The 60,948-nt window shown below is 50.2% G+C and overlaps 2 protein-coding genes across 2 annotated transcripts; one reads left to right on the forward strand and one right to left on the reverse strand.

The window, feature by feature from the left end:
- Nucleotides 1-10,007: 10,007 nt before the first annotated feature.
- CEBPB (CCAAT enhancer binding protein beta) lies at nucleotides 10,008-12,109 on the reverse strand. Its single transcript, XM_081034361.1, has one exon. It carries the CDS (start codon nucleotides 11,653-11,655, stop codon nucleotides 10,606-10,608), a length of 1,050 nt encoding a protein of 349 aa, XP_080890487.1. The 5' UTR covers nucleotides 11,656-12,109; the 3' UTR covers nucleotides 10,008-10,605.
- Nucleotides 12,110-36,191: 24,082 nt separating this feature from the next.
- Nucleotides 36,192-60,335, forward strand: PEDS1 (plasmanylethanolamine desaturase 1). The gene is made up of 6 exons (XM_081034362.1): nucleotides 36,192-37,083; nucleotides 43,663-43,782; nucleotides 53,371-53,462; nucleotides 54,685-54,829; nucleotides 56,193-56,405; nucleotides 58,440-60,335. The coding sequence occupies exons 1-6, from the start codon at nucleotides 36,960-36,962 to the stop codon at nucleotides 58,559-58,561; spliced, it is 816 nt and encodes a 271-aa protein (XP_080890488.1). The 5' UTR covers nucleotides 36,192-36,959; the 3' UTR covers nucleotides 58,562-60,335.
- The last annotated feature ends 613 nt before the right edge of the window (nucleotides 60,336-60,948 follow it).

Below are 60,948 nucleotides of genomic sequence, written 5' to 3' on the forward strand. Positions count from 1 at the left end.
GGCCCAAAGTAGGGTGAAGAGGGCATCCAATTGGGGAAGGAGGGAGCAGGGGTATGCAGAGACTGGACCCTGGTGATGTCGAGGGGACTGGTCAGATAAGTATGTTAAGAATAACAGGAGCCGATTTTCTCACTGTCAGAAAATATAGAAAGTGATATAACTAGAATATCTCCAAATATAGAAAAAGCCATAATTAGAACAAACTCTATAGTGCTGGACTGGAAATGGAGGAACCAGTGTAAAGTCATAGTTTTCAGACAGATAGATGGATGGATGGATGGATGGATGGATGGATGGATGGATGGATGGATGGATGGGTGGGTGGGTGGGTGGGTGGGTGGGTGGGTGGATAGATGGATGGATGGATGGATGGATGGATGGATAGATAGATAGATAGATAGATAGATGATAGATTAGATAGATAGATAGATGATAGATAGATAGATAGATAGATGATAGATAGATAGATAGATGATAGATTAGATTGATAGATAGATAAAGATAGATGATTGACAGATACATAGATAGTAGATAGATGATAGTCATTCAATACAGAAATAATGCCGATATAAATGCGTATCGATGTATCTATGTACACACATATAGTTCTTAGCTCTTAGCTCGACCCAGCAGCAATGAGCACACTTTGTGCTGAGACCTTGGTTTCTAACCACCATTCTCCACTAAAAGGGGTCAGCGCTCCTTAGAGAAATGGCTGATTCCAGGGCTGCAGCAGGGAAAGCACTAGATGTGCCTGACGTACCTCATGCCAGAATGATGGTGACAGTTCATGGAATGATGGTGACATATCAAAAGTGCACAGAAGCCAGCTAGAAGGGGCTCCCAGTGGCCATATATGGGAAAATTTGAACATACAAATAATTAATAATAATAATAATGTACTAAAACCTATTGAATAAAATTTAAAAATCCATGAGTCTATACTGATAAAAATAAATGAACACTTGAAAGTTTGATGAGGCACAGGATATGTATACAGTTTCAAAGTACCTCCCCTCAAATACTTATCATTACAAAGGGGGAAAAGGTAACTGTCAGATGTAAAGCCTGGCAGATAGCTCTTCAATCAAGGGATCAAAGTAACACCATAATTCTCATCACAAGGAAAAAGATTGTAACTATGTGAGGTCAGGGATGTTGACTAAACCTATTGCAGTGATCATTTAATGGCATATGCTCGTATACATATATCAAATCATTATGTTGTTCAACTTATATGACGTTACATGTCAATTATATCTCAGTAAACCCAGGAGGAAAAATGAACTTCATCCACAGTGAGACAAAGAGAAGAACACAGCATCACTTCTGTGATTTACCTTCCAATGATGAACAACCTGAATCTAACCACGAGAAAACAACAGACAAACCCAAAATGAGGGACAGGTGACAAAACAGCTGGCCTGTCGTCCTCAAATGTCAAGGTCATGACCATCAAGGAGAGACTAAGGAGCTGTTCTAGGTTACAGGGGAGTAAAGAGACGTGGCAACTACATGTAACATGTGATTCTGAACTGGATCCTCTTACTGGACATTATTAGGACAACTGTGAAACTCGAATGGGTCTGAGTAGATGGTAGTAATGTACCGTGTGAATTTGACGGTTATATTATGGTTACATAGAAAATGTCCTTGTTTGGAGGAACTATACATCAAAGTATTAGAGGGTGATAAAGCAACAGGTCAGCAATTTATTCTCCAGTCAGGGGAAAAAACCAACATATTCTCTGTACTGTTTCTGGAACTCTTCTACAAATTTGAAATCTACTTCAAAATAAAAAGTGCTACAGTCGGAATGTTTGTATTGACCGAAATCCATGTATTGAAATAACCCAAGGTGATGGTATTTGGAGGTGGGGCCTTTGGGAGGTGATTAGGTCGTGAGGGTGGACTCTCATGAATGGCATTAGTGCCCTTGTAAGAAGAGACCCCAGAGAGCTCCCCCGCCCCTTCTGACATATGAGGACACAGGGTCTACCAATCAGGAAGCAGGTCCTCACAAGACACCAAATCTGCCGGCAAGTTGATTTGAGCTTCTCAGAATCCAGAAGGATGAGAGAGAAATTTCTGTTTATATAAGCCACCCAGCCTATGGTACTCTGGTAGAGCAGACCAAACTGACTAAGACAGAGAGTTCTTTTAAAACAGAAAAAAAAGTAAGAAATAGAATAAGATCTAGGGTTGGATACCATGAACGGGAATTAAAACATACTCATAGCGTTTCCTATGAGTCAGCAAAGGCGCTCCTGGGTATATGCCCAACTGAAATATGCACATATGTTCACCAAAAGACATATATTCTAGAATGTTCATCACAGCCCAATTCTAAAGAGTTAAAGACTGGAAACAACTGAAATGTCCCTTAGCAATAAAGGGGGGAAATACATGGTGTATATCCAAGCAATGGAAATCTATTCAGGAACAAAAAGGAACAAACCCTGATATGTACACTCAACAAATTGGATGAATGTTACAGTTACAATGTTGAATAAAAGAAGTCAGACACAAAAGATTGTGTATTGTGTGATTCCTTTTAGATAAAGCGCAGAAATGATACAATTAATGTTTGCTGTTAGAAATCAGGATAATGATGAACTTTGGGGTGGGGGTGTCTAGAAGGGGCATGAGGGGCTCCTGAGGTGCTGGGACGGTCTGTTTCTTGATCTGGATGCTGGCTACACACATGGGTCCCGCAGGGAAAATTCTCTGAGCTGTGCCCCTGGGTTGTGTGCACTTTCCTGCGTGTGTATATTTCACTAAGAAAAAAGGACATAAAGTAAGGCGCTGATGAACATATAAGGACAGATATCAACCACATTGGAGTGGCGGGGTGAGAACTAGGTGGGATGGATGTGGGGAGCCAGCTGAAGGGGGGAAACAGAACAAAAGGCAATTGCATCCTAAGAATTGGGGAGCAGGATTCGCTACACGCTCTGTACCTGAGTTTCAAGACCACAGGAATGAAAGGATCCCCATTATCCATCCGCATGTCCCCACCAACACCCACGAGAGTCAGCGAGGCAACCTGGACGGCCAGCTCCATTTGGCCGGAGAGGACAGAGGCCTGGCTCACGTCTGGCCGCCCAGGAAGCTGACCGTGCCCCAGTTCTCTCTCCTCTACAGCCTCTCCTCTACAGCCACCCACCCGTTTCTCTGAGGAGCCTTCCTCCTCCCTAGCCACCTCCGTCCCCTCCAGGGCTCCAGGGCTGGAGCCTGTGATGCAGGGATCTGGTGACAGCTATAAAAATAAAAGCACGCCTGCCCAGCTCCCTGGCTTCCAGACTCACCTCACAGAGATCCCAGCTGGGCTGGCCCCAGGCTGCCTGGCAAAAGGCTCAGTGGAGCAGGTGGTGGTGGTGGCAGCATGGGGCAGAGGGGTTATTTGGGGTGGTGGGGTATCTGGTCCCAGCGCAACTGCCATAATGCTCTGTGAGCTGCAGCAGGGACTGACCCTCTCTGTCTCCAAACTGAGGGCCTCCTTGGTGCCTCACATATGGAGGGTGGGGAGCCGGGTTTGAGCTCCCTGGAGTTAGCCAAAGACAGTCTATCCACTGCAAGGCCTGACTCACGCCTGCCCTGATGCACACTGAGATTTCGGAGTGTCAGGGGAGATATCTGAGGACAGGCAGAACATTTTCATGGCAGAATGTCTTCATGCATCACTTCTGCAATTAAAATGAATTAAAAGAAATCCTTCCACCACATCTGATGCAAATTATTCTTCCTAAGCGAAGAGCAAGCCCTTCGTTCTGCATTTATGTGCAATAGTGTCAGTAGAACATTCTCCGACAAAGAAGCACTGGGGCACCACTAAGAAATGCAGGTCACAAAACGGCTCATACAGGTTGATTCCGTTTTGGCAAATGTATCAGAAATAGATTCAGCTGCCAGTAACACGAAGATAAAATGACAGAGACCTCAATGAGCAGAGATTTATTTTTCTATCATGTAAACAAGTCCAGAGCAAGCCAGGCAAGGACCTGTGTGGACCGGTGTGGCTCCACCACCACCAAGAATCCAAGAACCTTTTATCTTCTGGTTTCACCACCCTCACCATGTGGCTTCCATGCTTCAATGTTTGCCTCATGGTTCAAGATGGTCCCTGAAGCTCCAGCCATCACATCCGAGTTCCAGGCAGGAAGTAGAAAAAAGTAATGGGGGTGGGGGGAAGGGTTGCAGAGGAGGGAGGCAAAAGGGAATGTCTCTCATAACTGAGTCAGCCCCATTTAAAAAGCTTTCCTGGAAACCTCACCTACAACTTCTATTTATATCTCATTCGTCATCCCTAGCTGCAAGAGAAGCTGGGAGATGTATCCTAACTAGGGTACTTGCCCCAATAATAGAGGGGCTTTCATTGCTAAGGAAGAAGAAGGTAGGTGTAAATACCAAATAGACAACATTCGCTATAATGAAGAAAAACCACACATGGAATGAAAATTCTGGAAGGCAGTCTAACAGCTGCCACCTACAGAGCACTCTCTCTACAATCACCCTGTGTGCATTCACCTGTCAAATCTTTACAAAACTCTGTGAGGAATTTTATTCTCTTCTTGTTACAGATGGGGAAACTGAGGCACAGCGAGATGCAGTCGCTTGTCCCAAATCACAGCCAGGAAATGGTGGCTTCAGAACTAGAATGCAGGCAGCCAAATTCTACCATCTGGGCTCCTGACCCACCCAAATGGTAACAATGTTATCCATGATGATGGCGATGACTAAGGCTGTGTGCTGGCCCTGCTCTAAACACGTTACACGGATCAACTCATTTCTTCTTCACAGCAACCTTATGAGGCAGGTACTATTATTCCATTTTATAAATGACGAACTGAGGCACAGAGAGGTGAAGTGCCTTGCCAAAGGCCACACAGCAAGTGTTAACAGGGTTTATTTCTGGGTAGTGGAATTGTGGGTGCTTTTGCTGTCATCCTTTGATTGATACTCTGCATTCTCCAACCCTCCCACCATAATCATGCATTACTTGGGAAAGCAAATAAAAAGAAAACAGCCTTCTACCTGCCCCCTAACTCCCGACCATTCCCCCACCCCCAGAGGCCTCAGGGAAGCCTGGCCCTGCCTCCCACTCCAGCCTCGCCTCTCCCCCTCCTCGGCGCCCTCTCCCCTGCAGTGGAGGCTTCCCAAAGAACTCTCCCTCTCTTGGCTCCCAGCCTTTGCTCCTCTGGTACCCGCCTCCTGCCATGCCCTTCCCCTCATTCCTGCCTGTGAACAGCTCCCCGTGGCTCCAGGCCCTGGGTCAGAGGCTCCTCACCCACAAGGGCCTCCTGGGCCCAGGCAGCGGACCTCCCTGCGCCCTTCACCCACTGCACTTTGCCTCCTCCAGAGGCCAAGCGGCCTGTTTTGTCCCATCAACAAACTTGTCAAGGGCTTTCCAGACGCCAGGCCTTGGCAGGGACACCTAGTCATTCATCCTCAAAGACTCACCCTGGCCTCCACTGCTCCCGCATGAAGGACACGACACTGCCACCCCTCTGTCCTCCTCTCCCCTTTCTACCCCGGGCTGCCTGTACTCTATCCACACTGGCCCTGCGCTCTTTCCCTAACATGCTGAGCTCTGTCCTGTCTCAGGGCCTTTGCACCTGCTGCTCCTGCTGCTTGAAATGCTCTCTCAGTACCTTTCCCAGTCACCCTCTACAACTTCCCCCAAGGCCTTTGTTGCCACCTGAAATTAGCTTGCTCATTTACTAATTGTTTGTTGTCATCTTTCCACCGGAGTGTCAGCTCCAGGGGCACAGGGACTGTCTCCCTTGATCCTGGCTGAGTATGTGAATGGAACCTGGCTGCTCTTTGTTCACAGGTTAGAAAGCCCAGGCCCAGATTGGCCAAGCATCTTGCCCGAGGTCAACCAGCAAGGAAGGAACAAAGCTTGGAGCTCCCCACTCCATATTACCCCTCAAAGGGTATTCAAATTGTGGTTTGCCCACCTGGTTCCCCACAGGGCAGTGACTGGCAGACTGGAAAGTGGCTCAGCCTGAGGCTCAAATGGACCTCGATTGGAATTCCACCTTTTCTGCTTTGTGGGCAAGAGACATCCCTTCTCAAAGCCTCAGGTCCCCGCTCTTTGAAGGGGGTCTCCTACTTCTCGGCCTCGGAGGACACCCAGGAGGGGCTCAAACTGCACAGGCTGGAGCCCCAGAAGCCCCCCAACTCCTCAGCTCACCCTGGCCTCCCTCACTCCCCTGCACATGGCCACAGCTAATGCGAGGCTGAAAACCCCCAGCGAGGGGCAGCCAGCCAGCTGGGGCAGCTGGGACTCCACCACCAGTCATCCAGGAGGTCAGCCAGGGCAAGACAGGACTAAAGTGGGAGGGCAGAAAAACCGAGCAAACGAGAGGACTCGGGGCTCGGGGGGAGGCAGGAGGCAAGGTGTCTTGGGTTCAAGGCCTCTTTGAATTCATGCCTAAATTCAAATGTTACCTCAGTCGCTCACCAGCTGCTGGTCCAGTGACTTGGCCTCTCTGTGCCTCAGCTTCCCACCCAGGGGAGGGGAATGATAAACAACCCCCACGTCACGAGGTTATTGTGAGGCTAATGCACAGAAAGTACGCACAAGGCCACTGAGGAGTGAGCGCTCCATAAAGCAAGCTCGGGCCCCCACACCTCACCTCACTCAGGCATCTGCTCGAACGCCCAGCTCTTAGGAGAGGCCTTCCTGGACCTCCCCTCCCCTCCCTGCCCCCCTTTCCTTCCTTCACAGCCCTTGCCCCCCCCCCACCTGCCATTATCTTGTTCCAGTTACTGGATACTGTCTGTCTCTCCCTATAAGTTGTCACCTCCACGTGGGTCACCACATGTCCCCAGCACCCAGCGTAGGTCCTGTACACAGCAGGTGCTAAATAAACGCTTGTTGAATACATTTTAAAAGGACCTGGACAAATAAGTGTCTCAGAGATGAGGACAAAACAGTCCCCAGGAGGTCTGGACAGGACTTCAGGGGAGGAGGATACATTCTTTAAGTGTTTACATGGAGTCAAAACTCCATCTGAAGTCCCCCTTCCCTTTCCTACTTCCGCCATTCTTAGCTGTACGACTGTGGACAGGTTACTTCCCCCTCTGAGCCTGTTCGCTTCGCAGGAAAATGCCAATAACAAAGCCGAGGCCTCCAAGAGGCCGATGAGCTGATTAAACTGGCCAGCATGCCCTGAGCACAGGGCTCGGCACCCAGCAGTATCTCCTGAACTTTCCTTTCTGACACGCACTTTCTCCTTGGTAAGATCAGCAGGCCATGGGATATTACATAAGATTATGAGGTATGAATGTGTTTTGTCAACTCTCCTGTCCTGCACAAACACTAGTTGGGATTCCCACTGGCCTCAGTGGTCAACCCCACTTCAGTGGGTCTGTGGTTGACATGAGAAGCCCTCTCAGGCAAATGGAAGGATGCAGCCAATCCCTCCACACCGAAGCCGTGGAGTGGTGCTTTGCGCACTGCACACACTGAACTCGTATCCGCTATTGTTCCTGTTCCTCCAGGCACGTCCCTGGCCTCCTGGGCTCCCCGAGCGCTTCACCCCATCCTACTCTCATTTCCCAGCCTTTGAATGGACTGGTCCCGTCACCCTGCAAGGCTTAAGCCCTCCTAGCTTAGTGATCCATGGGGTGGGTGTCCCCCAATCTAAGGCATTTCCCCACATCCTTTGGGCACAGCTGTCCACAATGTTCCCGTCACAAGCCACCCAGGCCATCAGAGCCTTCAACCTGTTAAGTATGTTTCCCAGCACTCTTCAGGGGCAGTCAGAGGGACTCAGGTTCAAATCCCTTTTCTGTTGATTCCAAACTATGAGACCATGTGCAGGTCACTTAGCTATGATGTTTGAGGTACCTGAACTTGGAGCCGGACAGGCTCAGGATTTGAGGCAGGGGCTGAGATTACAAGCCAGGCTCTCCGCCCCAAGCTTTCCCGAGACCTGGAATCTTACAACCGGCTCCACCCGTTCTACCTTGAGTACTAACCCTACTTCTGTGGGCCTCAGTTTACTCTTATAAAATGGATATAATACAATCCATGGAGGGCTTATGTAGATGAAAAGCAGGACATGTGTGTAAGGAGCTGTGCTCCATGCTGGTTGAGAGAGCTCTCAGCAAAGGGCAGCTGGACGTCACTGTTTGGCCAGGCTGCTCCTCCCTCACATCCTTTGTATCCTCTGAAAAATGGGTGAGCAGCAACCACCAGCCAACTCTCGGTGACAAAGGGAAGAGCAGGGATTGGAGAGATTCATTCCTCAATTGTGACCCTCCCCACCCCAAAGACTGAGCTACCTCCTTCCCCAGGTCCATACCCGCAGCCTTGGCCATTCAGCAGGTAAATCCTAGAGGCAGTTGAGCAGAAGTGTTGTCGCTGGTACTCAACTGATTGGAGGCTCCTGGGTCCCAGGCGGTCACCCGGCCGCCCAGAGCAGAAAGGAGACGTGTACAGGGCCACCCGGGAGGCCCAGAGCCAGAGGGAGGTTCTCTCTGCCCAGCGCTCCGCACAGCCCTCGTGCCACCACAGGAGATGTCAGCATTAGGGACATGGATTTGCCTTGATCCGCAGCTCCACCATGGTGGGGGCTGAGTGTCTCTGTCCCCCACACCCCAGGCTCCCACAGTGAAAGTACAACCAGGCTCCCAAAGGGAAAGGAAGGGAAAAAGCATTTCCCACTCTCAAACCACAAGATCAACAGCTGCTCCCAAGATCCCAGGCTGCCCCAAGGCCCTTGGCAAACTAATCGATGAGGCCCCCCACTCTTAGGGCAAGGGGACCCCAAACCAGTTTCTTGTCCATGGGGATCTGACAGCCAAAAAACTGCTGTAAAAACAGGCCTTCCAATAGTACCCACCTCTCCAAAGGTGGTTGTGACGTTGAAATGAGATGGGGCAGGTCCAGGGTTTACCGGCCGCCTGGCCCCTGGCAAGCACTCGACAGACTCTTACTGCACTACAGACTGGGGTGCCAAATGCCAGGAGCCTCCCAGCGAAAAATAACAAGAGCAAAGGCTTATATAACACCTCCTGCGTGCCAGGCACCGCGGGACACTGTGCGTGTATCCACTAACCCCTCTGTCTACATCCTCAACTCTCAGGAATGCCGTCCAGGGCTGGAATGGGGGTGTGGGTGCAAGGCGGAGGGGCGGGAGGTTAGGGGGCAGGGACGCAGAAGCCTTGCCAGGGGCCAGTTCTGTCCAAGGGAATCAGGAACCAGGGGCCCCAAGTTCAAACCTAGGTTCAGCCACCTTGAACAAGCAGATAAGGCTGGGCCTCCGTGTCCACATCTGGGCAAAGAGGGCAAGTGGTAAATCTATGGCCAGGAAAGGGAGTGGAAGTGCAAGAACACTTCCCCCCTCCTCCCTCCATCTGGAGGCTTCTCCCCTCCTGCCAGCCGGCCAGAGACACCCAAACAGGCCAGTGATACACAAACACAAGCTCGCCCACACACCCAGGCTCCTCTCTTAAAATATATATACACACAAAATATTTTTTAAACAGCCCACCCCACCACTACACTTACCAAAAGAATCTGCCCCAACTTAGGCTCAGCGGGACCAAAACCTGTACTCACTTCTCCAGTAGTCACAGGCCCTAAATACTGTGCAGGGGTCACAGACCTCCAGGCCCCTCCAAACCCAAGCCTGCCACTCAAGATCTGCCAGAGGCCCTGGGCCCCCTCCCCAAGCGGGGTTCCCAGTCACTCCTCCCCAGCACCCAGGGACCCTGAGTCACCCTGAAAGCCTGACCCAGCACTTTTCTGCCCCTCCCCCCATGGCTCATATCCCCTTCTCCAAGCACAGGCCCTGGGGGGAGTGTAGCAGAAGAGGAGGAAAAACAGCTGCAACACCCCCTCCCAACCACCAAAAAAGCCAAAAATATTAGCAGCCCCCCCACGCACAACAAACCCCCACACCAGAAAAGCAAAAATAAAATCATAGAAATCCAAAATAAAGAAAAAAATCAAAAGCCAACTACTGCCCCCAAAAGGCTTTTTAACCATTCTCAAAAAAAAAAAAAAAAAAGTTTATTAAAAGTGTTCTTAATGCTGGAAACGGAAAAGATTCCCAAATATACAGACGCGTCTTTTCTCATAGAAATAGATTATTTTTTATAATACAAAAAAAAGACCAAAAACAACAACATCAACAGCCACAAGCCGGGAGAAACATCTTTAAGCTATTACTCAGGGCACGGCTGACAGTTACACGTGGGTTGCGTCAGTCCCGTGTACACACGCGTTCAGCCATGTTGAAGCCGATTGCATCAACTTCGAAACCGGCCCGCCCGCCGGCGCCTGGAGAAGGGGCAGCGGGAGAGCCAGAGTTTATCATTCATCTGTACACAGACATTTCTTCTTTAAATACCACGGGCGGGCGCCCCATCCGCTTGTGCTGTTGATGTGGACAAAAATATAGATATATATATAATAAAATATTAAAATTACCGCCGAGCTCCCCGCGCTGCCAAGCGCCCCAGTGCCAAAGTTCTGCCGGCGCCACCGGGGGCGGGGGCGGGAGCGCGGGCGCTTCCCGGAGTCTCGCGGCCGCGGCGCGCCCGGCAGCGCGGAGGCCGGCCGGCAGGGGGACGCGCGCGGGGGTCGCGCTAGCAGTGGCCGGAGGAGGCGAGCAAGGGCTCCGGCAGCTGCTTGAACAAGTTCCGCAGGGTGCTGAGCTCGCGCGACAGCTGCTCCACCTTCTTCTGGAGCCGCTCGTTCTCAGCCGTGAGCTCCAGGACCTTGTGCTGCGTCTCCAGGTTGCGCATCTTGGCCTTGTCGCGGCTCTTGCGCACGGCGATGTTGTTGCGCTCCCGCCGGATCTTGTACTCGTCGCTGTGCTTGTCCACGGTCTTCTTGGCCTTGCTCTTGACCTGTGAGGGCGCCGGCACCGCCCCCCCGTAACAGGCGGCCGGGGGCGCCTTGGCGTCGGCGGGGCTCGGCGTGCCGGGCGGGCTGGACGACGAGGACGTGGACAGGCTCCCGCTGCTGCCGCTCGGCACCGCCTGGTAGCCGAGGTAGGCGCGCAGCGCGTACGGGAAGCCGGCCGCCATGCCTGCGCCGCCGCCGCCGCCGCCGCCCGGCGCTCCAGCCTCCTCCTTCCGCTTGCAGTCCGCGGGCTCGAAGCCCGGCTCCGCCTTGAGCTCGGAGGGCTGCGGTGGCGGCGGCGGAGGCGGCGGGTGCAGGGGCGCAAAGCAAGCCGGGTGCAGCGCACCCTTGGCGGCCCCCAGGCGGCTCAGGCTCACGTAGCTGTACTCTCCCGCCTTCTTGCAGTTCTTGCCCCCGTAGTCGTCGGAGAAGAGGTCGGAAAGGAAGTCGTGGTGCTGCCCGGAGGAGGCGGGCGCGGAGGCGGGCGCGGGCGGAGCCGCCTCGAAGGTGTCCGTGGCCGTGGCCGGCGCCGGGGCCTGCGGCGCGCCCAGCGGCTCCAGGTACGGGCTGAAGTCGATGGCGCGCTCGTGGTCGCCGATGCTACCCAGCTCGCCGGCGGGGGGGCGCGGCCCAGGTCTGGCCGCGGGGGGCGCCGCGGGGGCCGCCTTGCCGCCGTACGCAGCAGCCAAGCAGTCCGCCTCGTAGTAGAAGTTGGCCACTTCCATGGATTTAAAGGCAGGCGGCGGCGGCAGGGGGAGACATGCTGGGTCCCAGGCCACCAGGCGTTGCATGAACGCGGGTGCCCAGGGAGGGGGCTCGGCGCTGCCCGCTCCGGCCGGCCCGCAGGTGGCGCGGCCTCCTGGCTGCGAACTGTCGCCGCTGTGTCGCTGCTGCTGCTGCTGTTGCTGTTGCTGCTGCTGCTTCTGTTGCTGCTGGTGGTGCTGGGGTGGCCGCTACTAGTGCGGGGGCTGGAGGTTGGACCCTCGGGTGGGTCCCCTTCCTGGTCCCGTGCGCGGCTCTGACTCGCTAAAGTTTCTCCTGAGCCCGGTTATTTATAAGGCGGCCCATGGCAACGGCTGCGTCACGGCCTGGCGGCCTCCCCGGCCCCTCCCGCCGCCGCCGGGACACGGCCACACCGGGGCCGCCTGAGACCCCCGGGAGGTCGGCAGTCTAACAGGAGACCAGGGGCGCGCCCTCGGGGGTCCTGGGGCTCGGGGGGGTGCAGCTTCACGCCCCCTGCCCACTCCCACCAGACGGCCCCGGGATTGGGAGCGAGAAGGGGAGGTGCGACCCCGCCCCCAGACCGCCCCCTCTGGGCTGTAGGCTGTACTGAAAGGGGGGGTGGAAGCCCGGACGGGGCAACACGATCGCCTTCCCCCACCAGAAACACGGCGGCGGCCCGCCCCCTGCTGGAGGAGGCGGTGGCTTCAGGATCCGCGGCTTCCAGCCCCGACGCCCCAAAGGCAGGGTGCTCCCCAGGCGGGATCCTGGAGACCTCAAGCCCCAGCTCTGGTTTCTGGGGAGGTAATCCATCTCCCGGATGTGGCCCCGCCCCTAAACTTGCCCCTATCCCTCGCTCTTAGGACATTACGCGCCTGTGGCGACTCTTCTCTTAATGCCACTTTCAGTAGGAGGACTTTGGAGGGGGGACGGGCAGGTCAGGGGCGCCCTGCACTGGAGCCTCTGCCTGGGTTGGCCGCGCCCCCCAGCCCCACCCATCGCACCTGCCCGCCCCCTTAGACCACACCTGGGTCTTCTCCAGCCCCACCCCACCCTGACCTGGGCTGTCAGGAGGGTGGAAGGGGCAGGGTGCTCGGCTCTGCCACGCTGTGTAACTTGGGCGAGTTACTTCACTTCCCTGAGTTCCATGAAGGTATCCTTACTGTTCCTTTTAGTTGTATTACTGTCTCCACCACAGACAACCAAACATAAGTCTTAGTTTTAAGTCCACTCTGGGAGGCACATCAGAAAGAAGGACCTCCCCCAGAGGGCACAAAGAGGACCAGAGGGGGCCTGGCATACCTAAGGCCACATGGCTTCATGTCCCCCATTAGTCTCAAAAACAAACCCCTTCTCAGCTCCCTAAGACCTATCTGCCAACTCAAGGCCACAAAACCTGTTTCTGAGGCTGGGAGATGGGGGGAGGGGGTCAAACCAGGCCCCACTGGGGGCCGTGCGGGAGAGAGAAGGGACTTCCTCCATTTTTACCAAGTCCCCATTGTGCACTGTGGGTGAACCTGGACCCGGGGTTCACTTTTCCATCCTGCCAGAAGGAGGCTTTTGCTGCCCCTGGTTCAAAGCTGGGCAAATGGGCCATGTCCCATCCTGGATTTGAACATACACCTGAGGCCCTCCCTGATGAGCAGCCCCTTGCCCTCTCCGGCCCCATTCCTAGGCCATTTGGGCAGCTCCTTGGGCCTACCCCTCTGTCACTCAGGCCCAGGCAGGAGCTCCCAGCTTGTGTGGGGCTGACCCCCGGCCCACTGACCCCAGCCCTGGCAAGCAAGCAGGCATTGCTCAACCTTCAACGTTATCTGCTGAGCTGGGGTGACCTCTGCCCTGGAGAGCTGGAGAAATGACATCTCCGAGAGCGCCCTTGAGGGGTGGGGGGCAGGGCGGGGCAGGATGAAACGCTGGCCCGGCCTCTTAGCTTTCCAGGCCTTCCCAGCACCAGGGAGGGATCCGAGGCCCCAGGGCCCGCCAGCCAGGCCTTCCGAGATGTAAAGTGGGACACTCAGGTCTGAGCTTGAGGCCCACCACCTCCGAGATGCCCTCCTGCTCCACTTGCTAGTGAACTTCCTTCCTGGCCCTTATCTCCAGCTACCATTATCCTAGTTGTCTGCCCCCACCCCAGACTGACTGCACGTGAAGACTGTCCCTTCAGTACTAGAGCTCCTGGGCTGGGCATGCCCAAAATTTACCGGGGAATGAGTGCACTTGCTGTTCCCTCGGGACCAAGAAGACTGTCCCACCAGCTCTGCCCAAGGCTCAGCCCAAAGGTTAGCACCTCGAAGGAGCCCTTCCTGACCCCCCCCATCAAATGCCCCAGGCCCTTAGTTGCTCCTTTCACACCCCTGCTTTATTCCCTTGACTGTTCTCATTACTATCAAAATCATTCCAACCACTCATCTTGCTTTCTCTCCCTGCTGCCTCCTGCCCATGTCAGCTCCACCAGGGCAGGGATTTTTGTTTTGTCCACTGTTGTTCCCCATTGCCCAAAACAGTGCCTGGCACACAGAAGGCACTCAACAGATGCGGGAGGCTGAGAAGATGAGGTCCTCCAGTAGCTGGGCTGTGTGACCTCAGGCAGGATGGCTCCCGTCTCTGAGCCTCAGAAGCTGCCTTCCAAACTGGAGAAGCAGTGAGACTTGGGGGCGTCTGAAGCTAATTGGAGGATTTGTTGTGTGTCCTCAAGCCACTCTTCTACCTTCTCTGAACCGCATTTTAAGCTCTTTGTATGTTTTAACTCATTTAATCCTGATTATTTAGAGGAATCAGGTCCTGTAATTAATATCCACTTTACAAATGAGGAAACTGAGGCCCAGCAGAGCTAAGTGTGCCTGCTCCAGTTCACATTAAAGGGGTGGGAAGGATTAAAGTCTCTCCAGCCTGATCTTCCCCTTTGGGTTTGTAATAAGTCATAACAAGTCTGACGATGTGAACCCCATTTTCTGAATGGAAAAACTGAGGTCCAGAGAAGAGTGGCCCGGGATCACACAGTGAGTCAAAAAGGAACCCAGACCGCGGGGACTGGCCCTGAAGGATGAGACTCAGTCCCATCAGGTCTTGCCCTTCTGGCCTCTGGAATGGAAGTGTGCCCACCAAATACTGAGCCTTTTGCTTTCCTCCCTTCCCTGCCCAAGATTCCCCCTTCTGGCCTGAAAGTAAAATCAGTGGCAGTTCCCACCTCGGTGCCACCCTAGGTGTCCTGCAGGGAGGCTGCGTGCCTGCTCGGGTGACGGTGACGTCAGCCCTTGTTTTCACAAGGCTGTTGCTCAACAGGCTCAGCCTGCTGCCTTACCACGAACGCTCAGCCTTTCCCGAGAAGGGGGCTGATGGGAGCTGAACCTCTATGGCCCAGAGGGCCGGAGCACACCCAGTGGCCCTGCAGGCAGCGAGAGCCCAGAAACCGTGATTCACCTGACACCACCCACAGCGATCACTCCCAGCTACGTCCTGCGTAGGTGTTTGTAGGAAGCTGGGCTGCGCAGGGTCTCAAACCGGCCACCAGCAGCCAAATCCAACCCACAGACGTGTGCAGTTTAACCCCATGGTGTTTTCTTTGTTTTGTTGTTGTTGTTCTCAATGAATTTATTGCCAACATTTTAAAATTGGGAGACTTCACATCAAAATTCAAATTTCCAACTTCTCTTTTACACCGAAAGCCCGGGGCTGAGCTCACCCACATGGCTAGGAGCGGTGGGCAGGAATCAGGTGGGGGCCATAGAGGGAACAGGCACTGTCCTCCCCAGATACACGCCCTCCTCTGCCCGCAGACTGCTTTCAGAATCCCTTCCAGTCTGCAGCTTTTCCTTGGCCCCATTTTTTGGAGGAGGAAACTGAGGCAACTTGCCCAAAGGAAGCCCCATTGTTGCTGCTTTGATGAGAGTGATCAAGGTGTTTGAGAGGGGCTTAGAGATCACCCAGTGTGTAAAAAAGAAGGCAGAAAAGGGACCCATCAGAGACGGTCCGTGGAGGTTGTCTCTAGTGGATTTGGAGCAGTGGCATTGCAGCAAGGATCGGACTTTTGTTCTTGCTGCCTGTACCCTGGCTGCAACACTCTGGGGTCCCCTTTACACCTCGGTCCCTGATCTAGAAAATGGGGGGTGATGTCCCCACTCTCTTGGGTGTTCTGGGCCTGCTGTTCCACGCTGGTCCCAGCAGCACATGGGAGTGCATCAGACCGCTTAGCCTCACAAAGGCAGGTCACAAAAACCTCACAAAGGAGGCAGGTGGGAAACGCCCAGAGATGGTTAAGATGTCCCCCAAGATAACAGTGAACTGGTAAAAGAGCCAGACTTAGAGACACACACCCTGACCCCAATGTCTGAGATTTTCCCCACCATGCCTCCTCTGCCTAATGGGGCTGAGATTAGATGCCTAAGGGCTGCCAGGCCCAATGTCCTGGGATCTGGAATTTGGGCGTCCTGGGAGACGCTCAGGGCTGCCTGCAAAACTTGCCTGGGCTTATGCTGCCACCATGTGGCAGGCTCTACGAAGGGAGGGATTTAAATAATCCTTGGCAATGGGCCCTTGCTTTGGGATACACAGGTCAGTACTCTGGATATGACAGCTTCTCACATGACACGAGCAGACCGTTGAAAGAAATAAAAACTGTCCAACAAACAGACAGAAGGTGCTCACTTGTACTTAGTCATTCAGCAAATATTTTTTGGCACCTACTGTGGCTCATGCCCTAGAGACACTCCTGACAGAAACGATTCCTGTTCTCGTGGAGTTGACATTCCCCTTGGGGAAGACAAACAATAAACAAGATAAAGAAAAAAGTATACATTGTGTTACTTTCTGGTAAGCACCATGGAGAAAAATACAGCAGAGGAGGGGGATGGGAATGCGAGGGAGGGGGGAGTATTTTAACTTAAAATTAGAGTGGTCAGAGGAGGATTCCTTGAGGTGATATTTGAGGAAAAATATGAATGCGGTGAGAAAGCGGGCCATAAAGGTAGCTGTGGGGAGAGTTGCCAGGCAGGGGAACAGCAAGTGCAAAGGCCCTGAGGTAGAAACCTGCCTGGCCCATGCAGTTGCTGTGGGTAGAGTACAGGGAGAGTAGCAGGAAATGATCTCATAGAAATTGTGGGGACCGTATCACTCAGGGCTTTGTGGGTGATATGGTCTGTAAAAACTTTGGCTCTTACTCTGGGTTAGCAGGAGTCACTGAGAATTCTGAGCAAAGGAAGGACAGAATCTGACGTAGGTTTGAACAGAATCCCTCTGGCTGCATGTAGGGGGGCAGGCTGTACTGGAGGTAAGGTCAGAAGGAGGGAGCCCAGTGAGGAGGTAATGGGTCATGCAGGCAGGCAATGGTGGATGGACTCTGTCAGGATGGTGGCCATGGCGGGTGGGGGGGGGGGTATGGTCGAAATCTGGATCTATTTTGAAAGTAGAACCTTTAGAATTTGCTGATAGATCCAATTGTAGAACCACCACACAATGGACCATTCCATAGCCACTTAAAGGGACAAGGGATATCAAAAGCACTGGCAACCAAAAGGAAAAAGTAGATAAACTGGACATCAAAATTAAAAACTTCTGTGTAGCAAAGGACAAAATCAACAGAGTGGAAAGGCAGTGTGGGATGGGAGAAAATATTTGCAAATCATGTATCTGATGAGAGGTTACTATCCAGATATGTAAAGAACTCTAGGCCGTCCCGGAGGCTCAGGCGGTTAGAGCTCCATGCTCCTAACTCCGAAGGCTGCCGGTTCGATTCTCACATGAGCCAGTGGGCTCTCAGCCACAAGGTTGCCGGTAATCCCGCAAGGGATGGTGGGCTCTGCCCCCTGCAACTAAGATTGAAGACGGCACCTTGAGCTGAGCTGCCTCCCGGATGGCTCAGTTGGTTGGAGCATGGGCTCTCAACCACAAGGTTGCCGGTTCGACTCCCGCAAGGGATGGTGGGCTGCGCCCCCTGCAACTAGCAACGGCAACTCGACCTGGAGCTGAGCTGCACCCTCCACAACTAAGACTGAAAGGACAACAACTTGAAGCTGAATGGCACCCTCCACAACTAAGATTGAAAGGACAACAACTTGACTTGGAAAAAAGTCCTGGAAGTACACACTGTTCCTCAATAAAGTCCTGTTCCCTTTCCCCAATAAAATCTTTAAAAAAAAAAAAAAGAACTCTACAACCTGACAATAGAAAACCCAATTACACATGGGCAAAGGATGGAAAATGAACATTTCTCCAAAGAAGATGTATGGATGGCCAATAAACACATGAAAAGATGCTCTACTTCACTAATCACTAAGGAAATGCACATCAAAACCACAATCAGAGACCACCTCACACCCACTAGGTTGGATACTATCAAGAAAACCGGAAAATAAGTGGAGAAATTGCTATGGAAAAATTGGAAGTGTTGTGCACCCTTGGTGGGAATGTAAAATGGTACAGCTACTGTGGGAAACAGTAGGGCTGCTCCTCAAAAAAATGAAAAATCCAGCAATTCCACTTCTAAGTATATACACAAAAGAATTGAAAGCAGGATCTTGACCAGATATTTGTACATCAGTGTTCATTCATAGCAGCATTATTCACAATAACCAAAAGGCAGATGCAAGCAAGTGTCCATCAATGTACAAGTGGGTAAGCAACATGGGGTCTAGACATACGATGGAATATAACTCAGTCTTTAAAAAGGACATTCTGATACGTGCTACGATATGGGTAAACCTTGAAGTCATTATGTTGAGTGAAAGAAGCCAGTCACAAAAGGGCAAATACTGTACGATTCCACTTACATGAAGTGCAAACTCACAGAGACAGAAAGTAGCAAGGTGGATGTGAGGGGCTGGGGGAAGGGAGGCATGGGAAGTTAGTGTTTAATGGGGACAGAGTTTCAGTTTGGGAAGACGAAAACATCCTAGAGTGAATATTGGAGATGGTTGCACAACAATGTGAATGTACATAATGCCACTGAACTGTCCACTTAAAATTGTGAATTTTACCACAATTTTTTTAAAAAGTCAAGGTAGATAGATCTTCATATGCCAACATGGAAAGATGCCTCGTGGCACTGGGACATGAAAGAAGGCATGGCAGAGCAGCGTCCCGGTATTGTGTATCTTGAAAACCTTCACCATTAGCTAAAAGGTTTTTTAATGTGAGGAACACCCAGTGTTGAAAGTGTGGGAAAACTTTTAGTGGTTATGCAAAGTGGTACGACCTCCAGTTTTAAGTACTTCGGCCATAGCTAGCAAAACGGAAACTATCATTGGGCCCAGCAATGCTGCGTATTTACACTACAAAGACACACCTCCAGAAAGACCGATGGACATTTGTAATGGCAGAAACATGTGAGATCACATCAGTGGCTACCGTTACCAGGAGATATGATGCCGCTTCTAAAAAGACGGAGGTAACTGCCGGAGAGGATTCAGACCAGCAGTGTCCCATACAACTTTCTGGGAGGCTGGAAATATGCTATAGCTGTGCTGCCATGTGGGAGCCATCAGCCACATGTGGCCACGGAGTACGCAAGATGTGGCCAGTGTGACTGAGGAACTGAACTTTTTATTTTGTTTGATTTTAATTACATTTAAATCACAATTAAATGTGGCTACCTACTACTGTATTGAACAGCACACATCTAGAACCATCTCCAAGATCTAGTGTTAAATGAAAAAAAAGCCAAGTGCAGGCCAGGAGATGTGGTGTGCAAACCCCCACATAAATGAGGGGAATTCGGGAGTTTATCATATGTTTGGTGGAGGAGGTAGTCTCTCGCTGGAAGGGTCGTAAGAAACTGGCAACAGTGGCAGGCTAGGGCCTGGGCTTTGCTGAATATTGTTGTGTAATAACATACCCCAAAACTTAGGGGCTTAACAAAACCACCATCCTGTGGGTCAGGAATGTGGATAGGGCACAAGGGGACAGTTGTCTCTGCTCCAGTACTGGCTGCTGGCTGGAACGCCCAGGTGACTTTTTCATTCCCATGTGTGGCCCCTTCGTGAGGATGGCCCCAGCTTAGTTCTCAGCTCCTCGGTTCTCCATTAGAGTATGTCCCTCCCCACATGGCCTCTCCAAGTGGCCTCTGCACAGGTAACCTCTTCACGTGGTAGCTTCATGTGGCTTTATACATGGCCCCTGCATGTGGTCCAAGCTGCCACGCCATGTGGTCTTTCCACGTGGTCTCCCCAGCACAGAAGCCATACTTCTTACATAGCGGCTGGCCTCCCCAAGAGCGTGGAAGTGAAAGCTGCTAGGCCTGCTTTAGGGCTTTCGCCCCAAACTGGCACCCCAGCATGTCTGTCACAGTCTATTGTTGAGCCCAGATGCAAGAGCAGGGCACTGCACGAGGCATGCGCACCAAGTGGCTGGTTCACTGGAAGCCCCTAAAGTAATTCTACCCTAGGATGGGGAGTGGAGGCCTCAGGGGGGAGGTGGAAGGAAGACCTACATCCTTTTCTAACTTTGAAACAGTCCCCATGGACAGAGATTACCCTATTTGTCTGAGTTTAGAAAGCCATACGAGTCCATTGCATAGTCCTACCCCCACACCTTTGCTCATGCCGTTCCCTCTGCCTCTAACACGCGTGACCAGGTGGCAGTGGAGCCCAGCCTCCTGCTACCTGAGAGGTCAGAAACCGCAGGGCAGGAGGCTCCAAGCCCAGCTTTCAAGAGAAATTTTCCAGCCTCATTGTCCACTCCTCTCCTCAACTTTGAAATTTGCTTCCTCCTCCGGCAAATTGACTTTAATTATAGGCGTGCCAACCACTGAGAGATGCAACAATCTAGGTGACTCTCCAAAATCTTGTACTAAATGAAAGAATACCTGCTACAGGATTCCATTTATATGAAGCTCTAGAATAAGCAAAATTAATCTATGATGGAAAATACCAGAACGGTGATTGCCTCAATCTGAGGGATGAGCAGGATTGACGGGGCAGGGGTACAAGGGTACCTTTTGGGGTGGTGGTAAATGTTCAGTATTACTTTCCTAGGGCTGCAATACCAAAGTACTACAAACTAGGCAGCTTAAAACAACATCCACTTATTCCCTCACAGTTCTGGATGCCAGGAGTCTGAAATCAGGGCCGTGCTCCCTCTGAAGACTCGGGGAGGGTCCTTCCTTGCCTCTTCCAGCGACTGGTGGCTTCCAGCAGTCCTGGCTGTTCCTTGGTCCATCATTCCAATCTCTGCCTCTGTCTTTGCATGGCCCTCTTCCCCCTCTGTGTGTCTTCTCTTTTCTCTTATAAAGACACCACTCCTTGGATTTAGGGCCCACCTCATGCAGTATAATTTTATCTTAATCAGTTACATCTGCAAAGACCCTATTTCCAAAGAAGGTCACATCCACAAGTAACAAGGGTTAGGACTTGAATATATCTTTTTGAGGGACATGATTCAAAGCACTTCATGTTCTGTATCTTGGAAAGAGGTGGGATGACACAGGTAGATGCACTTGTCAAAAATAATCTAAATTACACCTAAGGTGTGCATTTCACTGAATGTAATACGCACCGCTAGCTTATGATATGCATGCTGAAGAGGTTAGGGGCGCGGTGGACTGGTGTCTGCAGCTCACTCTGCACTTAGTTGCCGGGTCTCTTTGGTCTCCTTTAATTGGCAACAGTTCTTCAGTCTTCCTTGCTCATTCATAACCTTACCATTTTTTAAAAGTTCAGGCCAGTTACTCTGTAGAATGTCCCACCCATGGGTCTGTCCGAAGTTTCCTCATGTTTGCGCTCAGGCTCTGCCCCTTTGTCAGGTATGACCCGAGTGATGTTGAGTCCTCGCTGCTTCCCCTCAGAAGGCACCTGACAGCTGTTTGTCCTGTTAACTGGTGATGCTAATATTGATCAGGTGGTCAAGGTGACATCTGCCAGGTTTCACCGCTGTCAAGTTACTGTTTTTCTCTGGGTAATGAGTAAGTACCTTGTGAAAAGATATTTTTAAACTATTGAAATATCCTGTTCTTCCTCTAACTTTCACCCACTGATTTTACCATCCATTTATATGTTTGCCTCAATCAATCAATCTATTGCTATGTAATAAATGACCCCAAACCTTAGCAGCTTAAAATAATAATCATTGTCTCCCTGTTTTTGCAGGTCAGGAATTCAAGAGTGCTTTAGCTGGAAGGTTCTGGCTTTGAGTCTCGCAGAAATTGCAGTGAAGGTGTCAGCGGGGGCTCCTGTCATCTGAAAGCTCCGCTGGGGCTGAAGCATCACTATCCAGTAGAAATACAATGTGAGCCATAAATGGGAACCACGTGTATAATTTTAAATTTTCTGGTAGCCCCAGTTTGAAAAGTAGAAAAAAAAATACAGGTGAAATTCATTTTAGTATTATATTTTATTTAACCCAATATATCTAAAATCTCATTTCAACATGTTCTCAATATTAACCAAAAAGTGCTAACGAGATATTTGACATCTTTTTTTCATGCTGTCTTTGAAATGGAGTGTATATTTAACACAGCATATTCTAATTGGGACCAGCCATATTGCAAGTGCCTAACATTATGTGGCTAGTGGCTATTGTATTGGGTAGCTCAGTGCTCAACATGTGGGTCTCTTCTTAGGGCTTCTTGAGTGTCCTCATGACACGGAAGCTGTCTTCCCCCGAAAGAGGGATCAGAGAGAGCAAGAAGGAAGCACATGCCTTTTATGACCCAGTTTTTCTACACAGCCTTACTTCTGCCACATTCTGCTCATTAGAATGGAATCACTAAGTTAGGCGCCCACTCAAAAGGAAGTGAATTTGGTTTCACCTCTTGAAGAGAAGGCCGTCAAAGAATTTGTGGACATATCTTAAAATCACCACACTCCCTGTCGTGCAGGGTCTCCTGCAGGGTCTCTGGTCCTGCTCCCCACATGAGAATGCAGGACATGGTGAGGCCAAAAAGGAACACCCACGGAGCCATAGGAAGGGGAGTCATATCACTATAGTCTCGCTGGCGGCTGGGTTGGAGACACAGGAAGCAGGAGCCACACTATCCGCAACCCGCCATCCACTTGTCTCTGCCAAACAATCTTACTTGCTAGCAATCTGCTTCTCTGCAATCTGCAATCCACACTCCGCCGCTTGCTAGCTCAACCACCATCTTCTTGCTAGCCCCCATTTTCTGCTAGCGTAGCCACGGCAGTTATATTAGTGGCCAATGGCTCACTGGTTACAGCTGACGGCCAACTAGCCACAGCTGATGGCCATGCAATCACAGCTGATGGCCATGCAATCACAGTTGATGGCCACTTACTACCTGAGCCAGCAACTTTCCATATGAGGCTGAGAGCCTGGGAATTGTACTCCTGGCTCTGTCCCCACACCCCATATATCTGTTTATTCATATATATCACTATGGACCTATGGATTTTTTTTTTCCATGGGTTCTAAATCCATCACGACCATTATTTATTTTGATGCTAAAATTGACCCAGATTGGCCAGTGTTAGCTCTTTTCTGAGGGCTTCTGTGGCCTTACACCATGTCCCCAGTATTCTGTGAGCATTTCCTTATTTTCTGGCACAAGATGTTCCAGGCTCAATTTCTACTTTTCTTACCCCTGCCCTGGTTCATTTTAGTGAAGAATGGAGATTTTGAAACCAAAATCTGGGTGCTGTTCAACTTTTTAATTTTTACCAATCTCCTGGGTGTAAAGTGATATCTCCTGGTTGTTTACGTTTGCATTTCCCATTACTAATGAGTTTGAGCCTTCTTCACCAGCTTGTGGTTTTCCTCTTCTGTAAATCGCTCTCCACCTCCGTTGCCCTTTTTCCATTGGGGCTGCTGTCTTTTCTGTTGTTTATTTGCAAGTTTCTTGTATATTCTAAGCACTGAGATCTTAGACACTGCAGTGTCTTCAGATTCTGACATCTAGGTTTATTAACTTTGTCCATGATATCCTTTGGCTGGAATCCTTCATTTTGATGTAATCAAAATAAATTTAGAAAACACAAATTTTTAATAAATTTTTGCCTTTCATACCTTAGTGCTTTTGTATTATGGTAAAACATAAATGACATGAAATTTACCATTGAACCATTTTAAAGGTACAATTCACTGGCATTGAATATATTCACAGTGCTGTGCAAGCCACCATCATCCATTTCCAAAACTTTTTCATCTTCCCGAACAGGTAACTCTGTACCCTTTAAACAATAACCCCTGCTCTCTTCCCATCCCCAGACCCTGGAAACCTTTAATCTACTCTCTGTACGAATTTGACTACTCTAGATACCTCATATAAATGAATTATACACTATTTGTATTTCTGTGACCGACTTATGTCACCTCACGCAGCATAATGTTTTCAGGGTCCATCCATGTTGTAGCATATGTCAGAATTTCATTCCTTTTTTAAAAAATTTTTATTAGGGAATATTGGGGAACAGTGTGTTTCTCCAGGGCCCATCAGCTCCAAGTCATTGTCCTTCAATCTACTTGTGGAGGGCATGGCTCAGCTCCAAGTCCGGTCGCCGTTTTCAGTCTTTAGTTGCAGGGGGCACAGCCCACCATCCCATGCGGGAATTGAACCAGCAACCTTGTTGTTGAGAGCTCGCGCTCTAACCAACGGAGCCATCTGGCCACCCCAGAATTTCATTCCTTTTTATGGCTGAATAGTATTCCACTGTGTGTATATAACTTCTACTAGTTTTATAAGTTTGCACTTCATGTTAAGTCTTAATCCATCTAGAGTCCACCTTTGTTTGCAGTGTGAAGTAAAGACCCAGTTTGATTTGGGCCAGGTTCCCAACACCACCTTCTGAACAATCTCTCCTTTCCCAGGTGGGCTGTGGGGAAGCCTTTGTGTATTTAGTTCTCTTACCCGCATGGGCTGCTCCGACACCACTGCTCTGCCTCACTAGTCTGTTTCTCCTTGCGCTGGCACCCCACTGCTTTTATTATAATGGTGTATGCCTTTTAACTACTGATAGGGGAAGTCTCCTCTTCCCTATTCTTTTTTAAGGTGGTGGCTAGGTTCTTTCCCTGCCACATCTCATCAAATCCTCAGAATGGCACTGTATCAATAGGTATGATCCTTATCCCCACATGATAGGTAAGGAAACTGAGGCCTCAGAGGGGAAGTAACTTGATGAAGTTTACAGAGCTGACAAGTGGCAGAGAGAGAACAAAATGAGGACTGTCTGGCTCTAGGGCCACCTCTTGCTCCCCAGCACCCAGCTGCCTCTCCCCACTTGCAGGCTGCTAGGTTTTTATGTATAAGAAGGGGGAAGGGGCTGGAGAGGCCGGCGGGTCTGGCCACTTGCCAGTTTGCTCTCATATCCTTTACTCATATCAATTACCATTTAACCAGGAAACCACTGAGCATTTAAACAGAGAGACTTTCCAACAGGGAAGTGGTTGCAGAGGTGATGGAGGCACCCAGAAGCCAAGCAAGAGACTGCAAAGCAGCTCAGAGATGTGCAGCAACGGAAAATAATTGCCATCTCTAAGCTGGAGGGACCGAGGGAAGAGGTGAGGTGACAGCAGCGGGGGGCCTGTGGTCACTCAACAAAGATAGAAGCACAGCGGACTATCTCACGGGAGCTGGATCCATGGAGGAGACTCAGTCACTGATGGAGACGCAGCACAAGGTGTAAAGAGAGGGAGAAATACTCTGGCTTCTCGCCTGCTGGCCTCCAGTCTCCCACTAGGACCTCCCATTGGCCACTGGGAAGTCAGCTGACCTGAAGCCTGGGAAATGCAGCTTGCAGAGGTCAGCCCCTCTATAACTCAAAGCAGAACAGGGGAAGGGCAGGAAATTGACGTGAGGGCAAAGAGGACCAGTCCCTGCCCGATAGGCCCTTCCTGGTCCCAGTTCCCACCAGGTAGACCCCACTAGGATTCCAGCCCTGGCTTCTAGGATCTCTTCATACAACAGCCTCCTTCTGTCCCTTTAGCCTTCAGCTGTAGCTCATCCTGAGGTGCCTCATCTTGCCCTTTGGCCTCTCAGCTCTTCCATCATTTGTGCACACAATTCCCTGTATTCCATTCCTTCTGTTTGAAATTCCTAACGTGGTCTCCGTTCTCCCGACTCGTTCCTAGCTGACATACCAGCCACCCCATAATTTACAGAATGGCCACAGTGAAGTTCTGGAATGACTGAGTTATGAACCAGAGAGGAGAGCAGAGATTAAGTGATCTGGGTCCCCCAAGGCAGGGCCAATCCCGAGGTACCACGTGGGCCACACCGAGTCACCTTGGTCATCTCAAAACTGACGCGGAGTCGGCAGAGATGCCTGGGATTCACGAGCCGGGCCCCAGCCTCAGCTGAGAGGCTCCGTGTGACTCTGGGCCCAGGAACCAGGCTCTACAGAGGGCCTCCTATGTGCTTGTCTATATTCCCTCATCAGCCTGTATTAGTTTGCTCGGACCGTCGTAACAAAGCACCGCAGACTGGGTGGCTTAAACAACAGAAATTTGTTTTCTCACAGATCTAGAGGCTGGAAGTCTGAGATCAGTGTGTCCATAGGGCTGATTTCCTCTGAGGCCTCCCTCCTTGGTTTGCAGATGGGTGTCTTCTCTCTGTGTCTTCACATGGTTGTCCCTCTGGGTGTGTCTGTGTCCTAATCTCCTCATCTTCTAAGGACACCGGTCATGTGAGTTTAGGGTTTACTCTAATGACCTCGTTCTAACTTAACCACCTCTGTAACGATCCTGTCTCCAAATACATTCACATTCTGAGACACTGGGGGTCAGGACTGCAATATGTGAATTGTGGGGGGAACATAGTCAGCCCACAACATCCCCCACTCTCACAAGGCGAGCATTCTCACCCTGTTTTCCAAATGAGGAAATGGAGGCCCAGACAGTCCTTTGCCCAAGACCTCCCAGAGCTGGGTCTACTCAGGTCCAGCAGCTGCTTCTCCACCCACCAGGCTGCAAGGAATCTTCTCTTGCACTCCGTGACTGCATCAGACCCTGGGAAGGGAAATAGGGTCCCATCACTCCTTTACTTCCTTTCCTTGTGTGATAAGGCTGATCCATCATTCATTGTGCATTTACTATGAGCCAGATTCTTCTGCTAGCATTTTATGTGCACGCTATATACACAAGAAACAGCTCCTTCAGGCCTCTGCTCCAGCCTCCTAGAGGTGCCTTCGGCAAGCACCAATTTATCACAGCGCCTCCGCACGCACAGATCCAGCTCCTGCTTTATTTTCCTTTCCACTGCCATCAATATCTGAAATTATCCTACATGCATTTTTACTTCTTGATTGTCTTCACCCCCTACACTGGAAGCTCCATGAGGGCAGCACCCGGGTCCTGACATATCCTTAGTGCCTAGATGAGATTCCCAATCAATCAGCAGCTTCATAGGTGCTCCATGTTGGTTCAACAAATAATCAAATGAGTGAATTCTCTCATGGAATCCTCTCCAGACAACTATGAATTGCACCCCAGGATTCTCATTTTATAGAAGAAGAAACAGAGGCTCAGAGGGTGTCCCAAGTTCACCCAGCTAGGAAGTAGTGAAGCAGGAATTCAAACCCAGGTCATTGCTCTCAGCCTCCACACCCAGGCCAGCCTCCTTGCCTTAACCTTCCTTCCAAATCTCTCCCTGCTCTGTGACTTCCCAAACTATCCTCCCAGCTGCCCGGAATCTCTCTCGGCCTGGAAATTCCCAATGCCTCGGGGCTGGGCTGCAGTATCATTTTGTGCCGGCAGGTGGCACCAGAGAATTCCTCGTGGCCACAGTCAGCAGTGTAGCGCTCCGGAGCATGAATGTTCCATAGTTTATTTAATCACTTTTAAGGATATTTCCAGGTGTTTGCTCCGCAAACCAAGTTATATCCTTGCACCTGTGTTCATAGACTATGAGGTGATAATTTCTCTGGGAATGGATTCCTAGAACTGGAATTGCAAAGGACAATGAACACCTTCAAACTGCATAAATTCCATGAACTTGCTAAGCTTGGTTTACAACCGAGGAGTGCTGGGACCAGAGAGAGCAGGTGGGTTATCCAGGGAAATACAGCAAGACAGCAGAAGCACCAGGTTTGGAACTGCTGGCTCCTCTGGCCATGAAGTTTTCCACTGCACTTGGACTATGCTTCCAATCCAGGCTCGAGTTTCATCTTTGTGCGTTTTTATATGTCTGGGGGTCTAGCTCTGACTGTGCCCTTTGTCATTCAATCATCCATTCATTCATTTAATAAATGCATTGGTGGGATACATGTTCAATGATGTAAGACTGGCTCAAATAACAAGTATCTTCAAGACAAGAAAATGATTAATGTTCCTCTCTCCCGTCCATCTGAATGAAAGCAGTCTGGGTTTGGATGGTGGCCTGAGGTGTCAGGGACCCAGACTCTTTCTGTCTTCCAACGCTTCCATCTTCAACCAGCAGTCTCCATCGCATGTTCCAAAGTGGCTGCGCTAGCACTGCCGTCCTATCTACAGTCTTGCCAGGGGGAAGTAGAGAAGAGAAAATAGAATTCAACGTCTTTAAGGGCACACGCCAGAATCTTTTGTGCCACTTCCGCTCTCATTCTGTTGGCTGGAATCAGTTTTATGTCCCATACTGCTGCAAGGGAGGCTGGGTACATAGCTAACATGATTTCTGCTAAAACTCAGGGTTCTAGTACCAATTAATATATTGTCCATTCTCTGCCACACATACAATTTCTGAGCGCAGACCACGTGTGGAAGAAGGTGCAGCAGACTGGAAATAGCGTCTGCTTGGAATTTGACCCATCTTAGGTTTGAATTCTGCCTTTCCCAGCTATGTATCATGACTTCTGTGAGCCTGGGTTTCCTCATTTATAAAATGCAAACAAGAAAGTAAGTGTGCTCCTCCATGTGGAAGTTGTGAGTTACAATGTAGACTTAGCAGTGAGCCTACTGTCCAGCTGGCACGAAAGAAATGGAAGCTGCTTTTAAAATGAGCCAGACCCTGAGCCAGAGGTGACTCAGCAGAGGCCCTGCCCTGGATTCCAGTGGGGAGACATTCCTGGGCAGCCTCCTGTTGATAAAAGGCCGGAGACGTGTCAGCACATAACCCCAATGCGTCAATTACACATGAGTCAGAAGCAGTTATGACCGTAAGTCGCAGCTCGGCCCAAGATAACTGGCACCCTTCCAATCTCACCTTTCCAGCCCCATTTTACAGAGAAGCACCGGAGCCTGGGGAAGAGCAGTGGGCACAGTGTGACAACATTGTTTTATTTTATCCGTCTCCTCCTAATGGGGCATGTGGGTGGTTCCAGTTTGGAGTGATCAGAAACAAACTTGGCTGGACCACCCTATTCCTCTAGGAGTGGGGTTTTCCAGGGTAGCTAAGGGGAAATGGCATTGCTGGGGTGAGTTCTGGGTCCACAGGGTGCTCCAGTTGCAACAGAGGGAGGGGTGTCTCCCACTTCACTTATAAATCAGAGTTTCTCAACCTCAGCACTCTTGACATTTGGGGCTGCAGAATTCCCCATTGGGGGGGCTGTCCTGTGCATAGTGGGATGTTTAGCAGCATTCCTAGCCTCTACCCGCAAGATGCCAGCAGCATATCACCACCCCTAGTGTGGCAACCATAAATGTCCCCAGACATTGCCAAATGCCCCCTGGGACCAAAATCATCTCCAGCTGAGAACCACTGCTGTAGATGTACAGAGCCTGTCAGTAGGATTTCTAAGCCCAGATTCTTTCAGGCAGATTTGTGGATATTATTGATTTTCTTCTCTCTAGGCAGGTACATGTTTTCTCTTTGGAAGCTGTACAATGACCTTGGTAGTAACTAGTGTAAGAGTAAGGATTTCAGGTCATTATTGGGACAATTAGTGGGCTTTTTAAATGGACAATTGAAAACCCACAGCTAATATACTCAATGGCGAAAAGCATTCCGCTTAAGATCAGGAACAAGACAAGGTTGCCCACTTTTACCACTTTTATTCAACACGGTACTGGAAGTTCTAGTCACAGCAATCAGACTAGAAAAAAGAAATAAAAGGCATCCAAATTGGAAAGGAAGAAGTAAAATTGTCATTATTTGCAGATGACATTATACTATATAGAGAGAACGCCAAAGACTCCACCAAAAAACTATTAAAACTGATAAATGAATTTAGCGAAGTAGCAGGATACAAAATTAATATTTAGAAATCAGTTGCATTTTTATACACTAATAATGAACTATCAGAAAGAGAAATTAAGAAAACAATCCCATTTGCAATTGCATCAAAAAAATAAATAAAATACTTAGGTATAAATTTAACCAAGGAAGTAAAAGACCTGTAGTCAGAAAATTATAAGACATTGAAGAGAGAAATTAAAGGAGATACATAGAAACATATAACATGCTCATGGTTAGGAAGAATGAATATAGTTAAAATGTCCATACTACCCAAAGCAATATATAGATTCAATGCAATCCCTATCAAAATGGCATTTTTCACAGAACAAGAACAAATAATCCTAAAATTTATATGGAACTATAAAAGATGCCAAATAGCCACGGCAATCCTGGGAAATAAGAACAAAGTTGGAGGTATCATGCTATCTGATATTAAATTATACTAAAAGTCCATAGTAATCAAAACAGCATGGTACTGGCATAAAAACAGACACATAGAACAATGGAACAGAATAGAGAGCCCAGAAATAAATCCATGCCTATATGGCCATTTAATCTATGAAAAGGAAGCAAGAATTTACATTGGCGGTAAAGACAGTCTATTTAATAAATGGTGCTGGGAAAACTGGACAGATACAAGCAAAGAAAATGAAACTGGACCACCTTCTTACACCATATACAAGAATAAACTCAAAATGGATAAAGACTTAAATGTAAGACCCAAAACCATAAAACTCCTGAAAGAAAATACAGGAAGTAAGCTCTTAAACGTTACCCTTAGTAATATTTTTACTGATACATCTCCAGGCAAGGGAAACAAAAGAAAAAATAAACAAATGGGACTACTAAAGTTTATGAAACTAAAGTGTTTTCACAGCAAAGGAAACCATCAACAAAACCAAAACAACATCCTACTGAATGGGAGAAGATATTTGCCAATGATACATCTGATAAGGGGTTAATATCCAAAATTTATTTTTTAAAAAATTCCTACAGCTCAACACTAAAAAAAGAAACAATCCAACTTAAAAATAGGCAGAGGATATGAATAGACATTTCTCCAAAGTAGACATACCGATGGCCAATAGACATGAAAAGATGCTCAGTCACTAAGCATCAGAGAAATGCAAATCAAAACCACAAGGAGATACCACGTCACTCCTGTCAGAATGGCCGTCTTCAGTAAATCAACAAACAACAAGTGTCGAGGATGTGGAGAAAAGGGAACCCTCGTGCACTATCGGTGGGATTGCAGATTGGTGCAGCCACTATGGAAGAGTATGGAGTTTCCTCAAAAAATTAAAAATAGAACTACCTTATGATACAGCAATTCCACTCCTAGGTATTTATCTGAAGAAATCCAAAACACTAATTTGAAAAAATATATGCACCCCTATGTTTACTGCAGCACTATTCATTATAGCCAAGATATGGAAACAACAGAAATGTCCATCAATAGACAATTGAATAAAGAAATTGTGGTACATTTATACCATGGAGTATTACTCTGCCACAAAAAAAATGAAATCTTACCATTTGCAACATGGATGGACCTAAAGGATATTATACTAAGTGAAATAAGTCAGACTGAGAAAGACAAATACCATATGACCTCTCTGATATGTGGAATCTAAAGAACAGAATAAATGAATAAACAAAACAGAAATAGACTCATAGATACAGAGAAAAAAATTGATAGTTGCTAGATGGGAAGAGAGTTGAGGGATGGGACAGAAGGTGAAGGGATCAGAAAGTACAAACTGGTAGTCACAAAATAGTCACGGGGATGTGAAAAACAGTATAGGGAATATAATAAAAAATGTTGTAAAGATTATGTAGGGTGTCAGATGGGTACTGGGCTTATGGGGGAATTACTTCATAGATTACATATATGCCTAACCACTGAATGAATGAACCAACGAATGAATGAATGAATAAAATGAATAGATATTATATTATAACATTGTATCAATGTTACATTTCCTGAACTCTACAGTAGTCATGTAAGAGAATGTTGTTAGGAAGTGCGCACTGAAGTATTTAGGGGTAAAAGGATATCATGTCTCTAACTGACTCTTAAATGGTTCAGAAAAATTATACACACAAAGAGAAAAGAATGACAAATCAAGTGTAGCAAAATGCTGACAACTAGGGGATCTAAGTGAAGAAGATATTGAAGTTTATGGTATTATTCTTACAACTTTTCTGCCCATCATCGCCCTTGAACTTTGCCCCCATCTTAGGCATTTGATTCTGCCTCTTCCTTCCTTTCTGGCTTTGCCCCATCTTGGCAACCAAAATCATATGTCATTCTCTAGGCCAGAAAAACAACTTGATGCCCACTCAACATTACTCAGAACGTCCAACATGCATTTCACACATAATATGCTGAAAACAGAACACATTCGTCCTCCCCAAACCTGCTCCCACCTTGTTCTTCCCCAGCTCCGTCAATAGCACCTCCACCCTTCCAGTAGCTCAGGCCAGAAATCTGGAAGTCATCCTCAACCTCTCTTCCCCTCACCCCTACGTCCCATCAACCAGAAAATCCTGGCCACTCCATCTTCAAAACACATCCAGAATCGACTACTTCTCCCACCTCCACGGTCACCCTGGGCTGACCCTCCATTTCCTCTTACCTGGACTACTGCCGTCATCTCCTCCCTGGTCTCCTGCCTCCTTCAGTCCCTGAATCCATTCCCCACAAGCAGCCAGGGGGATCCTATTAAAATGGAAAGTCAAGGTCACTGTACAATTCTTTATCAGAACTGCCCAATAGAACTTTCTCAAGGTACAAATGTTCTCTCTCTGCACTGTCCAACTCATTATCCACCAGGCACAAGTGACTAGTAAGCACTTGAAATGTGAACAGTATAACTGAAGGACTGAAGTTTTCATCTTACTTTCTTTAGTAGCCACACTCTAAGGGCAAGGCTGTGGGAAACAAGCACTCTTGAACACAGCTGGTAGGAGTATAAATTAGTGTACGATTCCAATCACAATATCTATTTACCTACTAATAGGTTTGTCTATATCTACCAAAAGGACAAAGGCATTTAACATAACATCTGTCACAGCAACCCCACTCAAGAGTGTGTCCTATTGATCTACCTTTACATGCAGAATGACATTATGTAAAAGGTTTATAACATCACAAAATAGGAAACAACCCAAGTGTCTGTCCATCAATAGGCAAGTAGTTAAATGAATTACCATGGTCCAGCCACACTGTAGACTACGATAAAGTTATAAAAAAGAACGAGGACATAGGACACCTAAAGCACAAACCAAGAAAAAATAGATAAATTGGACTTCATCAAAAGTAAAAACATTTTCGGGGCAGCCAGATGGCTCAGTTGGTTAGAGCATGAGCTCTCAACAACAAGGTTGCCGGCTCAATTCCTGCATGGGACGGTGGGCTGCGCCCCCTGCAACTAAGAATTGAAAAAGGCGGCTGGACTTTGGGCTGCACTGCGCTCTCCACAACTAGATTGAAGGACAACGACTTGGAGCTGATGGGCCCTGGAGAAACACTGTTGCCAATATTCCCCAATAAAATTTTTTTTAAAGTAAAAACATTTTTTTGTATCAAAAGACACTACTAGAAAGTGAAAAGAAAAAAAAAGAAAGTGAAAAGACAACCAACAGAATGAGAAAAGATATTTGCAAATTATATATCCGATAAGGGTCTAGTGTCCAGCATATATAAAAAGAACTCTTACAATCCAACAACAAAGACAAATAACCCAATTTTTTTTTTTTTTTAAAGATTTTATTGGGGAAGGGGAACAGGACTTTATTGGGGAACAGTGTGCACTTCCAGGCCTTTTTTCCAAGTCAAGTTGTTGTCCTTTCAGTCTTAGTTGTGGAGGGCGCAACTCAGCTGCAGGTCCAGTTGCCGTTGCTAGTTGCAAGGGGCTCAGCCCATCATCCCTTGTGGGAGTCGAACCGGCAACCCTGTGGTTGAGCCATTCGGGAGCTCAGTGGCAGCTCAGCTCAAGGTGCCGTGTTCCATCCTAGTTGCAGGGGGTGGAGCCCACCATCCCTTGCGGGAGTCGAGGAGCCGAACCAACAACCTTGTGGTTGAGAGCCCAGGTTGAGAGCCCACTGGCCCATGTGGGAATCGAACCGGCAGCCTTCGGAGTTAGGAGCACGGAGCTCCAACCACCTGAGCCACCTGGCCGTCCCCAATAACCCAATTTTTAAATGGGCAAAGGATTTGAATAATTTCTCCAAAAATATGTACAAATGGCCAATTAGCACCTGAAAAGACACTCAACATCATTAGTCATCAGGGAAAATGTAAATTAAAACCACAATGGGATATCAGTTCACATTCAGTAGGATGGTGTAACCAAAAACATGGAAAATAACAAATGTTGGTGAGGATGCAGAGCAATTGAAACCCTCATACATTGCTGGTGGGGGTGTAAAATGGTGCAGCTGCCATGGAAAACAGTTTGGAATCCTCAAAAAAATTAAACATAGTTACCATTTGACCCAGCAATTCCACTCCTAGGGTATATACCCAAGAGAAATGAAGACACATGTCCATGCAAAAACTGGTACATGACTGTTCATAGCAGCAGTGTTTATAACATCCAGAAAGTGGAAACAACTCAAATGTCCATCAACTGCATGTATAAACAGAATGTGATCAATCCAAACAATGTTATTCAGCCATAGAAAGAAATGAAGGGCCAGACCGGTGGCTCAGGCCATTGGAGCTCCGTGCTCCTAACTCTGAAGTCTGCTGGTTCAATTCCCACATGGGCCAGTAGGCTCTCAACCACAAGGTTGCAGGTTCAACTCCTCGAGTCCCGCAAGGGATGGTGGGCTCCGCCCCCTGCAACTAGCAAGGGCAACTGGACCTGGAGCTGAGCTGCGCCCTCCACAACTAAGGCTGAAAGGCAACAACTTGACTTGGAACAAGTCCTGGAAGTACACACTGTTCCCCAATAAAGTCCTGTTTCCCTTCCCCAATAAAATCTTAAAAAAAAAAAAAAAGAGCTAAGCCTCCATATACTCTGTGACAAAGTAACCTCACTGCATATGCAACTTTTTAAATAAAAAAAAGAAAGAAATGAAGTACTACAACATGGATGAACCTTGAAAACATTGTATCAAGTGAAAGAAGCCAGACAAAAACTGATTCCATTATATGAAGTAATATATATAATTTTGATTTTCAAAGCATGTGAATGTCCTCCATATTAAAAATAAATTGTTTTTTCAAATATAAAGTAGGTCATGTAATTCCTCTATTCAAAACCCTAGAGGAAAGAAACCTCCCAGCTCATTTTAAATAAAAATCAAAGACTCTCTAATCCCTTTCAAGGCCCTGCCCAGTGGGCTCCCTTTCTGACCTCACTTTCTCCCACCTCCCCCTCTCTGACCTAATTCCTGTCTCCCTGGCCTTCTTGCTGTTTCTGAACATGGCAAGCACGTTCCTGCCTCGGGACCTTTGTCCTTGCTGTTCCCTTAGCTTGGAACAATATGTTACCAGATATTTGCACAGCTGGCTCCCTCACCCCCTTTAGGTCTTGGCTCCAATGTCACCTTCTTGAACAGGCCTTCCCCAACCCCCGACGCCACCTCCCAGTAGACTCTGTCATGTCCCCTGCTATTTCCCTAAAGCACTGCCTGAGCCAGGTTGGTGCTTAATAACCATGTGCTGAGTAAACGAATGAATGATCTCAGGCACTGTTTGTATGTCACTATTGTGCTGGCCACTAGGGGGTCTCCAGACACCAGCCACCAGCGGTAACCAGCCATCCCAGGCTGCCTGGAGGTCTGGGACACCCAGAGCTTTGGAGGGGGTTTCCCTGAAATATGAGAACCCCCCCCCACCAAAGCAAGTGGCCTTAATTAAGCTCCTGGGTTGAAAATCCAAACGTGTAAATTAATCAATGACGCAAGTCCAGCCAGCTTCTCCAGAATTCAGCAGGACTTGGGCTACAACCTGTCCCTGCCATCAAAGCGCTTGTCTTTCCTGGGAGCAGGGGAAGAAGGAAGCAGGGAAGGAGCCTGGGCTGGGCTGGGGACAGTGGCCGCCTGTAGCAGGAACATTCGGGAAACAGACCAGAGATGACGGGATGACAAGCCGCTGAGGAGTTCAGGGCTTCAACTTTCAGATAACCAGGGTAGGATGTTGCCTCTGAAAGACACCTAGAGGGGATCGTAGCGCCCGTCCCCGCTCCCTTCAGGGACCCCTCTTGGGTCCTTCCGTGGCCTCTAGGGCGGCTCCCCTTGGGTGACACTGTATGGCATTTGTGTGAGTGATTATTGTATACTTTGTAGCCAGCTAGACCAGGGTAAAACCCTGCGCGTCCTTTACCTGCGGGGGTAAGGAAAAGCCTGTAACGGAGCTTACTTTCCTCAACAAGCACTAACTCAGGAAACAAGCGTCTACTGTGAACAAAGCAAGTCTGGGCCTCGGGAGCTGGTGTTCTGGTGGGGGAGACGCCGACTGCAAGTTCATCGCCCGTGACGGGCACCGCGAACACAAAACAGGGTGACGTCACAGTGACTGGGGGCGGGGCAACTCTGCGCGGGGTGCTCAGGGGGGACCTCTGAGGAGACATCATGGGTTATTAAGAGTGAAGGAAATGCCGCCTCTAGGTCCTGGCCCGGCGCCTCACACGTGAAGTGCTCACCGAATCTTACAATGTGACTCTGAGTCATTCTCATCAGTTTACCGTCCGCTCCTGCAGGAGAACAGGAGCCCAGTGCTTCTCCGCCCCGGGCGCACCGCACGAGCTGGCACACAGCAGGTCTACGCGCGGTCCTCAGGACCTGGGCACCAGGGAGGGGTGTAAACCGGCCCCAAGTGGGGGGCCCTGTTCGCAGCGTCCACGGGACGCTGGCTCCCTGGCCCGCGCTCGGCGTCCTCACTCGCGTTCCGTGCGTGCTAAAGAAATGCCCACGTCTGGGTCCAGCGGCGCAGGACCTCGCCCAAGGCACGGGACAGTAAACCGAGCCTGAGGTGGGAGGCGACACGGGCCGCGTTTCCGCGAGGCGGGAGCCGGGGCCCAGGCCAGAGGCGGAGCCGGACCGGCAGGAACGCACCGCCGCCCTTCGCTTCCGCGCCCAGCTGCGCCCAGCTGCGACCCTGCCCCTGGGGCTCCGCGGTTGGCTGCGGCTCGGCGACCGCTGATTGGTCTGGAGGCCAGGCGCGGGTCCTGATTGGTTGTGACGCGCGCCCGGGCGAGGCCCCCGCCGGCGCCGCCACCGCCCCCGGCACTGGGCAGTCATTGGGCGGCGTGATCTCGCCGCGGTTCCGCGGCCCTGCCGCTGCAGCCGCCGCTGCTAGCAGAGTGCACCGGGAGGGCCGGGCGAGTGGCCATGGCGGGCCCCGAGGACGGGCCGGGCCAGCAGCCGGAGCTCGATGAAGACGAAGCAGCGTATTGCCGGCGCTGGGGCGCGCAGCACGCCGGGGCCCGTGAGCTGGCCGCGCTCTACTCGCCAGGTAGGACCTCTGGGCCCCCCCTCACCCCCCCAGGGCCTGCAGTCACCAGCCCGGGCTGCGGACAGCGACCCCGGCGTCCCCTGATCAGAACCCCAGCCTCAGGCCCCGAAGCAGAACTCCAGCCTCGGCTTTTGCTTGCAAATAGTGGCCCCAAGTGTGGGGACCCCATCCCAGCGCCACTTCCAAGCCCAAGCCAGAACCCCAGCCTCGAGGCTTTCTGGATGCAAAGACAGTCCCATCAAGGCACTGTAACATCAGCTCCTGGAGCTACAGACAGAGCTCCCATCACATCCCCAAATCTGGATCCTAGCCCCGGCGCACCCGCAGCTGCAAAGAGCGTCCCTGGACATAGGGACCCCCACCCCGGTACAAGCTGAAGCAGCTCTTCAGCTACATGCACTGCCCCGGCCACCTAAAACTCACACCCCATCCCAGGTTCCCCAGATCCGGAATTCACACCCTAGGGCCCCATCTACGCCCGAGCCACGGCAGTGAGATGGAAACAATGACCTCACCCCCCAAATCTGGGCACCTCAGCCCACCCTCCTCCACTCTGGAACCCCAACTTAGGAGACCCCAACTACACCCTTCCCCCAGAGCCCCATCCTACTTTTAGTTTCAGTGGCTTCCGACCACCATCTCCTTCCTCCCTTCCTTCACAGCCCCCACCCACCCACCCAGTAAGGAGAGTCAGCCCTTCGGGGGTGAGCGTCAGGTATTCCGAAATTCCAGATGGTGAGAGCATTGCAAATCCTCTAGTTTAAGCTTCTCCCATACAGAAGCCCCAACTCCATCTCTTGCCCCTCCCCCATGTACATATATTAACCCCCTCCATTGGGCTCCGGCGTGGAGCTCCCATAGTCCCCAGACCAGACCACAATTTAGAAACCCTTGCCCTCAGGCCCCTAGCTTCTTCCCACTGTGCCTATCATTTATGCACCATCAAGCACCAGCCTCCACCCCCTTCTCTAACTTACTGGTGAGCTGCAGGAATCTCATTGCCTAGCTCCAAGAAGGCCAGTGTCCCTGGTGATTAAGGAAGTGCCTTTGAGAACTCCAGAGTCAGGTGACTGTGAGCTGCCAGAGAGCAGTCTGCTGGACATGGCCATCACACCGAGCTTTGTTTGTCAAACATTCTGACATCTTTCCGTTTACCAGGGGGCAACCGCCATGCATGCCCTAGCCTGGGGAGGGCATGGAATGTGTCCACTACCACCTTTGACTTCCAGCCCTGACCCACCTGGGTTTGCATACCAGTTCTGCCATAACTGGCTACAAGACCCTGGGCCGTTTGCTTTCTCATTGAGTCCTGGGTCACCAGAGACCTTTCTGGACTTGCAATTCCATGCTCTGGGTGTGATTTTTTTTTCCTGACCTGGCTTGGGCACCTGGCTCATGCTGTCATGGTTTCTTCAACCTTTTCCCAAAACACTCAGCCTGTAGTCTAACTCCTGCACTTCCAAGGGCAGGCTGGGTTTGGCACCCTGACTCTGCTACCTAGTTGTGTGACCTGGGCCAAGCCACTTTCCCTCTCTTAAGTCTCAGTTTCCTCAACCTCTGAATGGGTACAAGGTAAAGTTTATTTATTCCTCACTGTCCTTAGGAAGAGGAAATGAAATCATCCACTTTGGAAGGCACAAGGCCTGGCATACAATTGGCGCTCCCTATTGTTAACCCAATAGTATGACCTTTCCTGTGAGTCTTGGAGTAAGCTGCCTCACTTCTCTGGTCCTCAGACTCACCACCTGGGAATCGAGGGTAGGAATTCAAAGGCCTCCTCCTTTGATATCCAGCTCTGCCCACTTGAATAAACCCTACCCCCTACCCGCTTTCAACCAAGTCATACCTGGGCATTCTGAGCCTCCCCAAGGGATGTCCATCTCCACATTCCACTATGATGCATCTTCGTCTAATTCTGGTTTCCCCAAGTGCCCCTCACTCTGAAGAATAGACATGCAGGGACCTGAGGCAGGCAGGGACCTTCTTGCAGCCCCAAGCCTGCAGTCAAGGCCTTATCTCCTCCTGACATAGAGTTTGGGGTCCAGGTGTGAGGATCAGGGAGGGTGGGGGGACTGGCCAGACTGGTTTCTCCATATGCTATAGGTCTCCCTCTGCCTACCTCTGTCCCTTTCCTGTGTGGCCTTGAGGAAGTACCTTGACCTCTCTGGGCCTGACCTATAAAATGAGCGACTGGGCTCAATACATATTGAGCACCTTTGTCCCAGTCCCTCATCTAGATCCTGGAGACAAAGCAGTGAACAAGACAGGAAAAATGGGGCCAGCATTTTTCTAAGCCCAATACAGAAAGGAAAGTACCTTACTCGCCTGGTGATGGCAATCCCTATGGAACAAATACCAGGGGTGCCAAAAACATGTATACACATTTTAAGCAATCTATGTATTACTTTTTAAATATCTATATATTACTTTTCGAAGTTGAATTGAAACATGTAGCAATGTGTTGTATGACGTTTGCTCAAAAGATAGCATTAATCAAATGAATGCTGGTGTCCCTTCATTGCATTACAATTTTAATACAATTTTTTCCTTTTTTAAAATGTATACATTTTAAAATGTATACAAAAAAAAATCTATACATTTTTTTTTGGCACCCTCTGTATATATCGTGTTTCCCCGAAAATAAGACCTAGCCAGATCATCAGTTCTAATGCATCTTTTGGAGCAAAAGTTAATATAAGACCCAGTCTTGTCTTTTTCGTCTTTTTTGTCTCTCACGCTCTGGCCTGCTGTTTCTCTTTTTTTTCCTCTGTCTCCCTATAATTTTTCCCTGTCTGTTTTTCTCCTATCTCTCTGTTTCTCATCTCTCTGTGTCTCTTGATTCTTGTTCTCTCTCATCTATCTTCCTGTCTCTCTTCCTCTTTCTCTCTCTGGTCACTGCCTTCTCCTTACCTACTGTCCCAACTTTGCTGAAGCCGAGGGTCTCCTAGTAGCCAAACGCCATCAGAAATACAGGTTCTTCAGGGCTTGTCTGACGGAACTGGAAGAGTCAGGCCTGCTGCCAAGCCTCTGGCTGAGGCCCCGCCACCACCCCCCAGGAAAGCAGTGATGGCTGAGGCCTGGCGCCTGACCTCTCTTGCACCTCCCTGCCCTCCACAACCACCACACACAAGCCTGGCCCCTGCCTCAGGCCAACAGACAGTCACTGCTCTAATTCGGCCCAGATCGTGGACCCTGGCCAGTCCGGGGATGGCTCGAGGAAACAAGGCCCTAGCACTAAGCCAGAGGCAGCCTGGCTCTTAGATCTCCTCCGTGGGCCTTAGTCTGCCCATCAGTAAAGTGACACCTGTCAGGCCACCTGACCGTGCCGGGCTGGACTGTTCGTGGTGTGACTTTGGTGACCCTCAAATGACTCTGGACAAGTCACTTCCTCTCTCTAGGCATAGTTTCTCCCTCTGAAAGACCGAGCAAAGGTCCCAGCCCACGGTGTACAGTGAAGGCTGGCTGAGGTCACCCCTGGCACTGTCCCTGGCATGTAGGAAGTGCTCAGTGAAGGCCGCTTATACTGGAGGCATATTTTGTGTGGATCAAAGTTGAGGCATTTGATCTGCAGAAGGATCCAGAGGCCAAAGAGAGAGTTTAGGTGGGAAAATATTCCAGTTTCGGAGGTGTTCTCCATCACATGGGGAGTGAGCTGGGCACTAGAGTGAACTTGGAGCTCTTGCCCACTTCTGATGGGGCCGCCACTGCTGCTCAAGCCGGGGTGGCCAGATTCCTGGGTTCTGAAGAAAAGCAGGAAATAGGAATTTTATGTGATTTCTTTTTGTTAAGTGTAGCTAATTTTTTTTTAAACTGAGCGAAATATGCCAGAGGGAGTGGGTCGTGGCACCTCTGATGTAAGCTAAACCTGGCACCCCAGCTGTGAGAGGCCTCAGTGGGTGTCAGCCCTTGTTACTGTTACTGTTACTTGATTGGGTTGCTGTCCCTGCAGTTTGGGAGGCAGGCAGGCAGGTTGGCATTGAGGAATCACCTGTCCCTTACCTCTAGCTGCCCCTCCCCCACACACACACCAGGCTTCCTGCTTCTGAACCCCAGGCCCTGGCCGCAAAGAGGAACCAGAACGGGGAAGGCGATCCTGGGCCAGATTGTGGTGACTCTAGCTGGGGGCTGCTGGGGTGGCAGGGCCACCGTGGCTGAAGGGAAACAGCTCCTGCCCAAGAAGCAGGAAGCAAGGGGTTCTAGGCCCTCTGCTGCTGCTCCGTGACCCCGATTGGGGTCCTTGCCCTTTCTGAGCCTCAGTGTCCTTATCCGTAGGAGAGGAATCAAGGGGATGTGATTCTGGGCGTGTCCCTTCCCCACTCAGAGCCTTGATTTTTTTCTCAGAGCAAGGGGAAGGCCACTGTTTTGATTCTGGCTCAGGGCGCAATGTGCTGTTGTGCAACCTGGACAAGGCCCTTTCTCTCTCTCTGTTTCTCTGAGCCTGTTTTCCTGTCCGGAACAATGAAATGCCTACTGTTTCCTTCCCAAGGTTTTTTGGGGAGGGGTGCCCAGAGGTAAATCCTGGCAGTTTTTCCTTTTGGATCATGGTTGGGAATTTGTTCATTCCACGAGCGTTTACTGAGCACCAGCTGTGTGCCAGGACCTTGATGAGCAAACCAGACACAGTCCCAGGTCTCCTGAGTTCACATTTCGGTAGCGGAAGACAGATGTTATATAGGCAGTGACAGTCCCGTATGGCGGACGTCATGTTGGGGGCGCCCAGGGGTCAGAGGAGGAATCATGGTTGGCTTCCTGGAGGCAGAGAGTCCAGGTTGAGATTTGTAAGAGCAGTGCCAAAGTCAGCCCGGTGCAGAGGGGGTGAAGGGAACAGCACACACAAAGCACTGAAGAGGACAGAGGACCGATACAGGAGGAACCTTCCTTATGTACCCTGCCCCCTTTGGTTGTAAATCACTCACAGGAGCCTGCCTGGCCCTATTATTTAAGGTGGGCCTGACCCAGAATGTGGTTGGGGCCATAAAGGTGATGGGGCATGGAGGGAGGGACCAGGGACAACAGGACAGGGTTGGGTAAGAGCAGGGTCTCAGGAGCCAGACCCTCTGGCCACAGGATCCTGGTCGGTAGCTTAGTAGCTAGGTGGCCTTGGGCTACTTCCTTGGGACCCCTCTGACCCTCAGATTTCTCATCTGTAAAATGGCATCACCTCAGCAGGTATCTGGCACATGGTAACTGCTCAGTAGATGTTAAACACTAATGATAAGAAAATTATTATCATTAAGAGTCTTCCGTTCCCTTGGGACCAGCTGCCTGGGAGAACAATATTCCCAGGGGCCCTGTCACACATTCTGTATCACCGACATGATGTTTTTGTTTCCCTTTTTTCTAAATTTAATTTAAAATTAGGAGAAAAGATTTTTGATAGAGTTAGTACATTCACAAATTTTAAATTCAAAAGGGAGTAAGTGAAAGCCAGCCTTGACGACGTAGTTTTTTCTTTTGTTTGTTTTGTTTTGTTTACATAAATGGCTGCTGTTTGCACTTACCAGTATGTCCTGGATATCCCTCCTCATCCACACATAAACAGCCACCCCAGCTTTTTCCTAGCTACAGAGATGCTGTGGACCAAATTAATTTGGCTGAGCCCCCAGGCCACAGACACTAATGGCTTGACGCCTCAAACAAAGCTGCAGTGAAGTGAATCAGCTTGTCTGAGCTCACCTGCCTCCTAAACATGTGTGGCCACATTTAAAGAGAAGATTTCATACCCACATCCTGATGTTTGGCTTCTCCTGAGAAGCTCCAGCCTCCCTGGGCCCATACTCCCACCTGGCAGTTGGTGGCCAGTTGGTGGCCACTCTTTAGAAAAGGCACGTGTGCTGCAGTGTCCCCCTGTGCACACGCGGCCCACCTCACTCCTGCACGTCACCCGCTGGCACCCGGAGACTATGAGCCTTTGTGACCCCTCATCTTCACACTGCCGCTTCCTCCCTGTGGCTTACTCCCAGACCCCCTGCTCCTGGCAGGAGCCCTAGGAGTGGTAACCAAGGCCCTGTTTCTCCTGAATTCCTGACTCACTGCCAGGAGCCCTGCTTGATGGAGATTGGGGTCTGAATCTCTGGGATTAAAAGCTGTTTGTAGCTTCCACCTCCAAGTAATTACCTACGAAAGGGCATAAATGAAAACCGTGGTGCCGGTTAAAAAAAGCTTATTAAAGATCCCTCTGGTATCTCCAGAGAGAGCCCAAAGGGGCCCAGGAGATCAGCGTTCTGGTTCTGTCTGCCAAAGACTTGGCACATACGAGGCTGGCTTCCTGGTTCTATGACCTGTGCCACAGGGGCCTGCGTTCAGAAGGGCCCCACACTTGATTTACCGCAGCCATCCCTGAGTGTATGACCTTGGGCAGGCCCTTTCCCCTCTCAGGGCCTCGGTGACATCATCTGTGAAATGGGTAGATTGGGGCCTTTCCTTCGTGGTTGTCCCTAAGTTCAGCCTGTGGTTAGCACTGTAGACTCATGGAGTACAGTGGAAGAGCACCCCCTTGGGGCCCAGCTCTGCCTGGCTGTGCTCCTCCATCCTCTGGACCACCTGCCCAGCCAGCTCACCTCTCGCCTCTCCCTGCAGGCAAGCGCTTCCAGGAGTGGTGCTGTGTGGTCCTGTGCTTCAGCCTCATTGCCCACAACTTGACCCACCTCCTGCTGCTCGCCCGCTGGGAGCACACGCCCCTCGTAATGCTGGGTGTCGGTGAGTGCCTACGGCTTGGCTGCCTGCCTCGGTTTCCACAGGGGCCAGAGACCTACCTAGTGTCTGCACCACTCTGACGGCGACTTGCACGTGTGTGCGTGTGTGGGTGTGATGCTCGTGTGTGTGTGCTCACGAGTGCAGTACGTGCTGGGGGAACCTGCCTCCCATCTCAGTCGGTGGCACCTGTGTCCTTCCTGTCAGTTGGGCCAAAACCCTGGGCATCCTCCTCTGTTCCTTCCTCTCTCACGTTCCACATCCAAATGAAATGGATCTGAAATGGTCTTAGGCTCATGTTGTGTTTTTATTGCCTATAAGGGGTATTTGGAGTTTGGAAGGCATAATCCAGACAAAGTAAGTTAGAAAGTAAAAAACCATCAGCAAATGTTCTTGACTCCACTCTCAGCATGCGTCCAGATCCAGCCATTACTCTGCACCGACACTGTCCCCACCCTGGTCCAGCCACCATCATCTCCCACCTGGACTATCATGGGAGCCTCTTCCCTGGTCTCCTTGCCTCACACAGCAAAAGGGATACTGTTAGAACCCCAGGCAGGTCAGGCCACTCCCCTGCTCCCCCTCCCCCCATATACTTGGAATAAAACACCAACTCCTCAACACAGCCTGGCCACAGCTTCTCCTCGGCCTTCATCTCCCTCCACTCTGCTCTGGCTCACCCTGCGCCCCCCTCACTGGCCTCGTCACTGTGCCTCTACCATGCACTGGACACACTCCTACCTCAGGGCCTTCGCATATGCTGTTCCCTGCAGGAACTCTTCCTGCAGACACCTACGTGGTTCTCTCCCTCATCCAGGTTTCTGCTCAGAGGTCACCTCCTCAGGAGGCCCCTCTGACTATCCCTCAGAAATAGCGGCCCTGTCACATGCTGTCCCCTCACCCTACTGTTATACAATATATTTCTTTCTTTATTGTCTGTCTTCCCCCTACTCAAGTGTCAGCTCCCTGAAAGTAGAGTTTTTCGTCTATTAACTGCTGTGTCCCCAGCCCCAAACACAAAGCGTGGAACACAGTAGGTGCTCGATAAGTATTTGTTAGATCAGTGAATGAATGAGTGAGCAAGCTGCAACTTGTTAGTACACTGAGTGTTTTCCTTTGGTCAGTCGTCACCCATCTACAGCCTGACAGGCTTGTACGCTTGTCCTCATTTTTCAGATAAGGAAACTGAGCTGAAGCTCAGCGAAGGGACCGGCCCAGAGTCACACCTCAAGCCAAAAGCACAACACAGGTCTTAATTCACTGTCTCCACTCCCGGGTCCTGGATGACTAGTTTCCTTCCTCTCCACTCCCCGCCCCGCCCTCTTCCCTCTAACTCACACACTGTCCCCTCCCCCGTCCTGGGCTCCTAGGCTGTGGAGGCAGCTGTGCCCTTGGCCCATCTGACCCTCCGTAAGCGTTCAGCTCCTTCAGGCTCATTAACAGACTCCTGGCTACCTAAGCCAATAGTGCGGGGCCAGCGAATGGAGCCATCTGAGTCTGGGATGGGATCGGCATGTGTTCAGGGGCCCGGCCAGCTGGAGGAAGGGGGCCTGAATCCATCCAGTGCTGGGGAGCTGGGTCCCACCCACGGGAGCCAGATGGGCCCCTCTGCCCAGGAATGCGAGGGACCTGCACCCCCACCTCTGCCTCAGAGCTCCACATTCAAGGGCAGGAATGTAGACAGTGTGAGCCCTGAAGCCCCATCTGGGGTGGTTACAAGCAGGTCCCAGCTCCACCACCTCCTGGCTGTGTGGCCTTGGGCAAGTGTCATTGCATCGCTGAGCCTCATTTTCCACATCTTGTAAGTGAAGCTGCCTTCTAGGGCTATTGTGAGGGCACAATGCATGTGTGTATAACTGCTGAGAGGGCCAGTGACGTAATAGAGGTAGGGAGGGGACACTGCCCAACATACCACTCACCGGGGCTTGGGCCTTCTGCCTCAATGGTCAGTTTAACAAATGAATATTTCCCAAGTGCCTACTATGCCCCAGGCCGCAGGCCGGGCACTTTTATTAGGTTGGTGCAAAAGTAATTGCGGATTAAAAGGTTAAAAATAATTTGCAAAAACCACAATTACCTTTACACCAACCTAATAACTCTTGGTGGAAATCTAGTGAGGAGGTTCTGATCACCATCCTCCAGGAGGCCAGGAGACTTGCCCTTTGGCCCTCACCCAGGCAGCAACAGTCTGGGATCACATATCCAGACCTACCCGGCTCCTGAACCACAGACTAGACAGCCCCCAGTTAGCACTGGGAGGAGGGGGTAGTCTAGGCAGCAGTCCCAGCTTGGGCAAAGAATCGGCAGCGTCAGAGCCCAGGTGTGTGTTGCATGAGCCAGGACAGTTGGTGACCCCCCTCCCTTCCCTGGTTGGGACTAGAGTTTCCAGTCCTGAGCCCAGGAGATCGCTGGCTGTCCAGCCAATGCATCTGACTCCAGCTTCCCAATCTCATACCTTTGTCTCTGGGCTGATAAGAGCAGACAATCCCCTGATAGTGATGTTTGCACAGACGCTAATCAATTTAAGTAGCTGCTCGGATTTGTGTGTAAACACGCAGGAAGTAAGGGCACTGTGCCAGCCTACAGAGCCCGCCCCCGGCCCAACATTATCTCCCCAGAGTTCCGGTGCCTCTAGCAGGCCTTTGAAACCAGGAGAAGCAGAAGCATGAGAAGGTGCCCAGTTAATAAATGCAAACAGATGGTGCAATGCTGGGAACAAAATCAAGATAAGGTAGTAGGCACAGAAGAGGCCAGATGTCGGGGAAGGCCTCTCTGTAAGAGTGACACTTGTGTAGAGACCCGAAGGAGGTGAGGGAGGGGGCCAGGCAGATATTTCTGGGAGGGGCATTCCAGGCAGAGGGAACAGCAAGTGCAAAGGCCCTGAGTCTGGTGTATGCCCATTGCACTGGGGGATAGAAGGAGGCCAGGGGTTTTATCCCAGGGGCCATGAACAGCCATTGGTGAGTTTCCCGTAGGGAGCTGACATCAGCTGATGCTGCAGGGAGTTCAGACGGGGGCAGGGAGGGCCAGAGAGAAGGCAGAGGTGGTCACCCAGACCTGAATAGGGTGGTGGAGGTGGTGAGAAGCTGTGAAAGGTGAGCCACCAGAATGCTGCCAGGTTGGCTGTGGAGGTGAGAGAAAGAGAGGTCAGCGGCAACTCCAGGTTTTTGGCCTGAGTGACCGAGCGGATGAAGCTAGAGGAGCAGGCTTGAGGGGAAATGCTTGAGATACGTGCCTGAAAGCCAAGGAGAAGTGTCGAGCCAAGGAGAAATTAGAAATCTGGAAGCCCAAGCTGGAGTCAGGGAAGGCAGCTACAGATCAAAATCTGGGAGGCCTTGCCGTGGGAAGAGGTGGTGTGTGAAGTTCAGGTAGGTACTGGTCGTGTGCCCCCCCCCCTCGGCTCCCACGTGGGCTGCATGGGAGCCGAGAGGACACGCAAGGCTGCTAGTGCTTCCAGGTTGGGGAGAGAAGAGCCAGCCAACAGGTGGGGGTGCGCCGCAAAACAAGAATGTGTGTCCAGAAGACTTGGGGGGCAGCGAGGAGGCCACTGGATTTGGCCACATCGGGGTCCTTGGCAACTTTGACCAGGACTCTTGTCATGAATGAATGAGTGAACAAATGACAGCCCTGAGAGCCCTGAGCTGTTTGCTGCACTTGGAGAAAATGGATGGAGAGTGTGGATGCTTATGAATTGGTCTTTGAAGAAGAGGCTGGGAGTTTTCTGGGAGACAAACGGAAGAGAGGGTGTCGCAGGTCAGGGGCACAGGGAGTGAGTGCAGGGTGAGCGGTAAGGTCAGAGGTCATATGGCCTCAGATTAGGGCTGGCCTGGCAGGTCAGGTGGGGCTTCTCCGTGTGATTCTGAGCTGAGAGAGAGGATTTGGCTCCGGGACTGTGTGGACCAGTCCTCTGTCCCAGCCACTCTGTTTCCACACTAGCCTTTGAGTTGAGCAGAGGCAAAGAAATCCTAGCTGGGTGACCTGTGGGGCAGTGGGGCCCCACCAAGAGGCCCAGGAACTGTCTCAAGGTCACCCAGTGAGTCAAGGTAGCCTGGAGTGAGTCATCCCCCATCCCAGTGTCCTGCAGACAGGGAGGCAGCCAGGCCGAAGCCGTCCCCAGGGTGAGCCAGCCACGGCCACTGGCTGGGACAAAGAAGCTTCTGTGTGCCCGCCTCTGCCACCCCTGCCCTGATTAAAGCAGCCTCAGGCAGCAGGCCTGGAGCCTAGAAACAGCCAACCAAAGAAGCCCAGGGAACAAAGAGCCATTTCCTCCCAAAAGGAGGGGAGAGCTCCTCCTCTCCCAAAATAATTTCTGACCTCTGTCCAAAGCGTACGTTCCCCCTCTGCTTGGAAGCCTGAAAAGGCCCGGTGCTAGTCATTTACCAGATGACAAAACTGAGGCTCGGAGAGGGGAGTAATATTTAAACTATTAACTATAGCTACCTTTGATGAGCGCTTACTGTGTCCCAGGCACTGTGCTAAGCACTTTACCTGCATCAGCCCATCTTGTTAACTGATTGTAGTTAGGTGGAGTGAATACTATTAATACCCTCGTTTCTGGGACTTGAACATGACGGCTTAGCGTCATCATGCCCCTTGAAATGGTCTCCAGCCGCGATCCAGCAGCCCTGACTGCCCAGCTGCTATGTGACCATGGGAGGAGTCTCATTGCCTCCTCTGGAAGTCGGGATGTGGAGTGGACATGAAGTGTGATAATACACTTTTTTAAAAAGAATTATTTACATATATATATTTTTTTAATTTTATTAGGGAATATTGGGGAACAGTATGTTTCTCCAGGGCCCATCCTCTCCAAGTTGTTGTCCTTCAATCTAGTGGAGGGCGCAGCTCACTGGCCCATGTGGGAATCGAACCAGTAACCCTGTCGTTCAGAGCTCACGCTCTAAACCAACTGAGCCATCCCGCTGCCCCGAGATAATACACTTTTTTAAAATAGACTTTATTTTTAGAACAGTTTTAGATTTACAGAAAATAAGCAGCTAGTATAGAGTTCCCATATACCCCTGCCCCCAGTTTCCCGTTATTCTTAACATCTTGTATCTGATACTAGTATCATACATTTGTTACAATTACCGCTTCAATATGGATACATTATTATGAACTAAAGTCTAGTTTATTGAGATTCCCTTAGTTTTTACTTAATGTCCGCTTTCTGATCCAGAATCCCATTCAGGATTTCACATCACATTTAGTTGTCCTGTCCCTTTAGGCTCCTCTTGGCTATGGCAGTTTCTCTGAATCTCGCTGTTTTCCGTGATCTTGACAGTTTGAGGACCAGTACTTCCTAGCATGCCCTTCTGCTGGAATTTGGTATTTTTCTTGGCCTGAGTTATGTGTTTCAGAGAGGAGGAGCTCAGAGGTAAAGTGTCATTTTCATCACATTGTAGCGAGGGGATGTGTGATCCACACGACTCAGGACTGTGAAGTTGCCCCTGACCCCCAGCCCAGGTAGTGACTGTCAGGTTTCCCCACTGGAAAGTTACTCTCCTCACCCCCTCCCATACTGTCGTCTCTGGAAGGAAGTCACTGTGCACAGCCCGTATTTAAGGTAGGGGAGCTGTACTCCCAAATAATGCACTTTTTAACACCTTTGACATAGCACTGGGCACACAGGAAGTCCTCCAATGTTGACCGTTTGTCACAGACATTGTTTTTTCTAATACAAATGCTCCTCAATTTACGATAAGGTTACATCCTGATAAAAATATCATTAAGTCAAAAATGTATTTAATATACCTAACCTACCAAACATCATAGCTGAGCAGGAAATTAGAAATCATTTCTTAATTTTAAACGTGCTTAGAACACTTTCGTTAGCCTACAGTTGGGCAAAATCATCTAATACACAGCCTAGTGTATAATAAAGTATTAAATATATGTAATTTATTATGTGTCTCACTTTCACACCATCATAATGTCAAAAAAGCGTAAGTTGAACCATTGTAAGTCTGGACCTGCGTTGTTTTTGCCATTATTCTTGTCAATGTAAGGATTAAATGCTAAGGATGATTAAGGAGATAAGATGTGTAACCCGTTTAGGAACGGCCAGGATACAGATTAGGGATTAAAAGAGAGAAAACATTTAAGATGCTGACATAGGATCTAGTACCTAAATTGCTAGACCCCAAAGGAAATGAGGGCATATGCCTCCACACAGGTTTGTATGTAAACATTTTCACTGAAGTGTGAGTCCTAACAGTCCCTACCTAGAAACAACCCAGACGTCCAACAGCGAAATGGATACACCTGCTGTGGGACATCCAGACAATGGAATCCTCTTCAGCGATTAAAAGGATGAACTACAGCTCCATTAACTACTTGGATTATTCTAGAAGTATGCTAGTGAAAGAAGCTCAACCCCAAAGAGCACATGCTACATGAATCCATATGAAGTTCTAAAACAGGCAAAACCAGTCTATAATGATGGGAAGCAGATCAGAGGTTGCATAGAATAAGGGTGGAAAGGAAATTAGGGGGTGCGAGGTTATCCGCGGACGAGCCGCCTTCCCAGGAAGGCAGCATTTTATTTTTTATTGGGGAATATTGGGGAACAGTGTGTTTCTCCAGGACCCATCAGCTCCATGTCAAATCGTTTTCAGTGTAGTTGTGGAGGGTGCAGCTCATTGGCCCATGTGGTGTTATGAGCGACGCGCTCTAACCACTGAGCAAACCGGCCTCCCCGAAGGCAGCATTTAAAGGTGTCGTTAGAGCTGTCGGTGTAGGGCCTCGACGCACCTCAGCTGACCCCTCACTGTGCAATGGAAGATGCTGAGACCCAGAGGATCAAGCGACTTGCCCAGGGTCACCCAGCAATATGGTAGCAAGAGATGAGGCCCCCGATTCTTGATCTCTATTCACCTTAGCTCTTAGCCACATGGCCTCTTGCCCCTCCCACTAGGCACAGGCAGTGTGTGTACAGCATCCTACAGGATGCAGTAGGAGCTCTGTTAATGCCCCTGGACCTCCTGAGGTACAGCTTAAGGGCATGAAAGGGTCCTGGCAGGTAAACCCGCCTCTGTCCATCCCATGGCTGCCGCTTGCACACCATGGGACTTGGGGGAGGGGCGAGGGTTGTTAACTTCTGAGAGCCCATTTTCGCATCCAAGAAGTGGGGATAATAAACGCAGCAATCTCAGGTGGTGACAAGGGCCGTGATAGAAATAAAGCAGGGAGATGTGACCAAGAGCACCTGCCCGAGAGGTTGGCTTCAGCCTGGGGGGTTGGGTGATGATTGCCCGGAGCTAGGAGGCTGAGGAGGAGCCAGCTATTCGGGGATCATGGGGAAGGGTGCCGTGCCAGGTCGAGGGACAGCAAGCCAGCAGCCCTTGGCTTCCGTCTCCCTGACACCCTTGCCCAGGTCCACCATGCCAGCATTGTCACTGAGGAGCAGGACTGCCCAGCCCGGGTGGGGTCCTCAGTCCACAGGCCCAGCGGGCCCTGCTGAGCCCTGTGCCGTCCCCAACCCAGACAACTGTACAGTGTCACCCTGTGGCCTATCCTTTGGCTTCCGCCTGCCAGGAGGTGGTGCCGCGTGTCCTTATCACCAGGAACTTGCAGGTGCCTGCATGTTGCTGTGTCTCCCCTACCCCCGCCATCTCACCCGTGTTTGGCATCCACGGGGTGGAGGCTGTAGGTCCTTTGTGAAGTCTTCGTTCACGGCCACCCCTTACTTCTGGCCCGGGCATCAGAACGGCATAGCCACAGCGATCTGCGCTCCCACTCTTGCCCCCTCACTTATGACTCCCGTTCTCCAGGGAGGCCTCTAGGGGCTTTTCTGCAGCCTCCCGTCACCAAACGGCTGAGGGCTCTAGCAGAACTTAAAGATCCCTTAAATACATCGCTGGGCCTTGGACGAGTTCACATGGAGAAAAGGAGTCGAGGGATGTGGAGGGACAGGGTTTGCCTGAGGTCACGTGACCCAGTGGCCAGCACTCATCACTGAAAACTGCACTTGTTCCCGCCACGTTTGACAGCTTTTCCCTCCTCACGTCTCTTTGCCCCAGAGATGGTGACGCATCTCTAGCTCTGGAGCTTGAAGCACAGCACAGGTCCTCGCTGGTTGCCTGATAGACTAAATAACTGAATAACAACAACAACAGTAATAGTAGATGTGGAGGGCTTACTGAGCGCAAGTACTGTACCTCGTGTCTACATTGATTAAGTCAGTGAATGTTTACTGAACCCCTGGTAAGTGCCAGAAACCGGAATACAGCCGTAAACAAAAGATTACAATCCCTACCTTTGTGGGGCTGACATTCTTGTGGGGGAGGCAATAAACAAAGAGCGATGAAGTCCAAGGTAACAGGTGCTTGGAGAAAAGGAACCATAGGAGATGGGAAACGCTGCAAGGTGAGAGTGTTTACAGTTTTAGATCAGGTGTCCCTGGAGGATTTGAGGGAAGGCCTGAAGGAAGTGAAGGGGTGAGCTGTGATACATCTTGGGAAAGAATGTTCCAGGCAGAGGGAACAGCAAATGCAAAAACCCAGAGGCGTGTAAGGGCACTCAGAGGACGGGACACGCCTAGAGCCTAGATGGCCGACATCCAGGAGAGGGGCGCATGACGGGGGATGGCACTGAGGTGTTACCTAGGACAGGTGCTGGCCACTCGGCCTCAGTTTCTCCATGTGTACGATGGTGATGGTGCACCCTGCTGTATTAGATTTGGGCCTTTGAGGCAGGTTAAGAGCCCGTCTCTGGCACTTGCCATTTATGCCACCTCGGTCTAGTTACTTCTGTTCTCCAAGCCTCCGTTTCCACCTCTGTAAAGTGAGAATAAAAACTGTACCAACTTCGTACAGATCATGAAAATTCATTGACATCCTCAATTAATGGTAGCTGCTATGTTTTCTTTTAATCATCATTCCCATCTATCTACCTAGAGGAAACGGGGGCACAGAGAGGTTAAGTAATATGCCCAGTGTCCCATGGCTAGTGGGTGACAGCTGGAATTTGAGTCCAGATGTAGTAGCTCTTCCGTGTCACACTGAACCCTCAAGTGACCGAATGGTGTTGGGGTCTCTGAGGGGACCCTACTCCAGTTCTGAATCAGTTGAGACAAAGACAAGGAAAAGGCCGCTAGAGGCCAAATTATCATGTTTATTATTGATAAAAGCTATTATAGATGGAGTGGGGGGGAGCATCACGTCTACCTGAACCTAAGGTAGGACATTTCCATCTAGTCACTGACAACACTGGAGCAGAGTGGGCTTCCCTGTGTGGGATGATTGGGGGTCAGAGACAAGGGGACAGTCAGCTCCTAACAGGGAAACGTTGGGCTGATCTGAGCATGCCCAGTTTATTCTCTCCAGACTCACCAAGCAAATGAGTTCCCACATCTCTCATGGGGCAGAGCAAGTAAAGGGACAGATCCAGATTGAGGCCAAGAGTGGTATTCCTGAGGCTCCATTCACAGGGGACAAAGTGTACCAAGTGGAGAAGGGACAGCCTCCACCCTAACAAATGAATGAATGAGCAAGCAAGCCAGTGAATGCATGGCTCCCTAATTGGGGGTGAGCAGATGGGGAGATGTCCCTCTGTGTGTCCCGCTGCCTAGGCTCACCCTGTTCTTGTCCACAGTTGCAGGGGCTCTCATTGCTGACTTCTTGTCGGGCCTGGTGCACTGGGGAGCTGACACTTGGGGTTCTGTGGAGCTGCCCATCGTGGGGAAGGTACGTATATTGACCCAGCCCAGCCTGTAACCTCTGGAAAGAGGATGTGCTCTCTGTCCTTGGGTGAGCCTCTTTTCCTATCTGAGCCTCTGTTTCCCTATCTGAAAGATGGGAACTATCCTTCCAGCCTGACCTGCATGCCCCTTCTCTGGGACTAGAACAGGAATCCCCTGGGTTTTTCTGGAAGCAAAAGCATCAGGCATGGGACAGTCCGAAGCTTTGATATGTGTCTGCCTCACCAGAACCCTTGACTTGGGGGGACCACATCTTGTTCTCCTTTGCCTGCCCTGCCTCACTGTTTGTTTATTTGTTTTAATTGAACTTTTATCTCGTATCAATCAGACCTTTTTGACTGTAAGTTCCAGAAAATCCAGTACAAACTAGCTTAACCAAGCGAAGGCACTGATTTGTGTACTGAAAATTTCAGGAGTGGAACCAAATTAACGCGTGGCTGGATCCAGTAGGACAGACAGACCATATTCTTCAGTCCAGTCTCTCTCCACGTCTGTCTCTGCTTTCCTTTCTGTTGGTTTCACTCTCATGTAGGCTTTCCCCTGGTAAGGTGGCCAAGATGGCTCCCAGCTGCCTAGACTTCCATCCTCCTAGCTCAGCACCCACCCCCAATGGAAAGAGAACTCTCCTTTCCCATAGCTATAGCCAAAGTTCCTTGGCTCACTTCCATTGGCCCAGCTTGGGTCACATGCCCATCCCTCAGCCAGTCCCTATTGCTGGAGGGACAGAATGCTCTGATTGGCCAAGCCAGGGTGACATGCTCACTCTAAACTAGGGAATGGTGGGCTCAGCCCCTACTAAGAGAAGAGGGGAAAGCTGTTACCAGAAGGAAGGGTTTAGATGCTGGGAAGAAATAGAGGGTGCTACCTGTCACTGTGTGACCTCCTCAATTGTCGTAAGGGGGGAAAGACGGGTGGAGATCATCTCCAAGCCCCTTCTCAGCCCAGGTGGGGAGACTGAGACCCAAAGGAGGGCAGTACCAGCCTCAAGTCCCCGCCAGGTCATTGGGACCTGTCCTCTGCTAGAGCTGCTCAAGCTAGACCCTAAAGGCTAGGGGAATCTGTATCAGTGGCATGGTCGAATGTTCTGGCGCCCCGAGGGCAAGGAGGTGAGCTCGAATTGAGTGTGTGTAGCAGGTTGTGGGGAGTTACTGACCACCACAGGCTGACTGGTTAAGATGTATCCCCACACAACTCTTACCCCACCACAGGCTTTCATTCGACCATTCCGGGAGCATCACATCGACCCGACAGCCATTACGCGTCATGACTTTATTGAGACCAATGGGGACAACTGCCTGGTGACACTGCTGCCTCTGCTGAACATGGCCTACAAGTTCCGCACCCAGAACCCTGGTGAGCATGCCAGCTGGTGGTGACCTCCAGGGGGTCATGGGGGACAGACACTCTCCTCAACCCCCCCGGAGCCTGCTGTGGTTTGTGTATGTGTGTGACCCCTCACAGTGTTATAAAACAATTTTAGTTATCTTCTGGTAAAATTGGGATATGTGACATACAGGTCTCTGTTTCTAGCTTCTCTTAAACAATCCGATCTGGTCAGGGGTCCTTGTTCCCACTTGGCTTCACCGGACCGGAGCTGAGCTGCGCTGCCCCCGTTAGACAGGACACATACTCTCCAATTTGCCACAGTCCCCACTACTCCCTACTGTCCTACACCCAGTCCATCCCCCCTTCCCCCGTCATTTGCACTACCTACCTGGCCCTGAGAGCTTTTGGTTTTGCTGCCCTGGCTTAGTGGAAAGAGTAAGAACAGTGATCTCAAAACAGTCTTGTGTTCAGATCTCTGCCCTGCCTATTTTAGGGAGGGAACTTGTCACTCCAAAGCAGTCGCTTCACCTCTCTGAGCCTCACTTACCTTATCTGCCAGGTCTTGTTCTAACAACTTGACACCTCACTGATCCTTAGAGCAGCCTTCCTGAGAATAAATGTGATGAGTGTCCATGGGGGAGGGTGTTGTGATGCCCCACCCACATCCTCCTCGCAGGGGTGTAACCATCCCATGGCTGCTGTGAGTGGTGGCTGCTAACAGCTCCCAGCAGCCCCTTCTGAGAACTGCCAGGGCAGGTCCTCCCTCTCCCCTGGGGATGAGCCTGAAGCCAGTGATCAAAACGCCTACAAAAGACCAGCCACCTCATTTCTAAGTGGGACCAACTATAGAGCCATTAACACTTCAGAGATCGACCCCCCAGCCCCAGGATCAGGCTTGAGGCAAGACTATCCCCACACCCCATCTTTGCTTAGCTCGTCCCCTGTCCTGCTTCCCTCCCTCGGATGTTTTTCCAGAAGAGAGGACTCCCTGCCCCCGCCCCCAGGTAAAACACGTGCACCTGAATCCTTGTCTCAGGCTGTGCTTCTGGGGAACCTGGACGAAATTCTATTCCTGTTTGATGGATGAGGAAGTTAAGACTCAAAGAGGGAAAGTCACTGACCCAAGCTCATACACACAAGAAGTATCACAGCTGGGATCTGAAGCCAGCGCCACTTGACCCCAGAGCCCACGTTCTTCACTGTTCCATGTGATAACTCACTAGCTACCCACGGAGCAGCAGGGGAGCCTGAGCTTGCCTGAGCCCATGTGGGAGGTTGAAGGAGCCTGCGATGGGAGTTGGCCGGGGTGCGTGGTGAGGGCCAGGCTGGTGACAGCCCGTGTGACGGCTGTGTGGGCCCTGTGGGCACCCACCCTCTCCCCACCCCGCAGAAGCCCTGGAGCAGCTGTATCCCTGGGAGTGCTTCATCTTCTGCCTGATCATCTTCGGTACCTTCACCAACCAGATCCACAAGTGGTCACACACGTACTTTGGGCTTCCTCGCTGGGTCATCCTCCTGCAGGACTGGCATATCATCCTGCCGCGTAAACACCATCGCATCCACCACGTCTCACCCCACGAGACCTACTTCTGCATCACTACAGGTGCGGCTGGAGGGTGGCATGGAATGGGCCACCCCTGCTCCGGCTGCAGCTTCATCCTCAGGGTCAGAAGGACAGAGGTCACAGTGGGAGGTCATGCAGTCCTTGCCCTGAGGGAATGTTCTCTCAAAACACATTTATTGAGTACCTGCTATGTGCCAGCACTCTTCTTGGCGCTAAGGACACAGCAGTAAACAAGACAGACACCCCCCTACACCTCATGGAGTAGATTCCAAGCACTCATCCATCCAGCGAGTATTTACTGAGCACCTACTATGTGCCAAGCACAGCTCTGGGCTTGGGACACAGCACTGAACAAAATAGGCAAAAATCCTGACTTTGTGGCATTCACATTCTAATAGGGGACATTCCAGACAGTTAATAATAAGTACTGCATCTGATGGTGCTAACTGCTCTGGAGGAAAATAAAGCAGGGCATAGGAAAATGAAATGGGAGGACTTCATCCTTTAAACAGGGTGGTCAGAGAAAACCTCTCTGAGAAAGTGACATTTGAACTAAGGGAGAAAGTCACACAGATCTGGAGGAAGGACACTGCAGGCTGTGGGAACAGTAGGTGCAAAGGCCCTGGGGCAGGAGCCTGCATGTTTGAGGTGCAGCAAGGAGGCTAGTGTGGCTGGAATGGAGGACATGAGGGGCAGAATGATAGGAGAAATGAGAAAGTCCAGGTGTGAGGAACGCCATGGGAAAGAACAAAGCATAGTGAAGGGCAGAGAGTGATGGGGGGCATTTTCAGAAAGCTGAAAAAGTATGGGAGGGGACCTGCAGATTAATAGGGACGGATTAGTCTAAGCAAAGGGAACCACAAGTACAAATGTCTTAAGGCGGAACATCCTGGGGTGACTGAGGAACAGTAAGGAGGCCCACATGCCATTGGTAGTTAATGGGCCAGTGCCAAAGAGGTGAGGTGAGGTGAGACAGGCAAGCAGGTTTTCCGGGGCCAGCTGGGTGTCTTTTAAGGTTAAGAATCTCAGAGGTGATGTCAGGTCAGGCCAACTTAGGTTCAGCTACCAGCTCCTCCATGTGTGCCTTTAGAAGACTCAAGGCTCCCTAGGTATCATGTCTCATCCACAAAATGGGGCTGCCACCTCCTTCCCATAGCACCGTCACAGGGCTGGTGTGAATGGCAAAATGGCAGATACAAAGTGCTTGGCATGTAGGTGGGTACTCAATAAGTTACAGTGACTGGGTGTTTTTTTTGTGGGGGGCAGTTGTTTTGTTTCTTTCTGGAGGTAGAACTGAGAGCCACAAAAAAATAGTTCTTGCTCATCCTAAAATCATGCTCTTTGAGAGAAGGTAGAGGGATTAGGCTGTTTAGGAGATCTGTTAACTGCTCAGCTAGGGTTGGGATCTACCTTGGTTTGGCCACCTACTAATTGGGAAACTCCCCTCTAAGCCTCAGTCTTCTTATGTGGAAAATGGGACTAATAATAGTATGTACCTCATGGTTTGGGTCGGAGATTAATCCAGATTAAATAACATTGTGATCAATATTTACTGAGCTCCTACTATATGCAAGGCATCATTCTTGGCATTGGAGATCAACAGTGAAAGAACATGGAGTTCTTTCTGCTCTCCGAAGCTGACATTCTAGTTGAGGGATGGGGAGAAAACCCAGCACAAAATGGGGGCATGGTGAATTAATGAGAATGGTTACATTATCATAAAGGCTATAAATAAATAAAAGAGAGTGACGTGACAGGCCTGGAGTGCTGTTTAACTGGTACTCACGGAAGGCTTCCTGGAAGAGGTGGCATTTGAGCCAAGTGATAAGAAACGCTACCATGCCTAGCATATAGTAAGAAAGTGAATGAGTGAGGGGATGAAGGCATGTCTGAACAGCCCCTAAGCCCATTGGCCTTGTCCTTAGATTCCTTGGTCAGTCCTTGTCCCCTCCCCTCTGCACACCCACTACCGGTTGCTCTTGCCCCAGGCAGGGCCCGCTGTCTCCCTACATCCCCTCAACTGCTGCTCTCCCACTCAACCCTCACCCTCCGGTGCCCTGTTTTCCACTGCAGGCTGGCTCAACTACCCTCTGGAGAAGATGGGCTTCTGGCGACGCCTGGAGGACATCATCCAGGGCCTGACAGGCGAGAAGCCTCGGGCAGATGACATGAAATGGGCCCAGAAGATCAAATAACTCCTCCAGCCTGCCACCTCGTTGCCAACCTTCCCCAGACCCTCAAACCGAAGCCATCTGCCAAATTCCAGCCTTCCTCGCACTGGCCCCTCCAGGTGGAGAGGACACCTCCTGGGCTGGGCCCGGGGACCCCCAGCCCACCGTACGTGACACAGAATACTTGAGCCACTGATTTTTCATTTCCTTTTTTTCGTTTTCTTTCCTTGGCCCCTCCCCAACCACCTGAGCTGCTCCGTCTGCCAAGCCTGACTGCAGGAAAAGGAGCCCCGCCCTGCCAGCCGTCCCTTGGGTAGAGGGGAAGCTCACCCACTCCTTACTCCTACCGCCTCCGGCCCCAATGGGCAGCCCTTCAGCATGGCTGGCATTGGGGCCACTGAGTCATCTTATCTGTCCCTCCTCGTCTGCCCCCCAGTGATCCAGGAGCCCTCAGGCATACCTAAATGTGCCTGGAGCATTGCCCTGCCATAGCCCAGCAAACTGACCCCAGAGGCCTGGGTAAGTAGGCATCTCCAGCCACCACCTTCAGCCTAGCCTTTCCACCCAAGGATGGCAAAGTGCAAGGCTATGAGGGCCACTGGCCAGAAAAGGCCAGAATCCCCTGCCCAAGTCTGGACCCCCACTTTTCCCCCAGTCCTCCCCTCTCTGCCCATGTGATTCCAGCCAGAGCTAATTTTCTAACTGAAGGAAGTCATCGCAGGGTGCAGCCTCTGCAATGGGTTTTGGTCATTTGGAAGGGGACACAGTGTCCCTCTGGCCAGGGATATGTCAGAGAAGAAAGAATGGGGCTTTTTTGTTTTGGTTTTTTTTTAAAGGTGCTTGCTTGTTTAATGTAAATAATAGAAAGCCTTAATATCTTTTCTGTAACGGAGTAATATTTTAATGTCATGTTTTGGATGTACATAATATATTTATAACAAAGCAGCAAGAGTCTACCTAACCTTGGCTGCCTCGTGTTTCCTGATTGGCTGGGGAAGGCGGGTAAAGGAGCCTGGAGGGTGAGGCCCCACGCTAGCCCATTACCAGCTCCGCCCCCAACCTGAGACAGTGAATTAATGTGGACATCTGCTCCAAACACTTTTAGAGGGGATCCACGATTTGGTGAGGAATGGTCTTCACGCAGGAAAGCATAGAGTAATGAAGTCTGATCCCTATTCGTGAATTCCTTCAGCAAATGTTTATTGGCACCTGGTGTGTACCAGGCTGTGATCTGGACATTGGGGCATAGAATAAACAGACAAAGACGGACCCTAGTGGAGTTGACCTCCTGAGGAAAGGGACAATAAACATATAAATGCACATGGGCATTCAGATGTGGATTTGTAAAGAAAATCAAAAAGCATGGAACCACACTGGAAAAGCAGGGTGGTGGTATTTGGCAGGGTAGTCCAGGAAGGCCTCTGAGGAGGTGACATTTGAGCTGAGACCTGGAGAAGATGGAGCCAGTTGGGGAAAGGGGCTTCCTGACTGGACAGCAAGTGCGACGGCCCTGAGGGCAGGAACGCGTTTGGGGTTTTTAAGAGACAATGTGATTGAACTGGAGTGAGCAAGGGAAAAATGGAAGATGAGGTTGAAAAAATAGGGATTAGTTATATGGAATCTCACCAGCTGAGGTAAGTGGGGATATACTGGACATTTTAGATAAATGAGCATCTTGTTCATTTATTCATTGAACAAATAAGGTACCTCCTCTGTGCTAGGGACTGGGATTCAGTAGTGAATACTACAGGCATTATAATCAATATTAGTCTGGGCTAGATTCTACAATGTTAACCAGGAAAAAAAAAAAAAAAACCTGTTGGGGATAAAAGTGATAAAAGACTCAGAGCAGTGATAAAGCATTTTTTTAAAACTGACCCATAACTTCATTTTCCTTAAAGTTTGCCCACCACTAGACTTGATTTGTGACTGTCTCGGGACCACAAAAGGACGGGATACTAGAATTCATCAACTTATAAGTGACAGAAAACTATATAATTTAAGAAAAACTTAATACCTAAAATAATTTTATTAGCTCATAACTAAATATTTTAGAGGTGATTCTGACTTCTGGTTTGGTAGGACCCAAGGGCTCACATGATTCATCAGAACTTGGTCTCTCTATTTTTCTCTGGATTGAGACTTGACATTGGACCAGCTCAACAATTTCAGTGGGACAAGTCTTACCAACAGTTGCAGCAAAAGCCCCAGGCCAGGCTCTCAGTGGCCTAGAATGGGTCATGTGCCTACCCCTGGACCAATCACTTTGGTGGGTTTGGGGGGGTTACTGGTGAAGTATTCTGATTGTCCAGGGCTGAAACATGTTTACCTGCAGGGGTGGGAACCAGGCCCTACCAACCTGTGTCAGTTCCCTTGAGCCAGCAAAAAAACAGCCTAAGTCCAGAGAGGTG

This window comes from Rhinolophus hipposideros, assembly GCF_964194185.1.
Source record: "Rhinolophus hipposideros genome assembly, chromosome: 22".
Classification (NCBI taxonomy): Eukaryota; Metazoa; Chordata; class Mammalia; order Chiroptera; family Rhinolophidae; genus Rhinolophus; species Rhinolophus hipposideros.

What these genes read in the sequence shown, in the direction of transcription:
- CEBPB (XM_081034361.1), bottom strand. Translation starts at nt 11,655, where the DNA reads ATGCAACGCCTGGTGGCCTGGGACCCAGCATGTCTCCCCCTGCCGCCG.
- PEDS1 (XM_081034362.1), top strand. Translation starts at nt 36,960, where the DNA reads ATGGCGGGCCCCGAGGACGGGCCGGGCCAGCAGCCGGAGCTCGATGAA. An exon ending in GGCCGCGCTCTACTCGCCAG is followed by an intron (nt 37,084 to 43,662) that starts GTAGGACCTCTG and finishes CTCTCCCTGCAG; the next exon opens with GCAAGCGCTTCCAGGAGTGG. An exon ending in CTACTTCTGCATCACTACAG is followed by an intron (nt 56,406 to 58,439) that starts GTGCGGCTGGAG and finishes TTTCCACTGCAG; the next exon opens with GCTGGCTCAACTACCCTCTG.